This window comes from Glycine soja, chromosome 18 (genome assembly GCF_004193775.1).
Source record: "Glycine soja cultivar W05 chromosome 18, ASM419377v2, whole genome shotgun sequence".
In the NCBI taxonomy this organism is placed as follows: Eukaryota; Viridiplantae; Streptophyta; class Magnoliopsida; order Fabales; family Fabaceae; genus Glycine; species Glycine soja.
The window spans coordinates 19,600,952-19,673,040 of NC_041019.1; the positions used below are offsets into that span (position 1 = coordinate 19,600,952).

General features: G+C 33.6%; 2 protein-coding genes and 2 pseudogenes across 4 annotated transcripts; 2 read left to right on the top strand and 2 right to left on the bottom strand.

The window, feature by feature from the left end:
* Nucleotides 1–9,252: 9,252 nt before the first annotated feature.
* Nucleotides 9,253–25,566, bottom strand: LOC114397056 (annotated as a pseudogene). The gene is made up of 12 exons (XR_003663338.1): nt 25,151–25,566; nt 23,787–24,089; nt 23,512–23,653; nt 21,424–21,597; nt 19,084–19,122; nt 12,408–12,534; nt 11,979–12,083; nt 11,628–11,884; nt 10,607–10,870; nt 10,354–10,529; nt 9,809–9,913; nt 9,253–9,718 (listed from the first exon to the last, which is right to left on the bottom strand). The product of XR_003663338.1 is annotated as an AP-1 complex subunit gamma-2-like (transcript).
* A 3,770-nt stretch (nt 25,567–29,336) lies between these two features.
* On the bottom strand, nt 29,337–30,117 carry LOC114397057. The gene has a single exon (XM_028359186.1). It carries the CDS (start codon nt 29,910–29,912, stop codon nt 29,337–29,339), a length of 576 nt encoding a protein of 191 aa, XP_028214987.1. The 5' UTR covers nt 29,913–30,117.
* A 17,611-nt stretch (nt 30,118–47,728) lies between these two features.
* LOC114395819 (villin-1-like) lies at nt 47,729–50,519 on the top strand. Of its 2 annotated transcripts, XM_028357676.1 has the most exons (6): nt 47,729–48,001; nt 48,303–48,456; nt 49,190–49,276; nt 49,552–49,692; nt 50,196–50,320; nt 50,404–50,519. In XM_028357676.1, the coding sequence occupies exons 3-6, from the start codon at nt 49,253–49,255 to the stop codon at nt 50,501–50,503; spliced, it is 390 nt and encodes a 129-aa protein (XP_028213477.1). In that variant the 5' UTR covers nt 47,729–48,001; nt 48,303–48,456; nt 49,190–49,252; the 3' UTR covers nt 50,504–50,519. The 2 variants fall into 2 exon arrangements, with proteins under 2 accessions (XP_028213477.1, XP_028213476.1); XM_028357675.1 differs by lacking the exons at nt 47,729–48,001; nt 48,303–48,456; nt 49,190–49,276 and having other exon boundaries at nt 49,283–49,692.
* A 15-nt stretch (nt 50,520–50,534) lies between these two features.
* LOC114395818 lies at nt 50,535–52,562 on the top strand (annotated as a pseudogene).
* Nucleotides 52,563–72,089: the final 19,527 nt, after the last annotated feature.

Here is a 72,089-nt window from a genome sequence, read left to right on the forward strand (position 1 = left end):
AATGCTAAGTTATTTTTTGCAAAAGTTTTAATAACCATAATAATTCTAAATAAAATATTTCTCCAAAATGTTCCCTATCTCTATTTTTTTTTAAACATGTTTGCCAATTGTTTTATTTTTTAGCAACCTTGTTTCTAAGTCAATCCCATAAACTCATATTAGCAATGTGTTCATTACTTATCTCATGATTTCTCAACTCATGACTAATATTTCTCCAATCCCTACTAGCTTCATTAGTTAATTTAGTTGTATTAGGAACAAGATTAAACAATTTGCAACAAAAACAAAAGACTTTATCCAAATCTTAAGAATAAGTCAGTCATCTTCTTTCACATTGTTCACCATTAGATAACTTCTAATATAAAATGATGAAGAAAAGTGCCTTGAGAATTCATCCTTAGGAAAATCTATATTAGTAATTTAAATAGAACCTTTTTCTACTAATAAATCTCTCAAACTTGTAGTAATATTTATCCATTGGCTTGGATCATATATATTTTTAATAGTTGTTTCCTTTAATTTATTACTTTCTTCTTCTTTTTCATTTTGAGTTTGGGAATCAATATAATCTTGTTCATTAACTAATAATACTTCTTCGCTATATTCATTTTCATCAATTACTACATTATTAACTTGTTCTTTAACTAGTACTTCTTCTCTATTTTCATTTTCATCAATTTCTACATTGTCAACTTGTTCATTCAACGAGCAATTACCTATATTTTCAAATTTGTTTTTATCTGTTTTGATAAATCTATCTAGAGCCCCTTTTTGTGATTCAATTAAAGCATCAACTCTTTTCTTTTTTTAAGTTTTGAATAACCAGATTCAAATTTTCGAGTTGACATTTTGAAATAAAGTAACTAATCCATAAAAAATAAATAAAAATCATAAATCAAGATTATGAAACAAATGTTAGAACAATAAAACCTGATTGTAAGCTTGCAAATAGATTGCTTTATATACTTCTTTGAGCTAAAATACTTCACCGCAATGCTCTCTGAACTTTGAAACTAATAAATGTAAAACAAAAAATATTTTAGAATTTCAAGAAATTATACAAAAATAATACCAGAACTGAATTATAAAAAAATTATAAAAATTACAATTGTATTTCAAAAAGCGAAAAAGAGCATAAAGGATTCAAATAATTTAGCCAAATGGATAGAAGAATTATTAAAAGAACATGTGTAATACCTTACATGTGAATCGAAACAGGAATAATAAAGTCAAGTCACATGTCAAATGTCAAAAGTAAAACAAGGAATATTAAGAAAAAAAATTAATAAGCATACTTAATCAAATGAGAATAAAGAAAGAAATAATCTACAGAGAGGCGCACAAAGCATATAAATGAGAATCAAAGTGATATTTCAGCTAATTTGGGAGAGAATAAAAAATGACTTTTGGATTACTTTTGATAATTAGAGAAAATAAAACAATTTAAAATATTTTAATAAAAATTGATATATTTATATTGAGAGATATTTGATATAGTCAATCAAAAGGCATATTAATCAATGATAATTAGTGAATAATTAATTTTAAGTGGAAACTAAACAATAAAATTTTGGATCTTACCAAAAATTAAAATTATATTTGTTCTGTATTATTTTTATGAATATTATAAGAAAATGTGAGGGTTATAATTATTAATATATATTTTTTTAGGCCTAATTTTTTTAAGACCTAAAGCAAGAGGTTTAATTGATCCTTAGATCAGCCCTCAAAATAGAACGTGTTCTTCGTACGTATTTTGATTATCAAATTTACTAGTTTTATGTTATTAATTTTGGTCTTGGTCACTGAAAGTTATGATTGTTCAATCTGATCTGTGTTTTTTTTTTTTTAACCACGGTCTTCATGAGAAACTTCAAAGTAGTTAGAAAACTTTATGAAGTAAAATATTTATGGCAAGAAAACATAAAGAATAATGCTACCAAATGACCCATGGACTTGATTTGATTTGACTCTCTGCATAGTGTGGATACTATATTATCTCGTATCAGTGGCAAAATTAAACGAAAAATCATATATGTATGACAAAGTGTGGTGGGCACAATGAAGATAGCATAAATGTGATATCTATAGAAGGGTGGAGTGTAAAAGAAGAATTTTGTTTTTTAACATAAGTTTTAGGTGAGAGTCAATGTCTAATTTAAGATGGGCAAAGCCTTCAAATTCAAAGATGTAGTATTAATTATCCTTTCAAAATAAAATGTTTTGGACGTAATATTATTAATTATGTGACTGTATAATATATATATATATATATATATATATATATATTCCTTTCAAATATAGTTCTTAATTTTAATTTTTATTTAACAACTCAAAAAATCATTTTCCTACTATTTCAAACTACTCTCATTTAATCTTTATTTATACATTCTTAACCGTCAAAAATTCTCACATACTTAAAAATAATATTTTTTTATAATATAAATTATTTATCACAAATATAAAATATAATTTATGTACAAAAATATTTATTTATTATAAATTTTATAATATAATTTATATATTTAAAAATAGTTATTTATAATAAATTTTAGTTATAACAATAAGAATTTATCTTATGCATAAGTAAAAATGCTAGTATTAACATATATCAATAAGATAATTGACATCTTATAATATAATAGAAGGAATCTCACGTGTACCTTCCAGAGTTGGTCTAATAATGGGGGTGGGAGTTTATGCATGCATTTTTTTATTTGATCTTTATTGTCCTTATTGTATACCGAAAAGAAGAAATTTCATGAACGATACAATGGAATAATACTTTTTATATAATTTAAAATTCTCTATTTATAGTAGCCTTTGGTAAAACTACTAGAATATGTACGAGGTCGTAGATTTTAAGCTTTGTGTAATTGTTGTGAGCCAAAAAGAAAAAAAAAAAAAGCAGCCCTTTGGAGAAAATATATTCTTATATTATAAATTAGAATACAGAATTTTAAAAATGAAATTTCAATTGTTCTCGCTCTCAATTAGACATTCTAAATGTTCTTCTTTCTACTTAGAGATTTTCATTTTACACCTTTTTTTTTATTTAGATGTGCATTTCACGTACTATCCGGTAATTAGCAAAAATAATTTATCTTTCAATCATCTCAAATTATCTTTACTAGTATGTTTAATTTTTTTAATTGTTTGTTTCTTTTAAATCTAACCTCCTTTACCGGTCTCTAAATTGAATTTCAATAGTTTATAAAATAATTTATCAATAGTTAAAAATAATTTTATATCAAAATTTAAATTATCCTTTATAAATTTAAAATATATTTTATGCATTTAGAAATATTATTTCATATAATTAATTTAATTATAATATGATTTCTATTATTAATTTTTTTTTATTATAATTTAATATATATATATATATATATATATATATATATATATATATATATTATATGCTATACACAAATTATGATAATACACAAACACGCAAATATAGCTGCTTAGCGTATATTTAGATTCTGTGAGAAAAAAGAGAGCATATTTTTAGAATTTTATTTAAAAAGCATATATTTAGAGTTAGAATAACGTTCGAAACGGGAAAGGTTCCGCTAAGGTTAGAAATTTAATTTTACCATTTTTTTAATAATACAAAATTTAAAAAATTAGTATCTTACTTTTTAAGATGATAAATTATTAAAAATAAAATTTAAATATAAAAAATATTAAATATGTCATTTCACGTTATTTAACATTTATGAATTAATTTATATTAGTTAGTTTTACTATTAAATCAGTTAGTTTATAAGTTTTTAATTAAATTTTAATTTTTTAGTTCCTAACTTATTCTTATAAGCTTTCGGCCATGTTATAAGCTAGTTTTATCAAATATATAAATAAATTAAAAAAAATATAAAAGCTACATCTAATAGATTCTATAGAGGCGTAGAAATTACGTCAAACTTGTCTTTCCATGCAGAACCAAAGACATTAATTAATCTTATGGCTTCTTTGCGAAAGAAAATCTGATTTCTCATTTTTCGTAATTTATATATAGTAAAATTTCTTTTTCTCAGGAAAAGAATACATATTTTCTTTAGGAAAATACACATGTTAAAAAAAAGAAAAAATAAAACAGGAATAGATATAGTAATGCTTCGTGTTTTTCAGACAAACCATAAATTGTTTTCTTGCAATTTTGTCAACCCCTTAGAACAAAGTAAAGGCAACAAATTAATCGGCCTTGATGCTGTGCCCTGCAAGAAAATTGGAAGGTTTTCCACTATGTCATTATTGACATATAATGGGCCACATTTGTTAGCTGGTCACTGACTGAAGAACCCAAAATCAAGATTCATGAGGATAAAATTACATAATTTATAAAAATTAATAAAATAAAAAAAGACTTAGTTTAACATGGGTTGTTGGCTTTGCTAAATCTCAGTCTCATAAAGAGAAGATACCAACTTTGCAAGACAAAGACTCCAATTTTGTTTTTTTTATCATTGCTAAACCAAGTCACAATAAGCCATTGTCAGTGGTCTCTCTCAAATCGATTCAATGAAAGAAAATAATATTTGCAGAGTTTGAGGTGGGCCTACGGTGGGGCGAATGAGAACAGCAACGAGTTGGTTAATGGTTACACATAAATTAAAGGGTAGCTGAATGATATTTTGTTATTGGATGACAGCAAAAAATTATAATGTCTTATCATGTACATGTATTTAACTGAAGGTTGAAGAGAGTTAGCACTTAGCGTGCACTGGAACTAAAATACTGGCTAAAAATATATTAAGGGATTAAATTTAATGTATTTTCAATTTAAAATACTTTTCAGTATTATCTAATCTTGTAGTATCAATTTTAATCGTGCATTGCTAAAAGTAGTACTGTACAAACATATTCATTAACAATTTTTTAATACACTCTTTTTAATACATACCTTATAATAAATACTTCTTCCGTTTTTAATTATAAGAATTTTTTAACTAATTTGTATTTATTAAGAAAAGTAATTAATTTAATTAATCACATTAATTGTGTTATCATTCAAAAATATATTTTTTTTATTTCTCTATTTACTTAATTATTTTTCATTAATGTTTGGGGGGAGAAAATTATTAAATAAGAATATGTAAGAAAAAATAATTAATACATCTAAAAATTAGAAGAAAAAAAAATCTTATAAAAACAAACAAATAAATTTTTAAAAAACATCTTATAATTAAAAACAAAAAAAATATGATTATACATTCATTTTCTCTTTCATCTCCTTATGCAACTTATTTTTCTTTCTATTTCTTTCTTTTCCATCAATCACTTATTATATCTTTCATATTCTCTCTTCTTTTTTGTTATACTCTCTATCTCTCTCCTCTTTCTATCCATACACCCCAAATTTGAGATATATAAATATCACTATCCATACTTTATTATTGATTAAATTTATTTAAAATTATAAAAAAGTCACTAAATAAGAAGTGATCCTCACACTAAAGTTTATAATTTCAATAAATTTTAACTAATAATAAAGAATGTGTTAAAAAAAATATGTTAGTAAGTGTTATCAACATTTACAAAAGTAAATCAAAATTATTACACTATATTTTAAACTAAAGCATACAATAACAACCAATGTAACTATAATATACTAGTGAGTAAGTGTCTTGTTAATATACTTTACAATAAATTAAGAGTATAAAATAAAATTAATAATTAATACATTGAAAACAATTTTTATTTTTTGTAATTAGGAAGAAAAAATACACTAATTTATTCTTATTAAAAAAATTGGAGGGTGTAATTTTCTTCATTAATTTTATGGAAAATAATAATTAAATATACATTATCGTTAATGAAAATATAAATTATATATCAAGTTCCCACAATGGAACCTACTAGTTTAAAGATGATTAAGAGAATTAAATATATACAACTATATTGCTGTACTATACTTTAGACCTAACCAACAACCTTAATACTCCTACCTATCTGCCAGCTAATAACACCATTAGTAGTGATAATAATCATGTAATATATTTACTGTTTCCATAAGATCTGTAGATAAATTTAAATCCAACAACTGGCGCCTCAATGAAATTTATAGCATCATCTTGGTTTTGTAGTCGGATTACCTAATTGTCAATGCAAAGTACACATTACTATAAGAAAAGACTACCGTGGAAGATAATTTACAGCCTTGTTTCCGTTGTAATGTTTGACGGACAGCATGGAGTTTTACTAGAAAAAAAAAACACCTAAATCATAATACAATAACAAAGTCTAAAATATGCAACTAACAAGTTTTGTAGTAAATATTAGAGGACTAAAATCAATAATACACATAACATGAAAAAGATAATAGCAAATACAGTATAATTAATATAAAAAATGAATTTCTGAAAATGTTACTACATGTTTAAATTCTCTAGTTGAATAAATGGTATTGACAGAGGCGGAGGGAGGAGGCCCCCAAATTTTTTAAAATATGTTAATATAAAAAAATTATAGCCCCCTTAAAATTTATAAAAAGATGATTGAAAAATGATACATGAATTTATGAATTTATTATGTTAGTTGACGTTAAGAAGAGAAAAGGGAGGAGAAAGAAAAATACAAGTAACTTGGTGTGATAGAAAAAAGAAAGTTAAGTAGAAATTATAAGTTTTAGTAGACTATTTTATGATGTTGAGATATAATTATCTAAAATTATTCTATCTATCCATTTTTTTTCTTATATATATTACCTATTCGTATATATATATATACACACAACAAATAACTAATTTATCAAAACTAATAAAAATAATTAAGCTATTTAGTTTTAATTAATATTTTCATAGAATTAAATAGTTTAAGTAGTGATTGTATTTAATATCATTATTCCTAATTTAAGGAATAATTTGTTCATTAATGAGTGTGACTTAAATTGTTAATAAATCAATGAATCTATCTATTAATGAAATACTTGATTGTCTCATTAATAAACTTCATAATAAGTTAATGATATAAAAGAAAATATATAATGAACACATTTTTTAATGACTTTTTTATTATAAAAAAAACACATTTAAAAATGAATCTGTTTCTATAATTAAAACAAGATAAATGTATCATTATTTCTTATTTAAAAAAACAAAAATAGTATTATTTTTGTACTTGGTATAGTTAAATTTATTTTTATCTATTAAAAATATTCAATATATATATATATATATATATATATATATATATAATATGTCAAAAGTTTTTTCTTGTGTGTGCATTTTATACATGTAAAATTTAAAATTTATTTATTAAATTATATTTTTTTTCTTGACCCCCCTTAAGCCGAATTTTTGTGGCTCCACCCCTGCTTATTGAGTTGAATTCTTATATGTGTTGTCATGAATGCATTTCAACAATGTAGTATCTTCTTTATTGTGGTACAATAAGAGGCAAGAGACAATTATCCTCTAAAAAAAAAGTTATATTATCTTAAAAAAGGTAGAGTTGAGTTAGTGAACAAATTCACATTCTTACAATGCAATACTAAATGGTCTCTTAAGTAGATTATGTATACATGCACAAAGTTATCCCTATTAACTCAATAACAATAAGTCATCGTTGTGCAACAGATGGTGCCAAACTTCTAAGTAAAAAGAAATTCCAACTTTGCAAAATAAGTCGACCCAAACAACAATATACTGAGTAGCAATCACATAACTGATGTTGGGAATGGTCATCCACTTCTCAATGAATGCTATTAGACCACTTTCGAGATATAAAGGGGTGATTAATTCAATCAATCTTTCTTTGTGCCATAGAGCTCAACATAAAGAGAGTGTAATGTTTGAAATTCCCAAATCAAGTCTTGACGAATTAGAGCCCAAGATTCCTACCCCTGACGTAGCAAAGCTATAGTTGTTCTCTAACCACAATTTCCATCTAGTTGCACATCAACAATTTTGAAGATGAGTTGTTGCAACTCATTGGGAAATTTACCAATATAAGGCATCATTTTGTTTTGCTTATTGTCACGAACAACTTTGCAAACTACACTTGGAGTTTCCAAACTATCAATTACCATATTCATTGCATCATCTTGCTCGTACGCATTTAGTAGATTTCATAAACTTTGGTGTACCTTTTGTTTTTACCATCTCTTTTTTAGGTGTAGGTGGGGGACACAGTGAAGTGGTATCCGGAAATGCAACTTCTAAGATTTTTTTTTTAATTTTCTAAATTGATGAAACATGAATTAGCCAATTTTTTTTAGAGTATACACAATGGAAAGTTAGAATACTTTTATTTCTGATGAAGTTATGATGCCAAGTGATTGGGAAATATGATTGATGCAAGCCAAGACGCTTTTGACCATCCCATGCAAGCAAATGATAATGGTTTGGGAAATCTGAATGAGGAAAATGACAACGATTTGGATATTAGACCCTAGCCTAATTACCCTAACTTTTCCAATAATTTCATGGCTGATGAGGTATATTGATTAATTGATGATTGATTTTATTTGTATGTGTTTTGCTAATGAAGAAAAGAATTTTATTTTTAGATTTTTACATAGCGAAAGATTTGTTGAAGTGGGTTCGAGATGTCATAAAAAGAGCATGGATTTATTATTGTCATTGAAAGGTCAGAAACTAGAACAAGGACCTTTGTCCTACTAACTTGTGAAAAGGAAGGGTAGTACAAATAATATAAAGAGAAGTCAGTATGCAAGACTACTAGAAGCACAATAAATTGGTGTCCATTTAAATTAAAAGGGAGGCTTGTGAAAGGCATTGGTTGGAAACTTTATGTAATTTATGATTTTCATAACTATGAAGTCAGTGAAAAATTGTTGGATCAGGTATAAGTTAATCGTTTAAGTAATGAAAAAAATACTCTACTAAACCAAATGATAAAAAACATGGTAAAACTTGATCAAATTTTGTTGGCAATCAAAGATCAAGCTTGTACGCAGTGAAGATGTTGTTAGAGATATATTGTGATCACATCTAAATTTCATAAAGCTATTAAATTCATTTCTAGCAGTGTTAATATGTAGTGTTATAAGATGTACAATTTTGGGGACAAAAGGTTTTAAGGATGTTCGTCTTATAAGTAATATTACATATCAACACCACAATCCACATTTCAACTTTAAAATAATCTAAATTAATAATTGAGATGTTAACACCACAATCCACACTTCGACTTTTATACTAGACCCGTGTTTTATCTTTTATATATTACAATAGATAGATAAACAGATATGACTAGTACCTAAAATAGGTATGAGAGATATCAAACTGCATGCAACACTTAGAACCTGAAACACATTGACCAACAGACTACCTTTAGAGAATATAGTAAGCACAGAAAGAACTCAGCGTAATACAATACTTTGTGCCTCGAAAAGAAAAAATTGGTTTCAACATTTTTATACAGGAATATTTTGTACTAATGGTTACATAAACAACCTAAGGGGGAAAATTCTATAGTGAAGATGTGAAGCCGCCAAATAGACAACTTTGTTCCAAAAAGTGGCCCGGTTAAATGCATTAACCATACTGAGACCTCATGTGAAAGATTGGATCATGAATATTGAACAAGCGATTATAAAGTGCGGAAAATATATAGGGCTTCGTGCATAACTAGATAGACCACTGACCAACTGGCCGCATAAATCACGAGGAAAATTATTAATTTGTCCTTCTTCCTGTGTCTCTTTGCCATTTATCTTGTATGCTATCTTTATGCGCATGACAAGAGATTTCTGAAATAGAATAATTGCCAGCCGTCACGTCTTTTCTAAGAATCACTAGTACATAAAATCATAAGGCACATGGTAGAGCACAAAATTTACCTTTCCATGTTGGCTATTAGTAACTTTCATATTTTGTGTGATGGACCCCTTTCCACTAGTAGGGAGAGTATTGCCGCTAGCTGGGTCTAAGTGCAACTGCAGAAACCGAAAATTAAAAAACCAAAATAAATAAGAAGTAGATGATAAATAAGATAACCATGATTTGCAAAATGTAGATTTTTAGCATACAAAAGTAAAAAAAACTAAATACATGCACAAATATAGAGGAATTTATTCAATTACTGACAGCCACAGACACATTTTATTGCTATTTACAAGAACTCTTCCCTTAAAAGAAGTAACAGCCTCAAGCTCTGGTTTCTTTATGTAGTGAAGTTCTTACAGTTACGTGTCAAACAAAGGAATGAAGACATTTTTCGATAGCAATCAGAAAGCATGGAGAGCCTTAAGCTAATACAATAATAATTAAGATCATGATACTGTTGAAAGCAGTAGACAAAACTTATATGTTTAACACCCGAATTATGATGATCTTAGAAGTACAATTAGAAAGCTGTCACTCAACAGCATACTAAGTAGCATACCTTTGGGACTGCTGCCTGAAAAACAAAATCTGTATATAGATTTATGGTCAAATTTGTAAAGGTGGCCTGAATATTGGTTGTTTGCGAGTTTCCAGGCTGTTTTGAGAAATTGAACACCAACCTCAAGGAGCTACTCTCAAATGCAGTTATAGATGGATAAACCAGTTCATTGTTTTCTATTCAAGACAAGAAAAGAGTAGAGAATTAGTACTTAGACAAGGTATAAATCAAATGCTTGCTAGACAAATTTTACCTTCTGTTGGTGGGCTGGGGGAAAATCCATCTAATAAATCCATCGTGGGAGCAGCTCCAGCGTTTTCTGTTGCTCTTGAAGAAAGTGAAAGTGATGATAGATCATCTAATGGTGAAAGTGGTGCCTGTTTACTTGGTTTGGGGGACAATATGTCTATTGTAGATGAGTTTCTTTGTACAGGTGATTCAATAGATGCAGAAACTGATCCAATAGATAATAGATCCAAAAGAACATCTGTGCCATTTCTTGAAGGTTGACTAGCGCCTAAAAATGCATACGTCAAACATAATATGAATATTTTAGATTGAACTATTCGACGAAAAGGAAAGTAAATGAGTTAGCATGCTACTTCCACGGAAAAATCCAGGATAAGAATGAAAAATGCATGTGTCTATATGCTGCTGTATCTTGATCTTTCCAATGAAAAAGCAAGCTCACTTGCACATTTCAATTTGTACTTCACAAATTACTTCTAAATAATATAAGTATATAACTAAACCCACAAAATAATTTTTTTGTAATATTTCTAACACTGAACAGTCACAATGTAAATTTTGTAAAATCTACAACTGCTAGTTTCTTTTGGCTTTTGTAAAGCTAAGATTCTCAGACAGTGCTCTGATGTAGACAACATTTGGGATAGGTATTTTTATCTTTCCTATGATGTGCTGCTCACGGTCTCTTTTCTTTGTTAAACATGCAAAGAGATTGGCACACCCTGTTACATGAGTCAATATCTTAGGTTCTAGGAGTTTTCTTTTGTAATTCTCTTGTAAAGATGTCTTATCATCTTTCTTTAATCTTTACTCTTCTGCTCTTGCCAAAAAAGATTTTTTTCTGTCTAAAAAATCTATCAAATCTGTATTGATTTAGCCATAGACTACATGGTTCAAAAAATAAAATCGATCTTCAAAAATAGATCTACTTACCTTTTGAATAAACAACAATGGAAATCATGATATACAAAAAACTCATTTATACAACCATTGAGGTAATTATAAGATACACCACAAACACTAACCAGACTGTTGTGATGCCAGTGACAGATCAACACCAAGAAGGTCCTGAAGAAGATCGCCACCAGAAGAGGTTGGTACAGGGGCATCATCTGAATTTATATCAAGAAGATCTACAATAGGAGCCACAGGTTTGCCAGCTCCATTTGGAAGACCAACTGAAGGTCCTGTCGATGTTAAAGCTACATCTGGTAAAGATCCAGCCCTCCTAGCAAGGAAAGTTGCCTCATCCAAAACTGGCATCCTCTCTACAAGTGTATGCCTGCAAGATAATGAATATTTTCTCTTTTGGGATTCCTCTTAAGACAGTATTTAAGCTTTTGATATAATATAATATGCAAATCGGTTAACCTCACCTGATATTTTGATGCTTTGCAATAATCAAATTGAATTCTATGGATCTTTGCTGCAACTCCAACACAAGGTTCCCTTTGCACTGAACGATTATTTCCCTGATTCTCCTACATATTGAATGAAAAGAGAATGCCTTCAAGTCAAATGTACAAATACAAGAAGGATATGAGGTTGTCATACGTACACAAGTATTTGGGGTGTGAAGAGGGAAGAGACATGGATGAAAAAAATCACATGATTTGTTAGAGATGAATACACATGGACAAGGGATGGAACACGCCATTAGTGTTTTAGACTATTGTGAGCTGGATATGCTGGGTTATACTAGAATATTGCATTCCTCAAAAAGCAAAGGCAGGAAAAAGAAATAAATACATTTTAAGGTTTAATGCAATAGATAAGTAGAAACAAATAATAAAAGCATATCATACTCTGAACAAGAAGGGAACCGTGAAGACAGCTTTAATAGGGCAACCAAAGCCATTGTTTCGTGGTAAGATCTGATGCATGGTGTTTTAGAGCAACCTCTACAACATCAACAGCATCTAACTCGGTCACCTGCTCCCATGAAACAAATTAAGGATAAAAGACATCTTAAAAAAATCAATAAAAGAATGTAATGGAAGATTGATTTTGTAGATTTTGCTAGATGCTACAATATACATTACAAGTAGATTGTTTAGACACATCAATAGCCAATTCATTGTTAAACTATGCTAATCTCTTTCACAAAGAAAGGAAAAGACACAAAGGGCAATTGATTATTGGCTCATATGTCATGAGCAAACTGTCGCAAAGCTTCAAGCGCATATAATGCACAAGCCTAACTACTTTGTGCTGAAATTCAACCGTTGAAGGAGAGGAAAACAAATGCAAGAGATTCTGAAACCGTTTGTTTGAACTACATAGCAAAGTCCGTTTTATATAGACTCGATGCAATAAATACAAATAAATACAGGAGATAACATTCCTATTTACATCATACGATATGCCTATAATTACAAAGATCCTAATTAAATAAGATAACATATCATAAAATATAAAAGAAGAATAAATCCTAAGAGATTATCTTGGATACTCTAAATATTCTAAGATATAAAAATGATATCATTACAGAGTTCTAAGATTTTCTATCACTCCCCTCAAGCTAAAGCTTACTAAGCTTTCAGCTTGTGAGAAAGAAAACAATTCATTTCCTCACAAATAAATAGGAAGAATAAAAATTGAGCTCCACCAAAACAATAGTTTGAAAGGCAACTCAATGATGAGAAGCCTAAGAGAATTGATAGAAAGATAACTTCACCACATAACTGGAATGATCATCAGCTTGAAAGAAATTTGTTGGCAAGCAATCACGCAAAGCAAAGCAAGGTTCGACCTCAAAAACGCATTTAGAAGCTTCAAACGAATAATATTGGAGACCTAAATATATTCAAACTTGAAACTAAGTCTGACAACTGCTTCTGGGACAGAGATGAATAATATTGGAGACCCAAATATATTTAAACTTGAAACTAAGTCTGACAACTGCTTTTGGGACAGAGATGAGATCAGAGCATCTGGACAAAGACAAGGCCAGTGCACCTAGGAAAAAGGTTGATTCATAATCGACATAAGTCACCATTGAAATGATTGTTGACGGAAAAGAAGTCACCACTAATATGATTCATTGTGGGAAGAGTTGCCACCAAAATGATCATCGGTGGGAAAGAAGTCGTCACCACTAGAATGATAGTCATGGGAAAATGTGGTGATAGTCATGCTGGAAAGAAGACACTCAAGGGAAGAGGTGACAAAATTAGAGTTCCAAATTTTTGGGAACCCAATGCAAATGGGACATGTGACAGAGGATGGTACCACTCTAATACCATGTGAGAGAAAAATAGATGTAATTGGTTATTGGCTCGTTATGTCATGAACTAACTATCCCAAAGCTTCAAGTGCAAATAATGCATAAGCCTACCTACTTTGTGCTGAAATTCAACTTTTTTTTATAATAAAAATGGGGGCAGCAAGGACGAATTCTAGATCACTTGGTCATAAAAGGTTTACCTAGCAAAAACAACGTCTGACACATCTGCCAGAAGCATCAAAGGAACACAAGAGGGAGGCACCTCAAACAAAATACAACCTAACACAAAAGACTTTGCATGGTTAGCAAAGACAATGGTCACAGAATTGGCCTCTCTAAAGCAATTGTTGGGTCTTGATGATCCACTAAACTGGATGACCTACCACAACTTAATTTTGATGTTTACAAAAGTAAAAATTGTTGATAAACTAATTAGTTGTTGTTAAGTGCACGGGACCATCTTTGTAAAAGAGCTTAATCGTTATTATATCAACATCTACAGCTCTAGTAAGTCACATCCGTACTTAAGGTGGAAAAAGTTTTGCCAAGATATATCCAGTGTCCAATGCATTGTAAAATCAATCGCATCCATTTATTGCGAAAATCAATGTCTATACAATGAGTTGCTTATTACTCGCATTCACTTAATATATATCACTTATATACTTATTTTCTACTCTTAAAAATGACATCCAACCGAGTACGAAAAGACAATGTTAGCCACAAAGGGAAATGCATGATCTCACTTTACGAAACTCAGTTTTGTCTCTCTTTATTTGAATTGTTAACATTTGAATTTAAGGAAATGTCATAATAGAAGAGAATAAAAGATATTTACATAATATTCTTCCAAAGGTCGCTTTCGGCGCAGAAGAGGAGCACATGCTGTTGTCTGTACTATTATTCCTTTCCTCTCCAATCAGAGCATGCCACGTTACCTCGCCTACAAATGTGAGACGACAGTCATATCAAGACTCAGTGCTAATCCTGTAATGGATCCTTCACTGAAATCTATAAAAGATAGTCTCTAATCAAAAGTAGGAAAGAGAAGAATCATTAAAGAAACGAGCAAAATCTCTGAAGCGAAACTCTGTGAAATCACTAGACGATACACTTGAGATTATATTGTCAATTCTTTGTTAAGTAAAATTATTTGTATTCGAGCTTAAATTGTTTATTCACTCTTTGAGTGTTGTTGAATCGTTGTTTTTATTCAAACTTTTGTTTGTAAAATCATTGAGTGACTTAGTGTTAAACAATACTTGGGTGTTCCTAGATTTAGGAGGAGTCTAAGGGTGTGCCAAAAGTGACTAGAAGAATACTTGTATAGTTAGGTGTGGTAAGACAGAATACTTGTTTTGTAATATTAGAATATGAGAGAAGAGAGAAAACTGAGATTGAGAAATATGATATTATTCAACTCGACTAACATCAGATTACAAAGATAATTATATAGTTGGATAATGACCAATTATCATAATTGTCAACTAACTAGAGTTAATAGATTAAACAACTAACTGTAACTAACCAACTACTAACTAGAGTAGTTAGAATAATAGTCAAAACAAAAAATACACATCGAGTAATGAATACTCTTATACTCCCCCGCAAGCTCATGAGGGATTGGAAGAATGTATTTCAACTATTCTGATCTTGGACCTGAACAAAAGAAATGTAGAAGGAGATAAAGCCTTGGTCAAGATATCAACCACTTGATCCATTGTAGGAACATGAACAACATTATGTTGTTTAGTTAGAACTTTCTCTCCGACAAAAAATAAATCCAACTCCATGTGCTTGATTCTAGAATGAAAAACAAGGTTATGAGCCAAAGAGACAATGTTGGTATTGTCACATAGAATGATTGGAGTGGAATGAGTAACTTGAAGTTCAAAAAGAAGAGACAGAATCCAAGTTACTTTTGCTGCAATGTCTTCTGTCTTTTACATTTCAAACACTTCAATGTCTTTAATCTTTTACATTTACAAGACTTTAATGTCTTTAGTCTTTTACATTTACAAGACTTCAATGTCTTCTGTCTTTTACATTTTAAAGACTTCAATATCTTTAGTCTTTTACAAAGACTTCAATGTCTTTAGTTTTTTACAAAGACTTCAATATCTCCAGTTTTATTTTTTACAAGACTACGTCGTCTTTTGCTTGATGCTTTCGATATTTCAATGTCAATGTCCTTTTGCTTTTTCAGTTTGGGGGTTTGATTTCTTTACCAAGCGTATTCGCATTTAGTGAAAGTTTCCAAAGACTTCAATATCTTCTGTCTTTTACTTTTTTTACAAGACTTCAACGTCTTCAGTCTTTTACATTTTCAAGACTTCAATGTCTTCAGTCTTTTTACATTTTCAAAGACTTCAATGTCTTTAGTGTTTTACATTTCAAAGACTTTAATGTTTTCAGTCTGTTATATTTACAAGACTTCAATGTTTTTTTTTTCTGCAAAAATAATATTCTATTAATTGAGTACCAGTGGTACTAGAATTACAAACTACATGTCAGATTAGTCCCAAGACATTAGGTCTATTCTTGGAACCCAAATCTGGTATAATTTATCATTTTACATAATTTGCTCTAATAGTCTATCCTCTTCTATTGAGAAATTCTTCTCTGATGTTGGAGGACCAGTAATTAAAATGCATATTGAAATCCTTCTCCAAATTTGTGAGCCACGTCCATAATAAGAAAACTGCATTGTCTAAGATTCTGTTAGCATCGAATGTACCATTTGAAATATAATATTGTTTCTTTGTTACCAAATGGTCCATGTCAATGCCAACCACTACCATTTCCATCTGCTAGACCTCATTCCCTCTATCACTCCATATATGTGTTGGATAAAGTGTTGCCTTGGGTGGTTTGGGAAAACACCCGACAAACCCACCCAAGACAAAGACTCCCACCATACTGAAATTATCTTTACCACACTGAAAGAATAGGTGGCCTGCACTTTCCTCCTCACCTTTGTAGAATGGGCATGTTAACTCTCCAACCTGAATCTGTCTCCTCTGCAAGTTTACTCTGGTTGGTAATCGGTCCCTAATTAACCTTCATGCAAATATAACAAATTTTGGCGGCAGGTTGAGTTTCCACAGCTCTTCAAACGCTCCATCCTGTTGTTGTTCCGATAATTCCTCCCACAACACAAAATAGGCAGATTTCACCGTATATTGTCCACTCGGGTCTGCCTTCCACTCCCACTGATCTCCTTTGTAAGCCTGTATTGTACTTTGTGTAACATTCGGTAAGAATGAGACCGCCATCTCTATTTCATTATCAAACAATGGTCTTCTCCACCTAAAATCTCATTCCCAACCAGCTTCTTTGAAGGCCCCCATGTGCTGTATGCATTGATGTTATTGAGTAGAAATACTATACAACCTAGGGTATTTTGTGAAAAGCGTGTCCTTTCCCCCCAACCACCTGTCCTCCCAAAATTTAAACTTGTCCCCCCAGCCCACCTTCCATGAAGTCATAGAATTCATTATCTCCCCACAAGACTTCAATGTTTTCAGTCTTTTTACATTTTTAAAGACTTCAATGTCTTCAGTTTTTACATTTTCAAAGACTTCAATGTCTTCAGTCTTTTACATTTATAAGACTTCAATGTCTTATGTCTTTTACATTTCAAAGACTTCAATGTCTTCAGTCTTTTACATTTACAAGACTTCAATGTCTTCTGCCTTTTATTTTTTTTCCAAGACTTCAATGTCCTCTGTGTTTTACATCTCAAAGACTTTAATGTCTTCAGTCTTTTACATTGACAAGACTTCAATGTCTTCAGTCTTTTATATTTTAAAGACTACAATGTCTTCAGTCTTTTACAAAGACTTCAATATCTCCAGTCTTATGTTTTACAAGACTATGTCGTCTTTTGCTTGATGCTTTTGATATTTCAATGTCAATGTCCTTTTGCTTTTACAGTTTGGGGGTTTGATTTCTTTACCAAGCGTGTTCGCATTTAGTGAAAGTTTTCAAAGACGTCAATGTCTTCTGTCTTTTACTTTTTTTACAAGACTTCAATGTTTTCAGTCTATTACATTTTCAAAACTTCAATGTCTTCAGTCTTTTTACAATTTCAAAGACTTCAATGTCTTCAGTATTTTACATTTCAAAGACTTCAATGTCTTCAGTCTGTTATAGTTACAAGACTTCAATATCTTTAGTCTTTTTACACTTTCAAAGACTTCAATGTCTTCAGTCTTTTACATTTAAAAGACTTCAATGTCTTCAGTCTTTTACATTTCAAAGACTTTAATGTCTTCAGTCTTTTACATTTACAAGACTTCAATGTCTTATGTCTTTTACTTTTTTTACAAGACTTCAATGTCATCTGTCTTTTATATCTCAAAGACTTCAATGTCTTCAGTCTTTTACATTGACAAGTCTTCAATGTCTTCAGTCTTTTACATTTACAAGACTTCAATGTCTTCTGTCTTTTACATTTTCAAAGAGTTCAATGTTCAGGCATTGTCTGCACATTGTTCAGACATTGTTCAATTTATCTTAACAGTGATTAAACGAGATTACAACACAAATGATCGGTTGAAATTCATTTTAACAGTGATTATGTGAGATTATGGCATAATTAATCGGTCAAAACTCGCTTTAAACAAAGAAAAAGACCACCGATGGTCAAAGAATGAAGATGAAGACATGTAAAGCAAGGATGAATCCCTAAGGGTGCATAGAATGAATTCACAACTTCAAAAATAAAAACTAACCGGTCAAAGAACAAAGAACGATGAAGAACGATCACGAAATTGGTCACGAAAATGTTACGGAAGCGCCTCGACCTTGATTTTTCTTCTTCTTTCTCCTTCTTTTCACTAATTTAAGTGAAAACCTCTCAACATATGATGTTGGACCCTTCTCCTCAGCCCCCTCACGCCTATTTATAGGAAATGAGGGGTGGAGGTTGTACAGCAGCTCACCCAGGCGAGCTGGTTACTTCAGCCCTAAGCTTCCTAATGGGCCCAAGGGCTGAAAAATGCCCCAAAAGTGACCATTTTGCCACTCTTTTGAATATTTTGCACATTTCATTCTGAAACGTCACGAAACCTTGCGGATTGTGTGGCAATTAGTGTTAAGCAGCTCAATTCAGTTGGCAAGAATTCAAATGTTGGCAAATGATTGTCCCTAGACGAAATTAGGGCATGACAGTTGCCCCTATTTACTTATCTTTTATTGGAAATAAAAGAAAAGTAAAGATAAAGACATTAATTTAATTCTAGTGATCTCACCATCCGACTGGCCACTAGCAGGAACCCAATTAGTGAAACCTGTCAACAGAAAGAGCATAAGATGCATTAGGTATATCAACAAAAGGCCTTGAAGTCTTGCAAAGTAAGGGAGACATTGAAGTCTCGACGAAAGACTCAGATGGTCTTTGAAAAGATAAAGAGCGGAAGACATTGATAGTCTCCGCATGCCAACAGACTTGATTGTCTTTGGAAGGCAAAGAAGACTGGAATAGTCTTGAAAACAACGAAAACGGATGATCATGATTGTCTCCGCATGCCAACGGACTTGATTGTCTTTGGAAGGCAAAGAAGACTGGAATAGTCTTGAAAACAACAAAAGCGGATTCCGCATGCCAACGGACTTGATTGTCTCTGGAAGGCAAAGAAGACTGGAATAGTCTTGAAAACAACGAAAGCGGATGACCATGATTGTCTCCGCATGCCAACGAACTTGATTGTCTCTGGAAGACAAAGACGACTGTAATAATCTTGAAAACAACGAAAGCGGATGACCATGATTATCTCCGCATGTCAACGGACTTGATTATCTCTGGAAGGAAAAAAAGATGGTAATAGTCTTGGTCGAAGACATTGAAGTCTTCGAAAAGTGACAGATGACCATGATTGTCTCTACATGCCAATGGATTTAATTGTCTCTAGAAGGTAAAGAAGACTGTAATAGTCTTGAAAGTTTTTAACTAAAACGCGAACATGTTTAGCAAAGAAACAAAACCGCCAAACCGATCAGCACAACATATATTTTTGAAGAAAAATAATGTGACTACTAGGGAATGAAGGCATGCTGATAGAATTTCTCATAACCACAAAATGAGATTTGGGACATTCGCATTTCATTTTTAAAAGAGCATTAGAAGAAAGCCCTGGGTCCATCATTCTCTTCATGCTTAACATGGCTTCCATCATGGAAGCCATTTGATCCTTCAAGGCCTCCATATCGACATTCATTTGTTCTTACACCTCTTCTATTTCACCCATGTTCTTACAAATATGAGTCATGTAAAATTGTAAATGCACAAATCTGACTCTTATTGCTAGATTACAAATTTTAAACTCAATGAATTAGCCAAATCAAAACATCACAATAATCTAGCAACAGAACAAAGAATTGAAAATACAACAGAAATAAATAAATAAATAAAACAGAGGAAGAACATACAACAGAGGAAGAACAATTCGAAGTTGCGAAACCCAGAAATGCACGGTGCAACTCAAAGAAAAAAAATGTGCAACGAAGGCTTCCACGAGTTCACGGCTGAAACGAACAATGAAGAAGGAACGGTAAAATGAACGGTGAAGCGAAGAAGTGAAGAGGATGAAGATAGTGTGAAACGGTGAAACGAACGGTGAAGAAGTGAAAAAGGAACAAAGGTGAAGAAGGAAGTCAAGGAACGTCTGAATATTTGATGCGGCATTTTAGGGTTTGGGTAATGTTTGTGTCTTTGTGACTTGTGAAATATTACTTATATATGTGATAATTTTATTTTGTATTTTTTTACTAGTAAAATACTATATTAACCCTTATATTTATGTTATACATATTATAAGTTATGAGGGTATATAAGTAAAATTCTATATACGCGAGGGTATGGGGACCCTGCGGGGCAGGGAGCATAGTCCCCATTCCCCATCCCCGAATTAGCTGCAGGGTATTTTTCATCCCCATCCCCGTCCCCGTGGGAAATTTTTCCCGAACCGCAGGACCCCGAATGGGACAGTCCCCATGGGGATCCCCGAGTTGCGGGAAGAATTGCCATGCCTAGCCAGGGCTCACCCTCTATTGAAAATTATATTAAAGCCTGTTTCAGTTTTTGGTTTGCAAGGCAGTTTCAAAATATAATTAAGAAATCAAAGATTCCAAAAAAATAGGTTCATAAGAACCTGTTTGCTTTGAGAATTTGCTTACTATTCTTTTAATTAAAAAAATTACACTTTATTTTCATTTTGTTTTGTTTTCAAAGATCTGTATAGGAAATAGTAAAACTTTTTATTGCTTTTACTATTTAAAAACAGGAAACAAAGCAAAAAGGTGATATTTTTGTAACTAAAGTGAGAACAGAAAATGTTTTCTCAAACCAGACAGACCTTAATATTCTTGTAACAATTATCAATAAGTAAATTCCAAAATTAATGTTTGTTTTAACTAACAGCAACAAGACTGCATGAGTGTATTCATTTAGAATTTTAGATACTGCAGCACCGAATGATTTTCTTGTGACAAGTTTATAGCAGATAAAATTACTTTAGTCAATATCACTAGTTGGTGCTAGGAAAATACACTATGCTAAAGAGAAAATAATTATAAGAAAGATGGAAAAGCACCTTTCTAACATGTTCAAGAGCTTCTGAGCTAATTTTGCACAGCTCTGTACAAAGCTGAACCCCAGTAATCAAAACTCCATGGTGCTTCTCCCTTAGTAAGGCAGTAGCAGGATTGACAAAATTTTCTGCCAAGTCTGGAACTTTCTTTATGATTCTTGCAGAGCACAATGCTGCCTATATAACAGTAAGTATAGTCAGCTTATCAGAATGAACAATAACAATTAAAAAAGTTAAATGGGAAAGGTTTTACGAATAACTCAAGTACTCAACACTAAATTACAACATGGCTAGAATCATTAAGCAAATAGGAGGCAGACTTCCACTCGAAATAACAAAAATAGTAGAAGCATCTAAAAAAACATTGAACAAACTCTGCACATGAATAAAAAAAGTGATATCCACAACCAACTAACCTTTCATGATCAATCTCATAACTCAAACTATTTTTGGTATTATATGATCATAAATAAATATACAGTAACAACCAAGCTCTCAGTAGTCCCTCATTAGTTGAGGTCAGCTAAATGAATCAATTGACGCTATTGAGCTCTATCAACCCAAATTTTTAGTATAATCATTTAGACCAAGGAATTTATTAATGGTTTCTCTTAAAGTTTTCAATGTCTTTCTCTACTCCTTTTAATTGGACCATCTTCCATTTGATCCATTTTTCTCATTGGAGCCTCTGTTGACTTTATTCTCATAAGACCAAACCACCTTAAGTGAGTTTCGGTCATCCTATCCTCAATAGGTGGGTGGTGCAACTCCGAAAATTACTTTCATAATGTCAAAAAACTGTAGCACAGGGCTCCATGTGGTAAGTATTATCATTAACCATATAGAATGAAAGAGTTTATTATACTCCTTAGTTGGTCATTCTAACATAAAGCGTCATAGTTGAAGTACATTGAAATTACTCCCTGAAAAACAAAATATGTTTGAAAATTTGTACTGAGCAAACAAAGTATTCCTTGAACCTGATCAGCAATGGCAATTTTTTCCACTATTTTGGGATCCTAACAGAGACCCTCGAAGCCACAAGTTTAGAGATCTTTTTGTGCAACGATGGAGACAAGAACCAAAAACCCTTCAAAGTAGATTCAAGGAAGGGGAAAGGGATCATACTGTCCGCTCTGTGCGGTCCTCGTATAATGAAAATGACAAAATTGCCTTAATTTTATATACACACAAATGCATATATAAATGAATTTTTAATTCTTTCCGTAATATAATATAGTATAATATATTCATTTATGTGTTACAATTTTAAATTTTCTAAAAGAAACTTAAATTTGTAAAACATTTTTTATTTTTTGACAACTTACTATATATTTTACAATGTCAGGGATCCCTGTGGGGGGAGAACAAAAATTACCAACGTGAAGATCGAGGGAGTATTAAGGAGGTAGAGATGGGGTGGAGTCAGATCAGAAGATCCCGTATGTGCTAGCTGAACAAAACAAAAAGAAATTTTCATTTGACTTGGCAAATTTTATCTTTATTTGGTGACTTGAAACTTAAATTTATGTCAGTGTATGTCTTCCCATTCTTTTCCTTCTGGGAATGGTTGGGTAGATTCAAATTGTCCTTTGATTCTCTTTACAGTCTATCCAGGAAATTTATATGTGAAAATGTAAAAGTTAGAAATCACACAAAGATGGAAGCAAGTAACTTTACTAGTATGTCTCATAACATTTTGCTTTCCATAAAATTCTAGTCAATTCTTGACTCATACAAGATACAAGTAACAAAATCTTTAGAATTCATGAAGCAAACATTTAACAAGAAAATAGCAGAGAATATATGGCTTTTTGCTTGACCTCTTTAACAAACAAAAACAAGCAAAAAGCCATTATCTTGCAGAATAATAGCAGAGAAGTTCCAAAATTAATCACTTTAAGTAGGAGCAAATTATTGTCGTTATGTATAGGAGACACTATAAAGCCATAAAAGCGTTTATTGCCTGTCTTGTTCTCCAAAGCATTCATCAATGTATAACTCCACATATCCAATATATGCATCAAGTTTCAATATTCCTGAATAGATAATATTCAAATGAAAGGGAATGAAATATTATGAAAAGTTTACCTTCTTCCGAATATTTGGATCTCGAAAATGCAGCAATCTCTCAACCTCTGGTGCAAGATCATGAGCCATTTCAGCTGAACAAATATTTCCTAAAGCACAAAGAGCAAGTCCCACTATATATTGATTTGTGTGATTAAGATCTCTGTGACTTAGCTAAGGTTTTTATAACCCATCTCCCATCATCAATATTGCTAGCTCCCTAGCATATTTGTAAAATGGAATCTAAAAATTGAGGAACACAAAAACAAATGAAACATTGACATGAATTTGGACACTGTTTCAAAGAATTGGTGACCAACATTAGAACCTCTTGTCTTTCATCGAGAAGCAACATTAGGCCAAGGTAACCCATTCTCTTCTATGGAAATCCAGGAGATGCTATCAACTTGAGGCACTCCATTTGACCAAAATGAGTGGGGTAGCCAAGCATGTGGATGAACATTAGCTTAGCCAGATTCCAGTGCCTATAGTCTGGATCATTTTCATCTATTGCGGCGTGAATGGTAGCACATTCTTTTCTTACAACAGCACGTTCTTCTGCTGCAGTTTTGCAAGCACGTATGGCCTGAATCATGTCCCTAAATGCAGGGATATGAATTAATTGTTAATAGACACTGATAATATTTAAACTATATAATAAACATTTATTATTTGTTGGGGGGGGTGTTAACTGTATTGGATTTTGCATAGAAAAGGTACTTTGAAAATATTCAATCATGAATACAGAATGACAGAGAAACACATGGATTTATAGAAAGGAAAATAGTGCTCGAGTAAGTGACCACACAGAAGGACAGTAATTTCAAGTTTCTCATATAATGTGATTTTAGAAACAACAAAAGTTATCACATAAAGGGTGGACAAGAGAACCTTAGAACAATCAAAACAGAAAATTAGTACAAGAGTGCTCCCCCAATCCATCAAGGATACGCCAGTGAAACAAATTACGATCAGATAAGGAAGTTAAATATACAGGTCTTGTTGAGATAAACTTCTCCATAAGCATTTATAGGAGAAGAAAATAAGTAGCTAAAAGGAATTAAACTTCCCCCATAAGTTAAAATCAACTTATGTATTTAAACTGTTATAGAATAAGGAAGTTAAATACATAGGCCTTGTTTAGATAAAATTTTCCATAAAAACTTACAATAAAAGAAAATAAAAAGTTAAAATGAATTAAACTTTTCCCATGAGTTAAAATCAACTTAAGCATTCTAACTTTAATAGAATTTCTCTCATCTAACTTCTCCAAAAGTAAAGGTGCATAAATTAATTTTAACTTAAAGAAGAAGTTTAATTCATTCTACCCTCTTAACTTCTTTTCTTTATATAAGTGCTTATAAAGAAGTTTATCCAAAGAGCGCCATAATCTGATTCTAAACATAGATAGCATATTGGCACAGGACATTCAGTCTAGTGCCCTGCCAAACTACTTAATGACAAATAATAATTATCAAGCAATAGTGGTATAGGATCCGGCATATGGCAATTGGCAATGTCTTCGGTAGAACTTAATGAAAGGAACAAAAAAAGAATTGATTGGTGCTAAATAATTTCGCAAAATTTGAGGTTATTCTAAGTGAGCATTGGGCAATGCTTCTTCGGGGAAAACAGAAAGAGCGTGATTTGCATTGCTCACCTCAAACGCGAGGGAGAAGAGAAGGGGTTCATGTTTGGAAACTCAAGCGGATCCAGTTTGACTGAATTCGGATCTGAGAGTGGAAACCGATTTGGATCTGACAGTGGCGTCTGTTGTGTGAGTCTCTGAAATTTTTCTTTTTCCTTCTTCCAATTGCAACAATCGCAATGCAATGCGTTATGCGAAAGTTGTTTTGATTTGTTTTGCTTCGCTTCTATGCTGTCTGAGTTTTTTTCGGAAAACGAAATGAAAAAGAGGAAAATAAAATAAAATAAATCGCGGTACTTGGAAATGGAGTTGGTGTTAGTGTAACCCGCTGCCATAAATGTGGAGGGAAGGTTGAACAATTAGGAGTACTCGCAAGATTTTAAGAGGGTGGAATTTAGCAAATGGGATGCGAAATTTGGAATGCTTTGTGACAAGTCACAACTTACAATTATAAAATATAGGTTAAATTAGCCATGATTATCTTTTTAGTTTCTATTTAAAAGGGATTTTTTTAATCTTTATAATTTATATTTTAATTTTTTTATAGTTTAAAAGTATTCTTTTTAATTCTATAATTTACATTTTCATTTTATCTTTTAGTTCTTGTAATTTCAAAACTATAAATATAAAAAAAAGTAAGAATCATGAAATTATAGGAATTAAAAAGATCACTTTTAAAACTACAGGGACTAAAAGAGAATTAAAATATAAACACTTAAAGCTTTGAATATGTGAGGAGAGAAACTTTTCCCTCAGTTCCTTAGTTTTATTTCATTCAAATAACATATATATATACAAATAGGAGAGAGACAGCTTGACAAGCTTTGACAAGACAGTACACACTGCTGTCTTCTTCAACAAGATAAAATAGGGAAATCTACTCTAAAGATACATCTAATAATACCCATAATTATAACACTCCCCCTCAAGCTGGAGCATATAAATTATATGCATCAAGCTTGGAACATATAAACTGAATTCTAGGCCCCCTTAAGGACTTAGTCAAAATATCTGCTGGCTGATCATTGGAATTAATGAATTCAGTGACAATCTCTTTAGACAGTAGCTTCTCTCGAATAAAGTGACAGTCAATCTCTATGTGCTTGGTTCTCTCATGGAAGACTGGATTTGAAGCAATATGCAGAGCAGCCTGATTATCACAATACAACTTCATTTGCATCACTTTGCAGAATTTCAACTCTTCAAGAATTTGTTTGACCCACATAAGTTCACATGTAACTACAGCCATAGATCTATATTCAGCCTCTGCACTAGATCTAGCAACAACAGTTTGCTTCTTACTTTTCCAAGAAATAACATTCCCTCCAATAGAGACACAATATCCGGATGTGGATCTCCTATCCATAGGACAGCCAGCCCAATCTGCATCACAATATCCAGATACTTGTGTATTACCTTTGTCTTCATAAAGTAATCCTTGACCTGGAGCTCTTTTAATGTATCTAAGAATACGCATAACAGCATTCCAATGATCAACACGAGGGTTTTGCATAAATTGGCTCACCACTCCAACAGCAAAGGAAACATCAGGTCTTGTAATGGTGAGATAGATGAGTTTTCCCACAAGTCTTCTATATCTCTCGGGATCAGAATACATTTCACTCTGATCTGCAAGAAGCTTCAGATTCGGATCCATAGGACTATCAACAGGTCTACAATTCTGCATGCCTGTCTCCTCCAAAATGTCAAGGGCGTACTTCCTTTGAGAGATCACAATACCATCTCCTGACTGAGCCACCTCAATACCAAGGAAGTACTTCAAATATCCCAAGTCTTTGGTCTGAAAATGACTAAATAAGTGCTCCTTTAGCTGAATAATCTTAGAAGCATCATTCCCTGTAATCACTATATCATCAACATATACTATCAAGTAAACACATTTTCCAGGGGATGAATGACAATAAAAAACAGAATGATCAGCCTCACTACGTTTCAACCCAAAAAGTTGAACAATATGACTGAATTTACCAAACCAAGCCCGAGGGGATTGCTTCAACCCATAGAGAGATCGACGCAGCTTACAAACAAGACCATACTCCCCCTGAGCAACAAACCCAAGAGGTTGCTCCATATAAATTTCTTCCTCAAGATCACCATGAAGGAAGGCATTTTTAATATCAAGCTGATGGAGAGGCCAATGACGCATGGCAGCCATAGCAAGAAAGAGACGGACAGTAGTGATCTTAGCTACCGGAGAGAAGGTGTCACAATAATCAAGGCCATATATCTGAGTATAGCCTTTAGCTACTAATCGAGCCTTAAGTCGATCAATTTCACCATTAGGCCCAACTTTAACTGCGTAGACCCATCTACAACCCACAGCCTTCTTACCAGGAGGAAGAGAAACAAGTTCCCAAGTACCACTATGTTCAAGAGCCTGCATTTCATCAATCATAGCTTGTCTCCATCCAGGATGACTAAGTGCCTCATGAATATTAGAAGGAACAAAATGTGAAGATAGAGAGAAAACAAACGAAGAATATAAAGGAGACAAACGATGATAACTCAAAAAGTTATAGATAGGATGAGGATTACGAGAGGATTTAGTACCTTTTCGGATGGCAATGGGCCAATCTGAATAAGAGGGATGAGAAGTGGCAGGATCCATGGCTTGAGGATTGATTGAAGAAGGAGGAGAATCATGAAAAGAAGCTTCAGGTATTGAAGGACCAACTTGTTGTATCCTGCATTGGTTTGTGAGAAGAGGTGGAGAAGCAACTTCAGTTGGATGAGGTGGAGAAGAAGGAACCTCACTGACATCTGGATTTGAGGTATCTAGAGGACATGGAGAGGGAATTGGAAGGACATTCTGGATGGAAGAAGAATGGTCAGTAGATGATGGGTAGAATGGTGTGTCTTCAAAGAAGGTTACATCTGCAGACATGTAGTATCGCCTGGTGGATGGTGAGAAGCATTTGTAACCCTTTTGAAGACGAGAATAACCTAAAAAGACACACTTAATTGCACGGGCAGAAAGTTTGTCTAAACCAGGGGAGAGATTATGAACAAAACAAGTACAGCCAAACACTTTAGGTGGAACATGGAATAAATGATCATGAGGGAAAATGATTGAGTGAGGAATTTGATTCTCAAGAGAGGAGGAAGGCATTCTGTTAATTAGGAAACAAGCAGTAAGCACCGCATCCCCCCAATGGTGTGTGGGAACATGAGAGGCTAACATTAGTGATCGTGCGATGTCAAGGAGATGACGATTTTTCCTTTCGGCGATACCATTTTGTTGTGGTGTATGGGGACATGTAGATTGATGTAGAATGCCTTTTGAAGATAACAAAGAGGAGAAATCATGAGAGAAATACTCTTTGGCATTATCACTTCTAAAAACCTGAATTGTTGTTTTAAATTGGTTTTCAATCTCATTGAGGAAGGACATGAAAATAGGCAAAAGTTCAGATCTGTCTTTCATTAAATAAACCCAAGTACATCTAGAAAATTCATCAATAAAAGTTACAAAATATCGAAAACCAAAAGAGGAAACACGACTTGGTCCCCAAATATCAGAATGAATGATAGAGAAGGCTGAATTACATCTTTGAACAGTTTTTGGAAATGAGGACCTAACATGTTTTCCTAGTTGACAAGGTTCACATTCTAAGACTCGAAGATTCTTCAGACTAGGGATCATCATTTTCAGTTTTGGTAGACTTGGGTGACCTAGACGATCATGCAAAAGTTTGGGGTTTGAAGTTGCTGAACAAGAAACAGAAAAGTTGGGCTTCAAGTAGTAAAGTCCTCGTGATTCACGTCCTTCTCCAATCAATCGACCCGTGCCATGTTCCTGGATAACAAAAGAATTAGCGGTAAAGGTTACTGAGCAATTTAATGAACGGGTTAACTGACTCAATGAAATTAAATTGTAGGGACATTGAGGAATAAACAAAACAGAATCCAACTTCAATGAGGAAGATAAAGACACATGACCACTCCCTTGAGCTGCAACTTTGGAACCATTAGCCACAGTAACAAGATGAGGAATTTTTGGAAAAGAAATGGATGTAAAAGAAGACTTGTTACCAGAAATATGATCAGAGGCACCTGAATCAAGTATCCAAGGACTGGGACCATCAATAGATTGAGAAATACATGCTGTTGAATAACATGGTACAGAGGAAGATGAAGTCTGGCTGCTGGATTTCTCAGATTTCAGCTTCAAATATTCTTAATATTCTTTATCAAAGAACTTAGACTCTGATTTTTTGGTTTCGGTCTGAGTTACCTGAGCTACTTTGTCAGGGAAGCCATGCAAGGAGTAGCAAGTCTCTTGTGTGTGGCCCATCCTCTTGCAATATGTGCATTGAGGACGTCCACCACGGCCTCCTCTACTGTTACGTCCTCCCCCTCTCCCACGAGGTGCAGCCATGGCTGACGTCTCCACTACATCAGCCGGATTTTCTTCTTTCAATGCATGGGGAACACGAAGCAGCCTAGTGATGAGAGAATCCATCGACAGAACCTGATCTCCAGCTAAGACTTGATCACGAACGTGATCAAAGTCTGAATGTAAACTTCTCAAGATGAGAACCATATAGAACTTATCTAGCTTTCTATTCACTTCCTCCAACGATTCAGCCACAAGGAACCTCTTCAATTCTTCCACTGCTGCCCGAGCTTTACCTATGTGTGCAATCATATCGTGGCTGGTTTGTTTGAGAGCTGTGACCTTCATGGTTGCATCAAACAAACTCTGAATATCATTGGCAAAGATTCCCGGGCCTTTTTCCAAAAGGAGCAGCATGTTTTGAACGATCTGAGAATCTCCAAAACATCTGCCTCAACTGACTGCCATAAGACAGCACAGAGCTGATAATCTAACTTTTCCCACTCAGGTCTTCTATCATCCGGAACTGCCTCAGCATCTTTTTCAAGATGGTCATGATGCCCTTGCCCAAGGAACCACAGTTCTACTGAAGCAGACCAGGATAAGTAATTTTTCCAATTGAGCTTTGTTGTTGTGATAGTGGGAGTTCCAGAAAACGAAAGTATTGGGCCAGACGAAGCCATTTTCACTCACAGATCAAAGGAAACTAAAGTAGAGAGACAAGGAAGGCACAAGGTCACTCAACGAAGTGCCGAAACCAAAAACTAATGGCTGATATGGACTCAGGAGAGCCCGACGAGACGGCCGGAAGCAAACGCGCGCGTTTCCGGCAAGGGGAGGGCGGCGCGTGGTGGTCACGCGCCGGCGTTTGGCGCGCACGAAGATGGCGCGTGACGGCGCGTGGGGAAGCTCCTGGCCCAGCGGTTAGTTGCGCTGAGTTGCGCTCCTCGAGGCGCACAAAACCCTGTAGTCACCGGTTGAAACGGCCGGCGGACGGCGGCGGACGGTGGCGGACGGCGGCGGACGGCGGCGCAGACGGCGGTGGATACGACCCGCTCTGGTACCAACTTAAAGCTTTGAATATGTGAGGAGAGAAACTTTTCCCTCAGTTCCTTAGTTTTATTTCATTCAAATAACATATATATATACAAATAGGAGAGAGACAGCTTGACAAGCTTTGACAAGACAGTACACACTGCTGTCTTCTTCAACAAGATAAAATAGGGAAATCTACTCTAAAGATACATCTAATAATACCCATAATTATAACATAAACTATAGGGACTAAAAAAACTACTTTCAAATTATAAGAATTAAAAAGTAAGAATCAGGAAATTATAAGGAACAAACGAGTAATTTAACCTAAAAAATATATTAGGAATTAATAAAAAAATATATTAGGAGGATTCAACATTTTAACAACTTGTTCAATCCTCCTAATATTTTTTCTAATAAATTTGCTTAATATTTATAAATTAAGTATTTTTAAGAGACTAGTTAAATAGTTAACAATACCTTTAATGTAATTAATTTTTTTATTTTATCATTTAATTTAAACTTAATCTAATTTAATTTTAAGTAATTTTAATTAGGTTGATTTTAATTTTTGTTCTATATATGTTTTAAAATAATAGTTAATGAATCTTTAAATTTATCATAAACTAGCATTCAACACATGTTATATATACTTTTTTTTTACAAGAAGAAACTCGTATAATTTCATCCAAAATAATTAATACATGAGGGAATGTAATCAAAATCTTGTTATACACTAGTTTTAATAAATTTCTTATTAATGTAGTAAAAAATACCTTATTAATAAATAATGTTGGCATTTTGTTATTTATTTGTATCAAAACCTAATTCAAAATATATTACTTGATACTATTTTTTAAAGCCTCACTACAAGAAAAATAACATATGCTTATGGACAATGTCACAACCTACCCTTCGGCGGGAGGGCGACGCGTGACTCGCGGGATGCGTGTTCCACGAAAGGAATACGCGCGGAGTCGCCACCAACGTTTATTTGAGGAAAACGTCGGAAAAACCAGAAAAGACACGATCTACGAACTTTTAAGCGAAAGGTTCGGGAGTTGTATTTACGCACGGGGAAGGTATTAGCACCCCACACGTCCGTCCCAAGGGACGGCAGCCTTTAATCGAATGTGCAAACGTGACTTTGATTTTTATGTTCCCTTTTTATGTCTTTATATCCTTTATACCCTTTTTATATTTTTCCTTTTTTGTGGTCGACAAGGGTGTTTCCCTTTGCTCCTACGTATTCCTCAATTGGGATGAGAAAATCAGACCTACGTAGTTCTTTCTTATCAAGTGATTCTTTTTTACTTTAAGGGGTGATCATTTTAAGGCGTTGGACCTTGAAAATGATCCATTTTACTTAGTGAGAAATTGAAATGACAAACTTCAAAAACCTATTTTTGTGGACGAGCTTGACTAGGCGAGTTTGATTTTAGCCTTAGTTTCACCTTAGTTATTAGTCAATTCGATTAAGAATGAGAAATCCCAAAGAGAAAACGTCCGATTGATTTTCCGCTTTATTTTACTAAGAAACATTTTTTATTATTATATTATTATTTTACCTCTTTTTGATTTCCAACGTGGTTACGGCACGACCGAACGGTCGGAATTCATTTTAACCGAAGTTAACGGATAATACAATTCAAACGTTCGGTGGAAATGTATTTTATTTTTAGGTTAAGCGAGCAATGACTTAAGTAAAATGGCTTAAACACGTCAAAAGGGGGTATAAAAAGTAAATGAAATGAGAATAAAAATACACGAAACACAATGTGGACCACCATGGGTACATAGAATGAATCGAAAAGCTTGGTTTGAGGTACTTACCCGTTGAAGATCGAAGAACGATGAAGAACGAATGAAGAAGGTCGAAGAACGGTCGAAACCTTTGCGAAATTCCTCACGGAAAACGTTACGGAAACGTTTCGGAAGCGCCTCGGCTTACATTTTCTTCATGGAAACAATTTTTCCAAGCAAATTCGAAAGAGAGAGAAGTGCCTAAGGGGCTGAACCCTTTTCTTCTTCACTTCCTCCCCTATTTATAGCAAAATAGGGGAGATGGTTGCCGCCCAGCTCGCCCAGGCGAGCCAGGTTGCTTCCTCCAGAAGCAACAACCTTCTGGAGGAATATTCTGGAGGGCCCAAGTGGGTCTGGGTGCTATTTGCACCCCCATTTTTACTAAGTACACCCCCTGCTTTTTTTTGTGATTCTTTTTTCGTAAAGTTACGGAAACTTACGAATTTCGTAACGATACTCGTTTTCTTTCCGTAATGTTACGGAACCTTGTGGATTACATAATCATCCCCTTTTTGACTTACGGAATGTTACGGAACCTCACTAACTGTGCAACGATGCTTCCATTTGATTTCCGGTGTGTCACGGAACCTTACGGATTGTGCATTAATATTTTCTTTTGTTTTTCGGCATGTCCCGAAATTTCACAAATTGCCTAATGATGGGTGCCAAGAACTTCACAAGGACCAAAGAAAGGTCGCATGTCATCAAGCAAAGGTCCCCGGACGAAATTAGGGTATGACAGTTGCCCCTCTTTACTTGTCTTTTATTGGAGATAAAAGGAAAGTAAAGATAAGACACTAATTTCGTTCCTCTCGATTGACGAGAGTCGCGGGTGACCATAAAATCTCCGCATGCAAATGACTTGTTGTTCCTGAGGGAACAAAAGGTGCAGAAGACGATGTCAGTCTCTGCATGCTATCAAGCGTTTTGTCTTACAGATAGCAAAAGAATGTTTATACGGATAACCACTCGGGTATTTCCGCCCGTCAACGTGACTCAAAAGTCAGTATGACAGATCTTGTGAGTGCGAAAGATGATGTAAATCTCCGCATGTCATCGGGCCCGCCGCCTCTGGATGACAAAGGGTGCAGAATGACCAAATTTTGTCTCTGCGTACCATCGGACACAACTGTGTCTAAATGGCAAAGGGGTGCGGAATGACCAAATTTTGTCTCCGCATGTCATCGGGTCCGCCGCCTCTGAATGACAAAGGGTGCAGAATGACCAAATCTTGTCTCTGCGTGCCATCGGACACGACTGTGTCTGAATGTCAAAGGGGTGCGGAATGACCAAATTTTGTCTCCGCATGTCATCGGGCCCGCTGCCTCTAAATGACAAAGGGTGCAGAATGACCAAATTTTGTCTCTGCGCGCCATTGAACACGACTGTGTCTAAATGACAAAGGGGTGCAGAATGACCAAATTTTGTCTCCGCATGTCATCGGGCCCGCCGCCTCTGGATGACAAAGGGTGCAGAATGACCAAATTTTGTCTCTGCGTACCATCGGACACAACTGTGTCTAAATGGCAAAGGGGTGCGGAATGACCAAATTTTGTCTCCGCATGTCATCGAGCCCGCCGCCTCTGGATGACAAAGGGTGCAGAATGACCAAATCTTGTCTCTGCGTGCTATCGGACACGACTGTGTCTGAATGGCAAAGGGGTGCGGAATGACCAAATTTTGTCTCCGCATGTCATCGGGCCCGCCGCCTCTAGATGACAAAGGGTGCAGAATGACCAAATCTTGTCTCTGCGTGCCATCGGACACGACTGTGTCTGAATGGCGAAGGGGTGCGGAATGACCAAATTTTGTCTCCGCATGTCATCGAGCCCGCCGCCTCTGGGTGCGGAATGACCAAATTTTGTCTCCGCATGTCACATGACCTCAGGGCCAGTATGACAGAGATTATGGGACGGCCAACAAAAGCAATGCTCTTGCTCCTACGTATCCTCCAATGAGGAACTCAGACCTACGTAGTTCTAGATAACTTGTGAGACTTGAAAAAGTCTCCACCGGAAGATGTTGACATCTCCGGAAAGGGTGCAAATGACCACACTGGCCTTTGCTCATCAATCACACTTGGGGTCACTGAATGACGAGGTGCGGATAACCGTAAGGTGTCTCCGCGGGTTACCAGCTCTTGGGTCATGGCAACAAAAAGCGGTGCGGTCGACAAAAGCGAGGCTCTTGCTCCTACGTATCCTCCAACGAGGAACTCAGACCTACGTAGTTCTGGATAACTTGTGAGACTTGAAAAAGTCTCGGTGTTTTCTCCACCAAAATGCAAACATGCTTTAGCAAAGAGACAAATATTCCAACTGATTAGAGCAACATATGCTTTTTTTGAGTGAAAAACAATGCGTCCATCGGGGAAGGAGAGTATGTTGATGAAATCCCCCATAACCATAAATGAGATTTTGGATGTTTAGCATTTCATTTCTAAATGACCATTTAGAGGAAACACTGGGTTCGACAAAAATAGAAGAAAGTCACTCAAAGTGTATCAATCTCGCACAGGTAAGTGTTTCATCCTAATTCCGAACCATAGATATGTCATGACTTGACTTTGCAAATTATTTCCTATCAAATAAAAAATTACATGTGTGATCATGGATCAATAGGACTTCCCTTGGGAATGGGTTCTTTTGGTGGGTTTTTCGGCTTTTGCGTGTTTTTGGCCTTTTCCTTTTCTGTTTTGGTTTTTCGCGAGGCGAACAAGTCACCGACGCATAGGATTTTGGTTGGTAATCAAAGGGAGAAGACCACTTTAGGTCATGGTTTCCTTTGCTTTCTTTTGTTCATTTGGTGACAATTCTGTATTTGTTCAGATATTGTCTGGTCCAAAGACCTCTCTGCGCATTTCTTCTGGTTTCTTTGACTAGGAGCTTTCTTCTTTTTTACTTTCTCCCATTCTTTTTTCTTTGACTTGGAATTTTCTTTCCTTTCTTTTCGCTTTCTCCCACTCTTTGATTGGGAATTTCCTTGCTTCCTTTTTTCCTTTGATTGGAAATTTTCCTTCTCTCTTTTTTGCTTTCTCTTTGATTGGAAATTTTCCTTCTCTTTTTTCTTTGATTGGAAATTTTCCTTCTCTTCTTTTTTGCTTCCGAGGGTAAGGATTGACATTCTCACCCTGGGTCAAGGTTTATGGTGAGTCAGGATTTTGGCTCAAGACTTGTAGAATGGCTAGACATGATACATGTCAGGGTTTGGTTTGGCTCAAGGATAAAAGGGATGCCCCACATTATTTCCATGACACAAATGCAAAAATGATGATTTGGAAATTTTATGCAAAACTGGTCATGCATGCACCTATGTGGACGCTCAAGTGTCAAATTTTTATGGTCATGTGATGCTAGGGCTCAGGATTCATTTCCTCTATTTTAAATCAACCCAATGTTTCCAAAATATGTTCATTTATCAATTTGTGCATTCATCCGAGTCCATTTCGGGTGTCCGGGGAAATTTCACAGCATTCACCCTTCAGGTGTAGACACATTTTCCAAAAACTAGCTATGATCAGCGAATTTTTCTTTAAAGAAAAGTTGGAAGTCATCTCTTTTCAAAAGCATGTTGGTTTTTCAGCTAGACAACTTATTTTTCTTTTTTCTCTCTTTTTCCTTTTTTTTTATGTTTATTTCTTTTTCTTGTTTGTTTTTGTTTTTTTTTCTTTTTTTTTCATGAGGTATTTTGCTACCTAAACATGTGTATATTTTTGTGAGGTATTTTTGCTATATACATGCATATCCAAGGTATCTTGCTACCTAAACATACATATATATATTTTGTGAGGTATCTTTTTGCTACATACATGCATATCTAAGGTATCTTGCTACCTAAACATACATATATATATTTTGTGAAGTGTGTTTTTGTTTACATACATGCATATCTAAGGTATCTTGCTACCTAAACATACATATATATATTTTGTGAGGTAGTTGTTTGCTACCTAAATTACATACATGCATATCTAAGGTATTTTTCACTACCTAAACACGCATACATATATTTTGTGAGGTATGACTACCTTCCGAGCTTGTGCTCGTTTTATTTAAATTCTTAGGATCATGAGCAACTAGGTGTGTCCTACTATAAAAAGTGATCAAATAGCAAGCAGAAATTTAAAAGTTACTAGGTTGCCTCCTAGTAGCGCTTCTTTAACGTCTTGAGCTAGACGCCTTATGACTTGTCGGTCACTGACCTAATACTTTGCTTACCTTTGGCTTTGGACTTGGTCGCCTATGGGTCGGCCATGTGTCGTAGGCAACGCTCTAACCTTTTTATGGATGAGCTGAGGTGAACTCTAGAGTTGGCGGCGGTGTGTCTATTGCCCGCTACCGGCCATCCCAATGCTGATGTGGTGTTTCGCCCTGCGCTTGCCTGGGGGCGCAGTACTTCTTGATGAAAGCTCGATTGGTAGGGGGGCCTGATGACCTTGCTGGGGGCGACAGGCACTCCCTAGAACTGACAGAGACCCGTATTTAGAGCTGGCAACTCCAAGACCATGTTGGCCTTCTTCGGGTCCACTAGGTGTCTTGCGGGCACAATCCCTGCAAACAATAGATGACATCAGAAATCAGTTGGGGGAGGTGCATACTTACCTATGCCACGACGACATGAACTTGCTGGGGGGAACGGGCGCCCTGTAGGGCCGACAGAGGCCCGTAACCAGAGCTGGAAACCCCAGGGCCCTGTTGGACTTCTTTAGGTCCACTAGGTGTCTTTGTGGGTGCGATTCCTGCAAACAATAGATGGTATCAGAAATCAGTTGAACCATATGCATACTTACCCATGTCGGGACGACACAGACCAACTGATACTTTTGCAGGGGGAGATTGGCATTGCGGTCGCTGGGCAGAATGTTGCTAAGTAGCAATGTCATCTATATCTGTGTAAGAGTGGTCATGTTGGTGTGCATGATCCGCACTCGTCTCTTTGCAGCGGCACGGGTGAAATCTTGCCCCGGTATGCATAGTAGCTGTGTGATAGCCTCCCTCTCTGGTTGTGCTCGCACAGTTGGCCCTCCTCCAATATCAGGGGGTGGCCCAGGAACCGTTAAAAGGAAACTACTGGTCCCTTAACCGGGAGTGCAAGTCTCGGTTAAGCATTTAAGGACAGAGGACCTTAAATTATCTTAAGGTGTGGATATGGAGCACACTGAAAATGAGGACACGTAGCCCTCTAAAGGTGAGGTGCGGATGTGTAGTCCTCTGGAGGTGAGGGTGTGCAGCCCTCTGTTGGCGAGGACGTGTAGTCCTCTAAAGGTGAGGGCGTGCAGCCCTCTGTTGGCGAGGACGTGTGATCCTCTAAAGGTGAGGGCGTGTAGCCCTACGAAGGTGAGGACATGCAATCCTCTGATGGCGAGGGCGTGTAGCCCTCTGAAGGTGAGGACATGCAGTCCTCTGATGGCGAGGGCGTGTAGCCCTCTGAAGGTGAGGACATAATGGCGAGGGCCTGTAGCCCTCTAAAGGTGAGGACATGCAGTCCTCTGAAGGCGAGCCAATAGGTACAAGTACCAAAGGACTTTAACCTTACAAGAAAGCAAGAGGTTGACTCTTTGAGAGGGCCTCTCATCTATTCACTTATTACCTAATATGAACATGATGATTTTTTGGGGATGCAAATGTATGCAACCTTCATCTTGAAATGTAGTAAATGCAGGCTTTGTATGCAATAATGCAATGTTATGGAAAATTGTACAATGTTCATGACATTCTTTCCCTATTTTGTGATTTTGATTTTGATTTGATTTTTTTTTTGAAAACACAAATTAACTGTCCTTTTGAAAGAGGTGATAGTCCATGCAACCTTATCCTATCTTTTGCAAATCTCTCCGAGAACTCCCTCAGAGTGTGTGTTTTGTTTGATTTAGTCATTTGACCATTTTGGAGTGACGACAATGGAGTCGTTTGATGTTTAATCAATCCATTGAAATCCTAGGGTTTGTCCCCCTTTTTTGTTGAAAACATCGATGGGTGAGAACTTTTGATTGGCCCCTATGTTCACTTGAGGCTCATGCACGGTGCCCCTCATTGCCCCAGTGTAAGGCTTTGAGGTACCAATCGTTGTCTTTCGTCATGACCTTATAGGAGGGAACCTATTGGGTGAGAACTTCTAATCTGCCCCTAGGTTCACTTGAGGCTCATGCACGATGCCCCTCATTGCCCCAGTGTAAGGCTTTGAGGTACCAATCGTTGTCTTATTTTCATAGCCTCGTAGTGAGGAAGAATGAAAGAAGCAGTTGATTCTTGCAAAAAGAATTTTCCAAGGACGAGAAATAGTTGAAGGATTTTTTTCAGTTGATGGATTAAGTCAAATGACTCCTATGTAGAAGCAAGATGTTTTGATGTTTTGATGATGCCGAAGGATCAAGTGCTTCTAAGTTTTATTCGAGACAAGAAATCAAGATATATGATCAAGTTGATCTCTAGAATCTTAGGAAGAAGTTTCCAAATTGAAAAACAAAAGGTTTGACCAAAGAATTCTATCATTTCAAATTGAGATTTGCTCTCTGGTAATCGATTACCAGTAGTTGAAAATGTTTTATTTCAAATTTTTAAAACCTGTAATCGTTTACACAAGTCTTGTAACTGATTACCAGAGGGGATTTTTGGAAAATAATTTTCAAGAGTCACATCTATTCAAATGGTTTATGAATGGGCATCAAAGGTGGCTTGGAAGCACGAATTTAAAGAGAGTTTTCATTGCCCACAAAGTTTATCCTCTCAAAAGATTAAGAGTTTTTCTGAACTGAACTGTCTTATCCTCTAAAAAAGATTCCTTGGTCAACCACTTGCATATTCAATAAGGAATTTTGATTGGTCTTCATTGTACAATCTATCCCTTTCAAAAGAGATTTCTTCTTCTCTTCTTCTTACTTCTGAAAAGGGATTAAGAGACTGAGAGTCTCTTATTGTAGAGGATTCTTGAACACAAGGGAAGGGTTGTCCCTGTGTGGTTCAGACTTTGTAAAAGGAGTTTTACAAAGAGAGTGGAAAATCTCAAGTGGGTTTCTTGAGGACTGGACGTAGGCGCGGGAAGTGGCCGAACCAGTATAAATCAAGTTTGCATTCCTCTCTTCCTTTAAACTTCTTTTATTTATTGCTATTTATCTTTTGCTTTAAAGAAGTTTATTTTGAATTGTCTTTAGAGTAATTTATGTTAAGGGTGCATTGTTAATCCAAAAAGAAAGAGTGATAGTTCAATTGGGGAATAGTCTTTGCATCTTAATTCAACCCCCCTTTTTTCTTAAGGTAACTGAGGCCATTTGTCCAACATCCTATTCTTGACAACTCGCTTCTCTAAGAAGACAAACTTTCCGGAATGATAAAATGAGGTCACATGAACGTCTATATTTTTACTTGAAAACACAGTCAATCAAATGCCCCCTCTTTTTTTTTTTTACTCGTCGTTTTATGACACCCCCACCAACATGCAAGATGAGTAATCTCTGATTGAACGGTCTTGGAAGTCAACACTCAGGAGCGCAGGTTGCTTGAGCAAACAGACCAATGGCTTACACTCACATTCCGGTGGAAGTTGAATAAGCAAAGATGTGTTCGTGAGGGGATGAGAGAGACAAGGATGTCCATTTTATCCATATCATTTAGCATTGTAACTGTGGTTTATGGCATAAACTTGAAAATCCTGATGAGTCATAACAACAGCTTCCAGAATTGCCCCATGTATGGTGTTGCTTGTCAATGTTATAATTCAACAAGCGATTCTCCTCAAATTTCAGCCAGCCCGTATCAATTAGACCTTGCACCTTACGCTTCAGAGCCCTACAATGCTCAATGGAACGCCCCGGGGCTTCTCCGTGACAAGCACACGTTGCGTTCGAGTCGTATTCTCGGAGAAATGGAGGTTGATGAACCTTGGCTAGGGTTATGGCTACCATTGAATTATCAAGTAGATATGGGATCAAGTTTAGCATATGACAACGGAATTTGGGGTGAACCCTACAGGCTTTTTGCTGCAAAATTCCTTTTTGTTGGTGTTTTTTTGGTTTGTGCTAAAGGTGGTCTTCGTCATTGGAAGTGCGGTAGACAGGCTTTGTGGTTGATTTAGGGATGGCCTTTGTGGATAACTGGGTGGTGGGTAAGGAGAAGGTTGGTTATTGGCTGAGTAATGACATTATTGGGTTGGTGGAAAACTTGGCTGTATAGGAATGACAGTCACAACATGGGCTTCTCCCTTATTCTCACCCTCTTCATTTGCCCTAGTTTTCTCATTCGTCCAAGTGGGATGATTAAATTTGCCTCTTTTCAGACCCGCTTTGATCCTTCTGCTGGCGAAGTCCAAATCCGCAAAGCTTGAAGGTGTGTAACCCACCATTTTGCATAGTAGAACACTGGTAACATGTCTACTATCATTGTGATAATCTCTTTCTCTATTTATTGGGGGTGCTACTTGAGTCGCCAGATCCCTCCACCTTTTGGGCGTGTTCTTTGAAAGATCCATCCCCCTTTTTGCACATGTTTTGTAGTTGCATCCTATCCGCAACCATATCAAAATTGTACTGATACTGCCTAACAAAGGCAACCATTAGGTCCTTCCAAGTATGGACTCGAGAAGGTTCCAAGTTAGTGTACCAGGTAACAACTACCCCAGTAAGACTTTCTTGGAAGAAATGTATTAGCAGTTCCTCATCTTTGCGTATGCCCTTATCTTCCGACAATACATCTTTGGATGGTTCTTGGGGCAAGTAGTCCCCTTGTACTTGTCAAAGTCCAGCACCTTGAACTTGGGAGGGGTGATGATATTGGGTACTAGGAACAACTCTTCTAGGTTAGCAAAGGCATAATCTTTACCTCCTTCAATGGCCCTGAGCCTTTCCTCTTTCCCATTTCTGCCATAGCATGAGGGTTTTTAACCGCTGTGGAATGTGAGGGTTGTGGTTGTGGGTGACACTGAGGGCCCTCCAAAGTGTTTTGCAGGGGTATACCACCAACTGCTTGCCCTTCAGTGGCATATCCGAGGCAAGGCTCGAAGTTGGCTAGATTGTGGTGGGGAATTTCATGTGTCTCCTCCATGGGTCGAGAGACATGTGCATGATCAGATTGAGGTTGTTGGCTCTTAATGAGTATGGGAGTGGAGTTATTGACATCCCCATTGGGAATGTACGCCACATTGGGTGGTGTATAGTTTGGGAGGCAAGCCATATGGCGGGAAGGCGGGCTTGTTTTGAATTTGCACATCATGGGGTCATCCGTACTTCCCAAATCTTTGCCTACCATATTTGAGGTTGGATGATTCATTTGCTTGAGGCCAGATGGGAGCATCGGGTTCACCTTAGCGACAGCGCTAGTAGCGGCAACTATAATCGCATTGGCTTCCATTATCTTCTTCATGCTCATCATGGCCTCCATCATTGTGGCCATTTGCTCTTTTATGGCCTCCATGTCGGCCTTCATCTTCTCTTGCACCTCCTCTGCTTCACCCATTACTCTAGCTCTAGCACGAGTTCGGTAAGGGCGCCGTAAAGCGTGTCCTTTTCTTTTTTTATAACAATGATTAAGTTCATTTTATTTTATTTTATTTTATTTTTCAAGGAAAGAATGCAATGAGCAATGCAACCAATGAAAAACATGGATGCATGCGAATGATGTACAGTTGAAGTATTGCGAATTTTTACGCAGGATATGGGGTTGAATCAGTTTAGATTTTCAACATGGTCCATGACATCTTTGTCAAGGTGAAACTGGAAGTAACAAGGACATCAACAATCCTAAATATGTTTGGCAGTAGACGAAGCCGTGATGTGACTCGATTCATCTTTTGCCCCAATTTTGCAAGACGGTTACTTCCATATTTCAACTTGACTTGATGAACCTTTTTATAAAAGCATGAGCTTGGTTCAACCCTATAATCCAAGGAATGGCAATTCTGATTGCCAATACTTCAACAACATCTCATAGGCATGAATGACTCGGGCATACTTTAAGCTATGCATGGAAAATGTAATTATGAAATTGAGATGCCCGAAGAAACACCATTTCCTAGTTAACCATGCATTTAGGTACCATGTTCAGTTATTTTGTTTTGTTGTTGTGTGTTTTTTTTTTTTTTACATGCAACTAAGAATGTAGTGTGAAGTTTCACGCTTCCCCTTTTTTGTTTTTGTAGAGGAAAACACAAGGATGAGCAAACATGAAAACAAATGGTATGCAATTTTGCAGATCAAAAAGCTTGTTGAACGCATATGCATGATGATGCCATGACTCATGCAAAATGTGAGGCTGGAATATGATAACGGACAAATGCAGGAACGATATGTTCATTATGATGTTATGAAAAGATGCTTATGCGATGCATGATATGAATGCATTTTACGGACACGAGAGCCCGGAAAATTATCTCTTCTTACTTGCACATTTGGGGGCGCAGTGCCCCATGTGTACAATTAAGAAGGTGATATGGACCTTCCGGCTTCCCGTGACAAAGGACGAGACCAACATACAATGCATGCTAAAGATAAAATGTGGGAGTGACTTGATTCGCACTGATTTTTTGGAGTAAAAACGTGGGATAAACTCATTTTTTTTTCAAAAAGTTATAACTAGTCAAGATTTGAGCGACAATACAAACTTCCTAGCGGTTTCTAATCATATGGTCCATTAAGTCTATCATATGCTGACAATAGCTGAGAAGTCCGTGGATCTCCTCGGGGGCGGAGTAGGTGTCCGCCACTGCTTTGGCCTTGGCTAGCAATCGGGGAAGTTCTTGACTCCTGTTCAAAGTAAGAGCAAATCGGTCCGTCCACATTGTTGCCTCTTGGTGCAATGAATCAATTACCCTTTCCCTTGCTTCCCTTTCTGCTGATATCTTGGCGTACTCATCCTCTAGCCTTTGCTCGTGAGTCGCCGCTAGATTTAGCTTCTCTTTGCACTCATCGATGATGGCCCACATATTCCCTTCAGTCTCGCTTAACTGTTGGGACAAATTTCTTTTCGACCTAAGGCAAGCCTTTAGCTCGTCCTTCAAGATCATACCTTTGACCCGTGATGATTCCTTTCACCTCTTCGGAGCTTGAGCTCACTATTGCTGCCCTATAAAGCCCCTCAAAACTTTGCTTTGGTCGTGTTCTTCCTTTCGGGCCTTCTTGGTTTCTCGTTCCAAGGCTTCAGCTGTGGCCATATTGACGTCCCTTAGTTCATCATACTCTTTTCAGACTTTGATGGCTATGGACTTGAACTTCTCTTCGACTACTCGGGCTCTTTCAAGCTCTGCCTTTAGGGCTTGTACCTCATCACTTTCTTCCGAAGCCTTAACCTCATCGTCTCTCACAGTCTTTAGATTTGGGAGCCAATCCAATCCTTGTGTTCGGACTCTCAGCCACTTATGATAGCCGCCGATGATCCCATTACTGCTTCCCCTAAGCTCTCTGTCCTTTCTTCACGTCGCATCCCATGCCTTGCGAACTCCTTGGAGTATCCCCGCGTTGTGGTCACTGAAACCCCGTGCGATGAAAGGCGTGATGCTTTCGTCTAATGGCACTTCTCTCATGGGGTAGCCAAGCTGTCTTATGGCGAGGACGGGATTATAATTAATACAACCCCTTGTTCCATCAAGGGAACATTTGGACATCCTTCGTATGAAGATAGAATCCTAATTCTTCCTTCCTTCTTGGAGAAAAAGGTGTGAAACCAGCCACACATAGAGAGCCAGTGCATAACAAACAATTCTTGCGCCACTCTTTTCACCTCCCCGGTCGAACGTGTCATACATGGCCAAAATGGCGACGACCGGGCTTTCCTTGCCATGATGAAAGGCGAGGAAAGCGTCAATCACTGCTAGGTCCACTAACCCTTCCATATTCGGAAAGAGGACAACTCCAAAGATCAAAAGCACCAAGATGTCAATAAAAGAAAGCCCATTTGCCTTGATTTTCCAAGGCCTTTGCCCTTTCCTCCAAATACTTCCTTGGTACTCCGACTACCCCATTCCTGTTTTGCTTTACCCGGTCCAACTCTTGTGCTGAGATTTTCACTACCTTGGCAACTCTTGTCGTGGAAGGATAGAACCTAGAGAAAAGATATGGCTTCCTTCCTCCCAGTGGGCATCCCAGGATTTCTTCAAACTCTTTTACAGTCGGCACTAGCTGGAAGTCCTCGAATGTGAAACACCTTAGGGGCTGGTCATAATACTAGGAAAGGGATGCAATCGGTTCCATGGAGACTTCTACCATAGCTAGGTCCCAAATCTTACCGTAGGCTTTGCAGAAGGCTTGTCGTTGAAGTTGACCCATTAACTGCCCCAACTCTCGTAAACTAGTGACCTCTAAGCTCTTGATTTTGACTTGATAGAACCTCTTTTTAAGCGAAGGCTTTTGACTCGATCCCATGTTTTACTAAAGTGAAATAAAATCTAGTGCGAATCAAAACTCCAACATCTATCATGGGTGGAATGGATGAATGCATGAAGAAATGCATATGACACAGATGCAATTTACGAATACGGGAGCCCGAGAAATTGTTTCCTTCTTGGATACAACGTTTGGGCAGCGTGGCACCCAACGTATGTTTTTAAGAAGGCGACACGGACCCTCCGTCGGTTTGCTAAAGTGAGGGGATCAAAGACGAAAGCCACGCATGATGCATATGCGAAAGGCACAACACGGGGATGTACATAGTAGGACAATATTCACAAACAAATATAAGCAAAAGGGTATATGATACTTATGCATGGTAGTGTGAAAAATGGCACGCAACGTGTTTGCTCCGTGCCCCTATTTAAGGGACCTATAAGGGAGAGGGCTAACTAGGCTTTTAGTGATAACCCCCAAGGTAGTCATATCTCTCTTGATGATTTCTAGAGGTATCATCCCCTTCGAAGAACATACTGTAGCAGTAGGGACTACTAGCAACAATATGTTTTCAAAGAGAAAAACTCTAGATGAGGGTTCACTGTAATCAAGCAAGTCGAAGACCTAGCATGATCACGGATTCACCTCCACTCCTTATGTTCCCACGAACCCGGGTATAGGGCCCCTTTTTTTCAACTCACCGTGTGTGCAAATAGTGTTAGTGTTTGTGTGCATCAAATGAATAAATATTTACCTCAAGCATACAAAAAAAATGCACTAAAAGCATCAAAGAGTTATATATACAAGAACATAATGAAGGGAAACCAACAAAGGAGTAAGTCATGGTTAAACATTGCACAAGATTAAATGGCCTAACTCTCTAAAAACAGTCCCCAGTGGAGTCGCCAACTGTCGCAACCTACCCTTCGGCGGGAGGGCGACGCGTGACTCGCGGGATGCGTGTTCCACGAAAGGAATACGCGCGAAGTCACCACCAACGTTTATTTGAGGAAAATGTCGGAAAAACTGGAAAAGACGCGATCTACGAACTTTTAAGCGAAAGGTTCGGGAGTTGTATTTACGCACGGGGAAGGTATTAGCACCCCACACGTCCGTCCCAAGGGACGACAGCCTTTAATCGAATGTGCAAACGTGACTTTGATTTTTATGTTCCCTTTTTATGTCTTTATATCCTTTATACCCTTTTTATATTTTTCCTTTTTTGTGGTCGACAAGGGTGTTTCCCTTTGCTCCTACGTATTCCTCAATTGGGATGAGAAAATCAGACCTACGTAGTTCTTTCTTATCAAGTGATTCTTTTTTACTTTAAGGGGTGATCATTTTAAGGCGTTGGACCTTGAAAATGATCCATTTTACTTAGTGAGAAATTGAAATGACAAACTTCAAAAACCTATTTTTGTGGACGAGCTTGACTAGGCGAGTTTGATTTTAGCCTTAGTTTCACCTTAGTTATTAGTCAATTCGATTAAGAATGAGAAATCCCAAAGAGAAAACGTCCGATTGATTTTCCGCTTTATTTTACTAAGAAACATTTTTTATTATTATATTATTATTTTACCTCTTTTTGATTTCCAACGTGGTTACGGCACGACCGAACGGTCGGAATTCATTTTAACCGAAGTTAACGGATAATACAATTCAAACGTTCGGTGGAAATGTATTTTATTTTTAGGTTAAGCGAGCAATGACTTAAGTAAAATGGCTTAAACACGTCAAAAGGGGGTATAAAAAGTAAATGAAATGAGAATAAAAATACACGAAACACAATGTGGACCACCATGGGTACATAGAATGAATCGAAAAGCTTGGTTCGAGGTACTTACCAGTTGAAGATCGAAGAACGATGAAGAACGAATGAAGAAGGTCGAAGAACGGTCGAAACCTTTGCGAAATTCCTCACGGAAAACGTTACGGAAACGTTTCGGAAGCGCCTCGGCTTACATTTTCTTCACGGAAACAATTTTTCCAAGCAAATTCGAAAGAGAGAGAAGTGCCTAAGGGGCTGAACCCTTTTCTTCTTCACTTCCTCCCCTATTTATAGCAAAATAGGGGAGATGGTTACCGCCCAGCTCGCCCAGGCGAGCTCAGCTCGCCCAGGCGAGCCAGGTTGCTTCCTCCAGAAGCAACAGCCTTCTGGAGGAATATTCTGGAGGGCCCAAGTGGGCCTGGGTGCTATTTGCACCCCCATTTTTACTAAGTACACCCCCTGCTTTTTTTTGTGATTCTTTTTTCATAAAGTTACGGAAACTTACGAATTTCGTAACGATACTCGTTTTCTTTCCGTAATGTTATGGAACCTTGTGGATTACATAATCATCCCCTTTTTGACTTACGGAATGTTACGGAACCTCACTAACTGTGCAACGATGCTTCCATTTTATTTCCGGTGTGTCACGGAACCTTACGGATTGTGCATCAATATTTTCTTTTGTTTTTCGGCATGTCCCGGAATTTCACAAATTGCCTAATGATGGGTGCGAAGCACCTCACAAGGACCAAAGAAAGGTCGCATGTCATCAAGCAAAGGTCCCCGGACGAAATTAGGGTATGACAGACAACATTTTTCCTACGGACATGAATTAGTGTAGGTAAATCTCAAAAATACTTTTACCTACAATTGACTAATATAGGACAAATCCAACCACTTGTACCAACCATTATTTGGTGTAGGCAAGTTCATTAAAACTAAAAAAATACTTCTACCTACAACTAGATTGTGTAGGTAAAACTCCAAAAACACTTGTGGCTATGATTGATTAGTGTAGGTAAAACTCAAAAAAATTACTACCTACAAAAGCACCGTGTAGGCACCGTGTAGGAAAAATTCTAAAAAATTTATACCTACAACTACGTGATGTAGATAAAACTTCATACAACCTGTGCCTATAATTGGTTGGTGTAGGTATAACCTCAAAAGTCTTATACCTACCATTGTTGTTGTAGGTAAAACTCTTTAAGACTATTTGAATTTGAATACTAGTCTCTTGTTTTTTTAGTAAATACTCAATCTCAAATGAAAAATTCTGATTCAGATTTTAGGATTTGATTGCATTTTAGGGTTACCATGAAACAAACCAAAGCCTAAGTTTCAGACAAAAAAATAGGGTACCCAAAAAACCAAAAAGGACCTTCTTTTTGCACGTTCTCTCTCTACCAATCAAATCACAATCACGGAGCAAAGCAACGCTCTCTTCCTCTCCGTCACTGCCACTCTCATTGTCTCTTCTTCTCTCTTCTCTAGGGTTTATCGCCATTTGATGTCAAGTTCTCCTCCCAAAATGTCGTCTCTACCTCTTCCATAATCGGACAGCTAGTGCCCCTGCTTTTGCCGATGTGCAATGTACTTTGTTCTCGTTCCTCGATCTACTACATTTTCACCTCACTTTAGCTTTTCCTCAATTTTCCATTTCTCAATTAAATTGTTCAACGTTTTGTATGAATCGGTTTTTCCCCTCTTTTCCCTACCGACAAAATGTTTCTCTTTGAATTGCATTATTGTAATTGCTGATATATTTGCTCGTAATTAATTCCTTTGGCGATGATTTTAATATTTCACTTTTCCTCATCAAAGTAGCTTTATTTTTATTTTTATTTGAATATTTTAAGACTATTTTAATTTCTGCGTTTTGATTGGATTTTAGGGTTTCCAGCCTCGAGGCTGATTCGGATTGGTTGGAGATGGAAAATTCCGATGCGCGGTGTGTTCAAGTTGCCGTCAATGTTCGGCCTCTGATTACGTTGGAGCTTATGCTTGGATGCACCAATTGCATCTTTGTGCTTCCTGGTGAACCTCTGGTGTGTTTTCTGTTTGAACTATGCTCTGTTCGTGTCGCATTTGATATGATTTATGCTCTTTTTTTATTTTTTGCATGTTGAAATTTATATTGAATATGTGATATTGATTTATAATTGTTGTTCACTTGCTTCAACCACATTCTTATCTTGAGGGATGTGGGAATAGGCAGTGTGTATTTCTTGGGGTTTTAATGTTTTGGGGAATTCAGGGTTTAGTGAATATCCCTCATTTTTGGTTTGATGTTGCACACCCTCACCAACCTCCAATTCTTCGTCCATAGTGTTAAAACTTATCATTCCATATCCCCTGGCACTCAAAAACTATCCACATGACAGAGCAGTTCCAAGTTGTGGCAACCTTATATTAGGAAAATGCTTTTTGAATAATAAGTGAGGAAAATATGAACAATATACAACATACTACACAAGACGCATAATAACAAAAATCAATTGACCTAAAGGATGAAAAGGAATGGAAGCAGGAGAAGGAAACACTGAAAATGGGTTTTAAAATGAATGAGTGGGTTTTTGTTCCACCGCACACCGGTTTCTATGAACGTTCTATTATTAGAGATATTTTGTAGATGTATTTGGTTTAGGCTAGAAGGAGATAAATTTTATACTTTTTATGTGATACTTATCTTTTATATTCTACTTTAATTAAAAAATATATATTTTATTTTCATCTTTTCTATTTCTTTCATTTAACTCAAACACACTTGATATTCTGCAGATTGGGGATACAGTATTTGTTATAGTTTTATGACATTGTTTACGTCATCAACTCAGTGAATATATGCAGGCCATCCAAGTTGATCAAGTAAGTTTTAATGATTATGACTTTATCCATAGTGAAGCCCTTTTTAATATATCTTATCTCTAACTACCAGAAAAATGGATAGCAATTATGAAGGCATTCAAGCATAGCTATTGAATCCTTTTTTATCTTCTAAATTTATTACTAACTATTTCAATATTTTGTTCTTATTGAATAGAAAAATTCAAAGGGAAAAGAAATTCAAGGATTCATAGATGACCCACATTTGTTTGCATTATTTTAATGTGATTAATGATGGCCTTGATATAATATTCCAGGTCAAAGAGATATATAACTATACACAGGGTGACTTAATAACTGAAGATGTTTTATTGCTTGATTGCCAAAGAGAGATTTATGTGTGGGTTGGCTTACATTCGACTGTCAAATCAAAACAAGAAGCTCTTAATCTTGGCTTGGTATCTATATTGAACTCACTGATAGCTTTTACGCTAATTGTCACACTATGATGTTTTCACACATACACATTTGAATCAGTATGTCATTTCACTTTTATATGGTCTTCATTTAGTCATTCCTTTTCAATACTTTGCTAACATTTGAATTCTCACCATTAACATATGCTATAATTACTTTGTACTTCTTCCATTTTTTTTCCTGCATGAGTGGATCTCAACCACAACCCCTAGAACTCTTTGCCAATGCATCCAAGTGCTTCATGAAAATGCCTCTATACTATACAAGGAGTCATTGTTTATACATCTAATTCATGAAGAGCCAAGTTTGACAGTTGTTTCTCCATTATTCATTATTCACTAATTATTTGATAGTCTCATCTTAGGAACTAGTTCTTATTCATCTATAAAATGAGCCATGTGATCAAACTCTATGATTTTAATGTTATATGGACTTACTGTTTCATGCCATATGTTTTTCTTACAATGGATATTGTAATGAGCAGAAATTTCTGGAAATGAATGTCCTTGTTGAAGGCCTATCCCTGAACATCCCTACTTATATTGTAACAGAAGGTCATGAGCCACCTTTTTCACTCGTTTCTTTTCATGGGATCACTCAAAAGAAAATGTAAGTCTTCTCGCTTCAAAGTTATAAATATTGATCATAATACTATGATGACTTATTTTAGGAAGTTCTCAACTTTTCATTAGGAGAGTGGTGGAGCATTATAGAGACTTGAGGCCATCCCTTGCCCCCACCTTCCCCAAAGAAGACTCGCCTTATATTTCTCGATGTTCCTCCTGTCAATGAGGCACAAATTTATGGAACCAGGTTTTGAATTCAATCTAGTTGCTATTTAATTATTATAATTTCAACAAAAAGAAAAGGAAGATAACTACAAGCTAGTGATTTCCTAACTTGGGTCAAGACTATGATTATAATGGCTAACAAATATACCAAAGGTATGCAGAGAACTAATCTATACAAGTCATTAACTAGATTTGCTTTTATATAAATAAAATGTGTTCCGAAAAGGCTACTTCTTACTTGCAGGGATATTGGGTGGGGCACAAATATAAAATATACTACAAAAAGAAATGTTAATAAAATATACTTTTGTGGTTTGGTGGAATGTTAAGTTTTGGATTATTTGTTAAGAAATTGTGCTTTAATACCTTATCTCTGATGTGATTAGCCACTTCTTTACTTTGTAACATATTTGATGTTTTTTCATGCATCAAGTTTGGCATCATTTTTTCATCTCACATTTTCTTTTTTCTATTTCTATGCCATGTTTTTAAAGATGAGTGACAATGGTGAAGAAGATGGAGAAAACCGTCCAGTTCTCTATTTGAATGAAAGGATTCTTTCATCATTGTCAAGGAGATCAGTAGCTGCCCATCCTTGGCATGATCTAGAAATTGGTAACTTTGTTGATATTATTGCTTGTTCATGTAGTATAGTTAAGATTTAAATCATATTTCAAAACTACTTAATTTTCATATGCAGGACCTAAGGCTCCTCAAATTTTCAATTGTGTAAGTTCTCATCTTCTGCTTTGGAAGAATACTTTTTGCCTCATTGTGTCATCTATTACTATTTATACGTTAAAGATGAAGCTATATATTATTTTCAACATTTATTTTATGGAGTGTCTGTTCTGCAAGCAGTCATTCCACTAGTGCAATACTGTACTAGGTGCTATTGAATCTTTTTGTAACTTTAGTCTCCAATAACTTAACTTCTCGATCGTCGTACAACAATTGCATGATGACACCACACCTGTATAATTCCATTCTTGATTTGCAACTAGTTTTCTGGTAAAAGGGTGTTTCTGCTTGTTCAATGGCTATAGGTTGTGCAGATCACTAAAGGAAGCAAGGTTAAGTATGAACTTGACAAAAAGACTGGATTGATTAAGGTACAAACCAATTACCTGGTTACTGGAATGGAAGCCCCTACTGCTATATCTTGAAACAAATTTTCCAGATGATTTTTTCCCCCATACCCATCTATCTTTATGCTTACGATTTCTGAATAATTCACAGGTTGATCGGGTTTTGTATTCATCAGTTGTTTATCCATATAACTATGGTTTTATCCCTCGCACACTGTGTGAAGACAATGATCCAATTGATGCTTTGGTTCTCATGCAGGTAAATTAGTACCATTTTCAAATTCATATATTTTACACAAGAAGCATTAAATATTGTTTATAATATTCTATAGACATGTGTAAAATTGTGTAAATGTAGAATGCCTTAAATTGTTGAATAGGCAATGGCTATTTAATTAAGAATTGTTTCTGCATTGTTTTGATAGGAGCCAGTTCTTCCTGGATGTTTCCTGCGAGCCAGGGCCATTGTACTGATGCCCATGATTGACGGGGTACTGAATTAATTTATTGCTTTCTTAGCCAATAAAACCAACCATTTCCACAATAACAAATACAAATATAATGTGGTATTGACATTTGGCTCAACACAGGGAGATAAAGATGATAAAATCATTGCAGTGTGTGCTGATGACCTAGAATATAAGCACTTTACCAACTATAGAGAACTTGCACCTCACGCATCTCCGAGATCCGACATTTCTTTGAAGACTGTATCCTACTTCTTAGTTTTATATATTAAGTATATTTTGGTTTTTAGGTTATTTCATTTGTTTCTTACTTCGATTTCTACCTATTGATGATAGGCGCACACATTTACTTGGTAGCCGGCAGGTTGGGGAAAGTGCTCTTTTTGTATGATGTTTGACAAATTATTCAAACATGGTTTCTCTATTTTGCATGATTTGCAAACGAAGACCATCAATTTAGTTAAAAAGAAAGGCCTATAGATATGTTCAAAGTAGTATATTTACATATTCTTCCAATTTAAATGTCATTTTCCACATGATAATTAAAAAACGCATATGAACGGGTAAGTAGCAGGGAGCATAGCTAGAAGATTTATTATTATTATTATATGGTTTTTACCTACAGATGATAAGTATATATTAAAGACTTTTACCTATAGTTAGGAGATGTAAGTAGAAGTTAATGACTTTTACCTACACATTATACATAGTAGGTAAAACCTATAGTGACAAACAATTAACCGTCATTATATGCCGTCCGTAGGACAAAGTCTATCATACATTTACCTACGCATTTTTTATTTATAGTGACAATTTTTTTCTGTAGGCATAGGTCATTTTTCTTGTAGTACCTGGAAAAATTGTTAACATGATTATAATTTTGTTTAGCATACAAACACAAGACCATAGCATCAATATGTAGTTAAATTCAAGTGAGGTAAAGCAAGAAAGTAAAAATTCTACAAACATATTAGTAAATCATGTTATTTATTGTTTGTTCCAATAATGTATTTGTGAAGTTTATCTAGACATTTTCATCTAAATTGATGTTATCATCATCCATCAATTCTTCATCCAACTTCAATTTTCTATAAATAAGCATATTTGTAGTTATTGAAGATAATGTTTTTGTGCAAAAGTTGAACCTTAATCTTGATTTTTAATCAATGAAATCAATTTAGATGTGGTTACAGGTTGTTCAAGCAACAAAACAACATCTCCATTGTGAGAAAATTCCACTTTTTTTTACCACTCTCTAATTAGTGAAGTAAATTGAGTTTTAAAAAATATTGATAATATACATATGAATTATATAAAATCAATTAATATAGGATGTTTAATCTCATCATTTAAATATGTATTCACCATAATTGAACATTTTCAAGATTCTATTTTCATGACATATTTCAATTACAATAAAATCACTTTCACGGTTAAAAACACTGGATGTTGAACTTCTATCTACTAAGAACAATTGTCTTCTAGTCAAAGAATTCAAAAGAATATGATAGTCATTTATAGGTGGATCATGTGTTAAAAATAAGGTAAAAATTGTAACCTATGTAGAAGTTTAGAAAACCAAATCTTGTTTATATGTATACAGGTATTTTGGGAGTAAGGTTTTTACATGTTATGTTTAACAATTTTTCAATATTAGAATCAATCAGCTAACTTGAAGTGAGTGTTAGCATATTCATTCAAAACTTAAACTTTGATGGAATAACTAAGAAAAAATTGTTCCAGAAATTTATAAATTTATAAAAAAAAGTATAAAATAACAAATCGTAAGAAATAACTAAATAACTAAAATAATTACGGTTGAATTATTTCAAATGAATAAACATAAGATTGAATTTTTTTTCTATTTTTATAACTCAAACCAACTACCATTAGCTCAAACCACAGGAAGTTCCCTCTTGTACAAAGAATAAAACATACTTGTAAAAATTAAATAATTTTGTGCAACAATTAATTAATAATCAAAAAAATTTGCGAGGATTAATAATCAATAATTAGTTAAATCATTAGTAACCTTGTAGCAATTTGAATAACTACATTGTCAATTTTTTTTAATATGAAACATAATTAAAACTTAAAGATTAATGATCCAAGAGTAAAGGACAATTTCTTTATACGATAGGGATATATAATTTAATAAAAATTGATAATGAATTTTTTTCTAACCAAACAACACAAGTCCAAATGGGATTATAATTGCATATCTTAATATATATAAATTCATGCCTCTCATTTTTTTGCTTTTTTATATATTCATCATATAACATTTAATGTATGGACTCCTCTTATCTATATCATATATAAAAGTTCCTTTTTTGTTGTTCCCATTCAAAATCTTCTTCACCTATCTATGCAATCTTCATTTTCCCACTCAAACCTCCACATTAATTACATTCACTCCATATGAATTTCATTTATGTTAACTATTCCCCTATCACCATATTGATAACCTCTTCATTTTCTCACTCTTTTTTTTGTATCTTTGAATCTTCATTTTAATTGCATCCACTCCATATTAAATTCATTCATGTTAATTATTCTCCTACTCATCATATTGATAACCTCTTCATTCTTTGTGTACTTATTTTCATTTATATAAGAGTCCATGGTTTTGACTATTTTTTTAGATCTAAGACTTTGCTTTTCATACTTGAGTATTTCTTTGTGCCAAGGTTTAGTTATATTGATTTTTTTTAAAACTTTCATTTTAATTTTTTTTGTCATGTAATATGATATGATACATTCATGAATTTTATTTTTTTTATTTTAATAATCAAATGGAAGATTATCTTTATTAAATTGATATTAAAGAATCTATTAAAAATCTAAAATGGCATATTTTTCATTGTGAATCTCTCTTGGATATGTAAGGTCTTATGTATTTCTTTTATTTTATTTGATTTGTTAGATTTGTGATCATTTATAACATGTGTGTTATACGGATATCATTGCAGGATAAGATCAAGTTGCCAATTTTAATTGTTTTGCATTTTTTTAATGAAATTCAATGTAGTGTAGATTTGGAGGATCCTTATGGAGTGCGTTTAAGGTTAAAGTTGAGAGAAAAAAAAATAAAGTTTACTTGATAAAAGATAATGAACGAATTCAACATTTTTATGATATCTTGGAAGGTGCTTGGTTGATCCTTCTATATGTTGATGAAAAAACTTTCATATGGCATGTTAAAGATAGATATGATGACATAGTTATGTATCCTAAAGGTCCAAATAGTTTTAAACTCAATCTAAATGAAGATTCTTCTTATGCTTATGTTGCTAAGAAAGTTGGACATCTGTTTATGCACCAATTAATTAAGAAAGTTTCTACAACTGATATTTCATCTGGTGCATTGGTATGTTTTTTTATTTTTGTTTTTTTTAACTTTTTTTTGGATAAAAATAGCTATCTAATATATGATTAATGTAACCTGTATTGCCATTTGGTTTTTGTTATCATGCTTTCTCTAAGGAGAACAATGTGGTGGTTCTATTTGACCAATTAGGAAACAATTGTCATGCAAAATCATATAGGAGATTGATAGTGGTTCTTGATGCATACTTATTGGTGGTTGGGTTGATTGTTGTCAAGCTATTCATCTTACAAAAGAAAAATCCATAAAAGTTGGAGTTTTTTAGAACAAGATTGATGAATTATTTTCTAGTTGGTTTACTTATATTTTTAATATTATCAATTCCCAGTATATGATGTGTAATTTCGCTTGAAAGAATTTTAATGATAATTGTTATGGTTATTTTTGCAATTCATACACTACTGCATTATATTATATAAATATGTGTGCAAATTAATGTTGAATTTAATAAGACAAGCCTTCATATACTAATGCAATATGTTAAATAATTATTAATTATAAAAATTTAATTATAGACTTTAATATAAAAATATTATAATTTTATTTTTGCGTCTAGAAAATATATATTAAATAAAACAGTATAAATAACATTTTTGAAATATAAAATATCTTTAGAAGGATAAAAGTTAGAAGTGCAAAATAACATCTTGAATTAATTTAACACAAAAAATAATTTTATTGAATTACTTTCTTGAATAATATCCTATCTTATATTCTAGAATTAGCATACAAAAAGACAAAGAATAACATTTCGCAACAGTTATTACATGACATATTAAAATTGAAGGTTAAGAATGTGGAGGGATGTAAAAAATTGAATTAAAATCATAATTTAGGTGGCTCATGATTTTAGGTATAATGGATTTAAAGAAGTTATAATTTTTCCAAAGAATGAAAATTTACAAAAATTATTGTACCAAATATTAAAGTTGAAGGTTAAGAATGTGGAGGGATGTAACATTAAAATTTAATTAAGACCATAATTTAAGTGACTAATGATTTTAGGTATAATAAATTTAAAAGAGTTATAATTTTCCCAAAGAATGAAATTTTACAACAATTATTACACGGCATATTAAAGTTGAAGGTTAAGAATGTTGAGGGATACAACATTAAAATTGAACTAAAATTATAATTTAGGTGTCTCATGATTTTAGGTATAATGAATTTAAAGAAGTTATAATTTTTCCAAAGAATGAAATTTCACAATAATTATTACATAAAATATTAAAACTAAAGGTGGGAAATGTGAAGGGATGTAACATTAAAATTGAATTAAGACCATAATTTAGGTAACTCATGATTTTAGGTATAATAAATTTAAAAGAGTTATAATTTTCCCAAAGAATGAAATTTTACAAGAATTATTACATAGCATATTAAAGTTGAAGCTTAACAATAAAAAGGATGTAACATTAAAATTGAATTAACACTATAAATAAGGTGACTCGTGATCTTATGTATAATGAGTTTGAAGAAGTTACAAGTTTCTTCTTATTTAGACAAGATGATTGATGTGTTTTTATCTTTATCTTCCTCCTTTGGCATCACTACTACAAGGTAGTGTTTTAAAACTTGGATCAAACTGGTCAGTCTAATCGGTTCAATCGGGAACCATACCTATGGTTGGTCTGGTCATGTCTTCAGATCGGTTATGTCGTTGACTTGTGATGATGTCATCAACTTGATCATAAAGTCAGTAAATCTAGAGACTCAACTCATTCAATTTAGTGTTTCAACCGATATTAATGTATTTTTTCAACAATCCTTTACGCTCTCCAACGTGCTATGGTCTCTTTGTACATTGTTGGACATCAAAGTTTTGATCATTGTTCAATTTGTTGCTTACTATGAAATTTGTACTAGCTTGAAATTAAGTGAAATAGAAAAAGTTTTTTACATTCATTTTCTTTTGTTTATTTGTATGTGTTGGGTTTTACGTGATGAGGCCTCATAATGGCTTTGATCCATTTTGTTTTTATGAGTAATTAATGTTATAAATTATTTTATTTTTTAAGCATTTATAAGTTCTTTTATTAGGGAATAGATAAAATGTTTTCTATGTCCATTTGTCTAAATATCGAAATGGTATGACAAAATTTTTAGGCGGAATGCTTAAAGTGGCTAAGTTTTATTGACTAAAATCAAATCACGAGACTTTGTTGCACTTTTTGGGAAACAATGAATTTGAAATAAAAATTGTTGATTTAAATAAGAGTAAAATATATTATCCTATAGATATACAAGACATGTACTTTGGAGGATCATGAAAAGTGTGTGTGATCATGTCACTTTAAAACCAATTTAGAAATGAGAATTAAGTAGAGACTAATTGAGAGCTTGAGTCCTTAAATGTAATTAGTTTGAATAGGAAAAAGAGAGGAAAAAAAACCTAGGGGACACACATGTGGGGTCCCCTCATAAAACCTAAAGCTTTCTTTATAAAAGGGAGAGAGACCTCAATCCCTCCCCTGTAGGGAAATTCTTTTCCTTTTCTTCTCTCTTCCTACATTGTTGAGGGGTTTCAAGTTTCTTAAAGGTTTAGGTGATTTTTTTTTCCAATTTCTTCTTATGCTCGTCTCCTTTTTTCTCTTCTCTACTCACTAGAAGCCTCACATACCTCTTTGCTCCATTTTTCATTACTAAGCTCTAGGAGAGGTTCAAGGATCTCTTGCTACCCATACTCATCTCTTTGCTTCTTTGTGTCAACAAAGAGGTAAGAGAGAATTATTCAATTTCTTAGGATCCATGCTATGTTGTTATGCACCTAAAATTCATTTATATGATGATTGTTGCATGTTAAACCCTAATCTTGTATTTTTTAACTATGGTGCTATCTTTGCTGCAAATTGAATTTGTGAATTCAAGGTTTAAATTTGAGTTCCTTGACCCCAAAAACCTATGAAAGCATGCATGATATGTTTCATATGGAGATGTCTAGCCTTGGGAAATTAATTTTCAAGTTAGGGCAATATATATGTTTCACTTGCTTTGTTTTCATAGCTTTTGAATTTGCATGAAATGGATTTAGGAAACAAGTTTGTGAACTTTAGAGGCCAAGTGCAAGGCATTTTCAAAATATGACCAAATGGGAGAATTAGAGAATTTTGAGTCCAAAATAGAATTCCTTACATCTGAAAACCTTGATAAACATATATGGTTTGCCTCAATTGGATTTCTACATCCATGAGAATGTTGATTTTAAAAGAAGATGATTAGGCGTAATTCCAAATGAGAAAGTGTTTGTATGCGTAGAATTGTATAACTTGTGGATTTAATTACTTGCTTTGATTGAGAATTATTATGATTAAATGTGTAAGACCAAGTGAGTGTGACCATTTGGCAAGGCATGTTGCATGAGTTGAATTGTAATGATTAAATGTTGTAAGACCAAGTGAGTATGACCACTTGGCAAGGCATGTTGCATGATATGAATTATTATGATATTAACCATGAATTATTGTGCTTTACGATTGGGTTTGGAGGTGTCCAACCCTCGGCAAATTTTATTTGGATGTTTTGTGATGAATTAACTTTTGGATTGATAGTGATGAATGTGCAAGTGGTCATGTTCATTTAAAGGGTCATTTTGATGATGACCTAGAGAGGCAAGAGGATTAATTCCATTCATCTCCTATTAAGTATAGGAGAGATCCATTATGACCTCTAATCATTAGACTCCTCAAAATTTCATGTGTCTTCATTGTCACCCCATATATATATATCTCTCATTCATATTATAACCATCTTTTCCTCTACAACATCCCACCCTCAATTATGCAATATCATATAGAGGTCATGTCCAAATGATGCGAATTCAGAAGTTGGAGTTTATAGAGGCTTGAACAACAAAGGATGTAGCACTTAAATGTTGAACCTCAATGTAGAGGATATCTATGCTATTTTGTTGGATTTACTTATGTCTTTACTTTTTACTGAAAAATGTATTTTTTCTTCTTCTTAGTTTGTGAATGAATATATGCTTTGTCGAAAAAATATTTTACTAGATAAAGATACAATGATTTAAAACACTTCTACAATTCTACCAAAATTTCTTCCTTTATATTTTAAAAGTTTATGTTCTTTGGTTGTAGGTGTTGGTTCGAAAAAGTATTTCAAATTCACTTTGCAATTGTAAATGTCTCCCTTCAATCATAACTGACATGAATTTCATAACTTTTGTCCTTATTCTCTCACTAATTCCTATATTTATTATTAGTTGTTCCCCCTGTCTTGCATTGGAATTATGTCTGGTTTGAAAACAAACAATCAAGCATGGAAATATACAATCAAACATGAAAATGTATATAATAAAGATCTTGTCTCTTTCAACTTTGAATTCTATCTCAAGAACAATTCTACGACATCAACAAATGAAGTCTTTTTTCATGGGATGATATTGCCCCACAACTTCATATTATATCCAATAAAAAGGTTTCAATTAATTGAGACATGATAACATAAGTATTAAATTTTCCTCATGTTATTTTTTGTATTGTGACATAAGCTTAGTTGACCAAAACTGCAAAATAGAATTTAAGAGCCGGGAATTAAATCCTCCATGTTTTGGATCTTTGTGAAATGCTTTTGGAGTTATTTGAGATGTTATACATTGTTACTTAATGAACAATTCACATAATTAGGAGAGGTTAGTTGTCTTCTTGTTTATCCATCAACATGCATGATACTTATTTTTTCCATATTGATGAATGTCTTAATCCATCTTTGTCTAACTCTTGCATATGCATGAGAGTATATATGGATCCATTTGTTCTTCTAATTTTACTTTAAGAAAAAGAGAAGAATAGCTGTCAAATTTGAGTTTGTCTATGTATGGGGTTGGGGTGGCCAATTTGCTTTCATATTATGGCTATAATTGTGAATGTGAAAACAAGTTTTCTATATATATTTTTTGTGCTAAATTTATGATTTCTTATGCTTTTATCTTACATGAATGGTGTGAAATTTGTTGAACATATAGGTCTAAATGGATGACAACCAGATGATTTTATCATTCTATATGTTTCTCTGCTCTTTGGTCTTTAATTTCACGTGTCTCTCCAATATGTTTCTCTGCTTTTATCCTATATGTTTAAACTTACTAAGGTGTTTGGTTAATTAGCTCTCCAATATTATTGGATTTCAATAAAAAAATCCACATACTACTTTTTTATTAAATGAATATTGTTTGTCATATATTATAACTCCCATGTGTTCTTTATTACAACATTGAAATTGCAATCCCTGTGGCATATACTACAATCTTGGATGTGATCAATTAAAAAAGTGACTCAAGTCTAAGTTCAAGTTTGAAATTGAAAATTATGTTTTGGTAATAATGTTTGTGAATAGGCTTTGTGATGTTTATTATCTAATTGATTCAAATTTTGTAATTAGTCTACAAGCATTAATATGATGAACTACATGTTTGTTGCTTTTAAGGCAAGTGTTTCACTCTACAATATGAATGTTTTGTTTTTTTAAAGAGATGGGATGGAAGAAAGACTCTACTTGTTATTAATTTTTAAGATATTTTATTATCTAAATATATGTTTGTTATTGTTATTGTTAATTTTTAATCTTTTTTATCAAATCTTCATTTAAGGATATGAAAAAAAAATAATATATGATGCCTTATACATTAAATTTTAAATTCAAAAGCAAAGTATAGTTAATTCATAAGGATAAAAAATAAAAATTATGCAACATGTTTTCTTTCTTTAATTCATAAGTTTAAAATTATCCTAAGTTCTTTAATGCTACATTTCAATTTTAATTATCATCTTTATTGTTGGGTTTTATTTAACTCATTCTTCAAATATATCTAATATAGACCAATGATAATATATATTAGTTGTTTTATGCATTAGATTTGTAATTAAGTCGTGCTCAAAATTACTCAATTATCTTTTTTTTTTCATAAACTACAACAAAATGAATCTATAGAGTTAAGGAAGTTTTGGACCCAAATCCACTATTACATTATTAGATAGATATAATTAATATTATTACATTATTAGATAGACTCCTACTTTTACATTATTAGATAGATAAAATTCACCCAACGTAAACAAATTTGGTTGTTTTAGTTAATAATGATAGTGCATAACTTACATTCTAATTATAAAAAAAATACAAATCTTCAAAATGGATTAGTAGTTGAATGTTTGATCCTAGCTTATTTCAATATTCCATGAAGTTATTGCTCTTTGGATTTGTAATCTCAAGGTTCTTTTCTTGCTATGTACTTTCCTTTAATGTTAAAAAAACAAAGATGTTGAAGGCATTGAAACATGGGAGAACTCTAAGTTCTACGAAGTCATTTTTGTTTTGTTATTAAATTATGCAACATTATAGGTGATTTGGGATAACATAAATTCAACTATTTTTATAACAAAGAGGAGAGTCTTGAAAGAGATGGTGGAGATAATTATTTACTCTCTTGGAACTTGACAATGGACTACAAACAATTGTGATTGTAAATATTTACTATCATGTTGATAGTGTGAGGGTAGGTGGAATACAAATATATTAGAGGTGAGAGGAGAAAGCAGGTATGAAGTAAGGTTCATGTTTGTTGAGAGTCAAATCTTGGTGTAGTTATCAAGACTCTTATCCAGATCTTTGGTGCAATTTTATTTTGGTTAGCATGATTTTATGCAACTTTTTTATGGTATATGCTACCATGATAGGATAGTGGTAGCATGGCCTAAAGGCCAATTCGACGAGTTCTAAATTGTACCATATTACAAAGGCATTATACATGGACAAAATGGGATGCAATAAACATTTTAGAGTCTCGCATATAAGTGGGATTCTCAATTAAAAATAATGTGGATATAATATAGAATCCTTATAGGCTATAATGTAGTACACACTTTGCTAAATGTTAATATATACAAAGTTTATGGCATCAAAGTAGGTAGCAATATATTTATTGATTATTTAGATAAAATAATACTAAATTGCTTGCTAAATAATCAAGGTATTATAAGATATACTATACATTTTTTTAAAAAAAATATCCGAAAAAATATTTTCATGTTGTATTCCTAGGAAAAAAATATTCTCAAAATTAAAGAAATATTCACAGCAATTTTTTAAAATAATCTTAAATATTTTATGAGAAATACATATTAAGCAACACAACAATCCATCCATGTATCATGTGAGTCTTCGTCTAGTTGAATAGCTAAAATTAACCGTGAATCATATGGTGATTATTCATAAATTGTTGGATCATGTCCACATAATCATCACATAAAACACATTTCATTTGACCTCTATTAAGAAAACATGTATATTTAATTAGTATAAAAGAATCTTACTATGTATGAAACAAAAATTTAGAATTTTAATGATAATATTTATTTAATGTGAACTTATGTGTTAATAGTCGGATTCAAGTAAATTTTTTTCACACTTGTTCCATCCTTGACATAAGTTCTTCTCAAAGAAACTTTAGTGATGATTATAGTCACATCTACTTCCTAAATCAATCCATTAAAAACACATAAGAAAATTGTTATATGAGATTTATCATAAATTCAAATAAACAAAATTTGATGTTTATTATATCCTTTTCAACTTCATAATATGTTTAACTTTGGTCATAGTTAAACTAATTGTTGTGAATCTATCACATTCAATAGATGTAACAACAATGCATGTAATTAAAAACAATTTTTAATCATGATTAGTAATTGTTTATTCCTTTGTTATTCATGGCAACATGTTGGAAGGTATACATTCCTCCATCTATATCTAAACTAAGTAAGTTGAACAAACTCTCTCTAATGTATGTTGGTGTCTTACAATCTTGATAAATTTTAATAAAGTTAAATGTTCTTTCAAGATGATATGAAATTTTAACGAAAAAAGTAACTAAAATCACAAATCACCTATGAGTTAATAAGGGTTATGTTCAAAATATATTTTTTTACCTCTCATTATTTTAACAAATGGTCCTCATTCAATTAATTTGGATGTTGATTGTCCACGAGTATAACACAAAATGTATATCTTTGCCTTTGATTTGTTTCAATGGAGAAAAACTCATTCTTTAATATGTCAAAATATAATTTAAATTTGGTATGTTTTCTGAGTTAAGTAATTACAACAGTCATCAATTCCAAAAAGACTAATGTTATAAAACTTAAATATATTAGAATGAATCTAATTTTCTATTATAATTAGAAATAATGAATGCCTCAAAAGAAATGATTATAAGATAATAATATTCATAATTAAAAATACATTTATTTACTACCCATTGATGATAAGTTACAAATAATTAATTATTTCAGAGTTTGTCTATTGCGACTACTATTAGCTATTATGCGGTAGTAAATTGAAATCATATTTAGAACTTATCAAATTGAGTTTATTGTATGTGTTGTTTCTCAAGACATAAAAACAAATATAAGTCCAAAGAACTCAAAACATACATATAAGTAAAACTTATACAATGATACAATGATATCTAGAACAAATACAAAAGTTTATATATGAAGAGAAGTATTATTGAAAACTAATGCAATCTTTCTACATGCATTTGATTAACTTACTTTCACAACTTCTTCTACTTAGGGAAACAATTGTTATATCAAAATCAGAACTCATAACTATAGGACCCTTTACTTCTTAGTTCACAATTTGAAGTTATTAAGGTTATTTTTTTAATTATCAATTTCAACAATAAACTAAAAAAAGATGTCAACTCAATATATACACAACAAAACAAAAACTAAGAAACGTTTGTCAAATTTGAAATTAGTGTTCAAAATTGAAAATTTGAAATTGAAATTTTAGAATTTTAAAATCATATCTTTGTTCAACTATTTTCACCTCTATGTAGACTCTCCATAGGTGAAAAACTTAAGGTTGATAAAAGAAAAGGGTCACATCATATTTTATAGTTACCTTTATTATTGCACCAAAGAGGAAAATGGAAACTCACAAATAAGTTTTACGGTGTCTCTTTCATCCTTCATATCAAGGTTGTGGAAATTGAATTAAACTAGGCTGACTGATTCAATCAGTCTAACTAGGAATCAATTTATCATCCGATCTAAGTAACAAATAAAATTGGACAGTAAAAGAATCAACCATAAAACCATTAAATCGACCAAAAAACATTAGAAATCAGAAAAAATCGATAGTTTACCGATTTACAATGATTCTCATAATGCTTGTGAAAATATAATGAGTTTCTAGACATTGCTTTGTTCCTTCCTCTCTAAAAATTCTAATAATTTTCATTTTAGACATTTGAAGTTTTGTCAATCAAACTCAAACAAAGTAAAAAAATAAATTTATGTTCACAAACTACTAACTTCTTCATTTCCAAACATGGATGGTTCACGATTCATGTATGATGTGACACCCTCTACCCCGACATATAAATAAATAAAATATATAAAAAAAATATCGGTAACCAAATTCACACGGGTAAAAGGGTCACATTCACTTCACTATTATCAATTAAAACTTATTAAAAATATATTCGGCTCGAAACAAGGCCATCAAAATTTACAAAAATATTTTGTTAAATCAGTGAGATAAAATAAAATAGACTAACATTATGCAATTAATATAAAACTTATGTCCCACTGTCACATCCTATCAGAGCGTGGTGTTCCCGTGTCCTCTAGCATGAGGTTCTTCATAGTCATTCACCTATTCATCTGCTCCCCCGAACACAAAGTTCAAGATCATCACAGGATCCAAACACAAACAGCAAACCGGGAGTGAGTTATCACATTGCTAACTACTAGAGAGAAACAACACAACATATAGTAGCCAAATACAATTTACTTAGCATATCTCACATTATTTCATCACTTTGTCATTCATCAATCACACCTTTCAATCATCAATCATTATACACAGGAATCACACACTCCGATCAAGACATAATAACACATCAATTTCATAATAAACAATTAGCAAGCGTATGCGACAGTTATGCTAAGACTCAAGCCTATATGCAATGTGGTACCATGTCAGTGAAAAACCACCCTGGGGTGCTTAGGAGTACAAAACAAGACACACCACACAATGGGTTTGTCAGGTCACTCTCACTAAGTAAGATCATATGAAGATCAGTCAGGGTCACGATGTTTTGCGAGAATGCTCCAACCATATGAGATCAACATAGGCTTAAAGGAGCACTCAAACCCGGTGACCCCCAAGGCCTACACTCCGAAGAGTCCGTCAGGGCCTCTCCCTCCTGATTCAGGTCCAACCCCTAAAATTATTTTAGCACACAGACTCTATCTATGAACTGTACAAAACACACGACTCCTCAACTGTTCTCAAAATAATTTTAACTTGTCGCCCTTTAAGGGTCTTATCATTAACTCGTCGCCCTTAAAGGGACTTAACATTAACTCGTCGCCCTAAAAGGGACTTAGCATTAACTCGTCGCCCTTGAAGGGACTTATGATCGTGTGATTGTACAATTCATAGTTCACAATTCGATGCACATATATATCTCAATCATATACATACTCAATTTATCACATACACTTAATCCCAATCACAATGGTATAATCTCAATTTAACATGTTATCACACCTCATGAATCATGTACACTTTACCTATGAACTATGCAATACACACATCTACTCAATTGTTTTCAAAATCATTTTAACTCGTCGGGTTCCCACAGTGGATCCCATCACAATACTCGTCGCCCTTAAAGGGTCTTACAATTGTGTGATTGCACAGTTCATAGTTCACAACTCAATACACATGTATTTCATCATCCGTCACATGTTCAATTTATCACATACTCACAGTTTGAATCATCATTTCATAACCTCAACATAACAATTTATACAAAAGATTTCATCACAACATGGGGTGTAAAATCCTTGAAATAGTTTCTCACAATTATATCAAAATCAATTAATCAAATTCATGGGTTAAACACAAAGACATCAAGAGCACTCAAGTTTATCAATCAATTCTCATCAGGACATCAATTGGTACATAGAACACAATAATATTATATTTATAATCATAAAAAGAAAATTATAATTCACTAAACATCTCAAAATAAACCCAAATTTAGTTTTCTAAGGATCCCTACACATGTTCATTCTAATCCCCAATTGCGATAAACTCATCCCTTACCTCTAAGCAGGCTCACGTGTCTTCAGCCAGCGATAGCAACATCTCTAGCGGTTCCCGAAAATTCTTTCAATTATTCATCCGACTGCTCCGATAGAATTCCCAAACGTCAGAGAGACGGAGAAGAGATTGAAACCTCCACTTGTACTGTCTTCATACGATTCCTTTTTCTCCCTCCACGAATATTATCTCGCAAATCCCAACGGTGGAAGCGTGGGGAATTGAATTTCGAACGACATATCCAAATTTCACAATAATCCAACGGTTAACGAAACCGGGATCGTAGTTTTACCAAGACAGCTCTGGGTTTCTACGGGAAAGAAAAAGGCTACAATGCGAAGGGTGTTTCTCTCATTTCAGACATGATATCAAAATTCCCAACGGTGAGAATGCTCGGAGTTGTGTTGCGAACATGATACTCAAATTTCACGACGATCCAACGGTGAACGGGTTCGAGATCATCGTTTTTCTGAGACTGGTTTGGTGGGCTGCGGGAGAAAGAAAGGGTTTTGAGAGGAGAAGGGGAAAAACGAAAATGAGGCCAAAAGGAGACAGCTCACTTAACATAACTATTTATACCTAGGGTACTCAACCTATTATTTACTCTATATTTATTTATTTATTTACTAAAAAACTTTTTAAATTTATTTACGAAAAATTGGAATGTTACATATGAACATAAAATCAATTCTAAATAATCAAGGAGTATTGTGTGTGGAGTGGATGACATAGACAACTAGTGCATAAAAAGACGTACCTCAAAGAATGAATGAATTAAAAAGTAAAATGTTATATTTTTTTAACATTTTAATGTAAAATATTTTAATTTTTAATGTATTAAATGTTAGTATATTTTTTATTACTTAAATTTGTCTCTTATTTTTATGGATAATGATTAATAAAATTAATTCATAACATTTTACATTACATTATTATTTTTTTAGTTAAAATAATGAGAATTTAAAAATTAAAAATAAATAGACAGAGCAATCTAGGATAACTTGTGTAAAGGAAAGACCAACATGTGTTTACTTCAATTACAACTATATACTTATACATCTCATGAAGGCATAACTTTCCAAAGTCAACCGTATCACTCATTACTAGTATTGGTGTTTAAATAAATATTATTATATCTAATAATTATTGATAGATATATTATTTTTGTTATTAAAGTTAAATAAAAAAAGTGTTGTTGAAATTAAATATTGTAACATTTGATATAATTTACAATGTGTAGTTTTTTATGTTTTATTTTATGAGTGATAATATTTAGGGAATCTTAAATTTTAAAGTAATGAATATTGTTATTTTCAATTTAAGCTATTTAATGTATATTTTAATTTTAAAAATATTATTTACTTACTACCAGTTCTACCAAGGTTCAATTATGGTTGAAGTATTAAATTTTGATTCAGTACTTTTATTGATTCATTCAATGACTGATCCAATTATAAAAATCTTACTTTAGACTAGACAAAAAAAGAACTCAAATTTTAATCTTTAACACAAAAAAACACACACACACATATATAACTTGTAATGTTGGTTACTCTGTTCTTCGTTTCAAATGAAAATATTTCTCCTACTCTATTTTTAGTATATAAAATAAAAAAATTGTTAAAAATAATATATATATATATATATATATATATATATATATATATATATAAACTACATATATTATATATAACAAAACAGTTGGACCAAACTCAATTTTTGTTACAGCCTAATGCATTTAGATTTTCGTTAGCCTAAAAATTAGATTATTAATTTTTAATATAAACCCAAACTATATTATATTTGAAGTTGTAAACATTAACCATATACTTAGTTAAAAATCTAAATTAAGTAAGTTTTGTATTCAATTCATTTTCTTTTGACATAAAGAATATCTCTTCATGACAACAAGATGTAGTTAAGATGTTAAAGTTTGTCACAAAAATATTATCATTGAAATAAAAATTCACAAAAAAAAAGAATATCTAAATTTGTTCATTGTCTTGTAATTTCATTAAAAAGTTTTTCAATGTTAATTTAAAAAGATAATGCTTCATATCTCTAGAATAACTATGCGGTGAAACTTTTTTTGCAAGATATGAAACAAAATCTATTTTTTAGATTGCATAATCAACTACTTAACATTTGTTTTACTACTGGTTTCTAGCTGTTTCTTCTATAGTGTTAGGACTGTTTTGTCCTTTCGTGCATTTTTTTGTTTCATTCCAAGAAACTTGGACCTTAATACATTTGTTGCATATTTTGTTGTCACATTCCATTCATATACACTCTTTTCTTGAGACTTGTTTCTTTAATTTTATTTTATTCGTTACAAGTAATTTTTTTTCATTGTATTTTTTTTTGTTCTATTTATATACAAGATCATTATATTTGTTTATATAATAAATAATTGATGTAGAAATTGATGAATTATTCTACTTTCAGATTTTTTAAAAAGGAGATATTATCAATTAATTATTATACGTGTCATTAATTTTTATTAATATATTCTAATTGTATTATATTTTCAATTTTATAGAGAAACAAAAGTATTAGATGTTCTTTATTAAATTTATTTTAATTTTTGATATATTCATTAATCGACATTGATTTATGCACATTTCTATCATTACCATCTTGTTTATTTTTCTTAATTTTTAAAAGCTTATGTATTTGTAGGTTTGGTGTTTTTTAATTATTAACAAGCTTTGTCCGTTTTCTTTTAAATCGTATTTCTTGTAGCTTATATAAAAAATGTTATTTTTATTAGTATTAAATATAATCTAAATATTTATACTAAATGAATTTGTTGGTAAAATATTTTTTTAATTATATACGTTTATTATAATTTTTAATATTATAATATAATATGTATAATGCTTATAGTGATATCAGCTTAAGACTGTTACATGTTATTAATTTATTAATCAAGTTGCTGTTAATAATATTTTAATAAAATTAATTTTTATTCTATTTTTTGTATTAATACCTGATAATTAGTTTAAATTTACATTTAATTAAGTTTTTTTATTTTTTCTTACTTATTTTAAAAAATTTAATTTTTAATTTAACTATATTTTATATGAATGGATATTCATTTATATAATCTTTTTCATCATTGAAGATAAAATTCACAAAATCACAAAATAGAGTTTGAAATTGCAATTAAAGACATGCTTTTATTTGTGGTAGAGGATGGAATGCAAATAGGGTGCAAAGGAAGGTAATTCTTTTCTTTTTTATGTATTTATTTCAAATTTTTTATTTTAATTTATTTATATTTGTTTTTATGCATGATGTTTAAATTTGTTATATTTTAATTATTGTTCAAATGTGTTAAGTTTTTATTATTGAGTATAATAGAGTGATTAGTATGTAATGTGTATATATTTGATTCAAAATAATTTTTATTATTTTTTTATAATTTTATTTATCTTTAATTTATAGCTAATTATGTTTTGAATAATGTATTATTATTATTGTTGTTGTTATTATTATTATTTTATTATATGTGATTTATAAAGTTGAAATACTGAGAATTGATAATTCGTGCTAGTTATGTTTTTGAGGTCTACTAAAGTAAAAAATGTCTAATAAAGTCTTTTGTCATATTCATTGGATATTTTAATTTTAAATTAAAAAAAATATGAGAAAAAAATATGGTTATTTAAATCTTATATGCATGTTTTGTTCTCTATAAAAGGGACTTTGGATAGTAGCTTAAGTCACACACACCAAACCAATCTCACACACTTCATATTTACAATGGTTGTTGTTTTGACAAGGTGAGTGATTTTCATCCTGGAAAACAAACATGGATCTTTAAGGTAAAAGTAATTCGTACTTGGTTTAGTTTATGATTTTTTATAAAATCACCACTAAGAATATATTGTTGATTTGTGTATGGGTACAACAAGTAAAATAATTAATTATTGATAGATTACTTTTTGTTTAATCAATGCAGAATTAGAATATGATTTTGATTGAATTATAATTGCATTATGAGAACTGATAAAATCTAATTTTTTATATTCTCAAGAGTTGAAAAATCAAAAACTTGTCATATCTTGTGACTAATCTTTTCTTCTGTGGTTATCTTAAAAATGTTTCAATCAATATGTTCATTGAACTTTGACAGAGAATGAAGTAGTATAATGTAACGCACTTGAAGTTCAATCCATTGAGCATTCTCTATAAATTTGTTGTTTTTTCTTCCTTTAAATCTCCAAACGTTCTTTCTTTCAGTCAATAAAGATCAACACCATCGTGAAGTCTATCACCACCACATCTTAACGATTCCATATTTTTTCTCAACTCTCTTGATGATCTCTCCTTTTTTGCTCACCGGGGTCGATACCAACAAAGCTTTTCCTATTCTTCCTAGGCTATGTTTTAGAAAAATAAAATAAATCCCTTTTTCCCTTTTCCATATGTTTCTCATAAAAAGTTTCAAGAAAAAACACACCTTGAATCCTAAGTTATGGGTTATTGTCACTCAGTTTCTTTTTCTTCTTCTTGATGCTTTTTTCTCTGGGTTATGATTGTGATCATAATTGTCGGTGTCGACTCCAATGGTGAGGTTGTCGTAGATGATCGAGGGAATACCACGGGAAAATAAACTGATTAAAATTTTTTCTCTAGATTACAATTGCGATCATTGTTGCTCATCCTTTTGGTCACCAACTCTAACGATGTTTCGGGCTACTCTAGATTGTGAATCTGTTGCTATAGGTTCTATACTCTATTACACCAAATTATTTTTATGTATGACTTTGACTTTTAAGATTGTCATTTTGATATGTTTTCATAATTTTGTGTGTAGATGAAACTCAAATGGGATGGGTTTTGTGATGTGAATATGAGGACTAGTGTGTTGCAATCCATTACGAATAAGCATAAGAATAAAAGAAATATTTGTGGGCTCATCAATATAAGGAAACCTTTGCAATTTGGTGGAACATTTTCTTGGCTTACCATGGTAGCTAGCTACTTTCTTTCCCTACTAATTAGCTTTTATCATAGTGAACTTGAAATATTTGGTTGTCTCTGTTTTATTTAATTTTGGTTTTCATTTTTTGTGTTCACTTGATATTAATTCGATGCTTCTATTTTTCAATTGAATTTTTTGTACTGCTCTTCCTTATGCCTAGTGAGATTTGTCACAATTTATTTGTTTTCATTTTGGGGACATGTAATGTAGAGATTTTATTGATAATTGTTGAGTTAAATTTGATATAGAGACACAAAGAATCAATGATAACATGTCCTTTGATTCCAATCATTGCCAAAATTGGATATGATTGTGATTCTTGATTTTGTTGTTTGAGGGAAGAAGAGATATGGTATGGTTTAGGGCTAGCCACAAAACTACGACCCAACCGAAATCAAATCCAACAAAACCAAATTCAAAAAGCTATTTTCGGACGGATTCGGGTTAGTTTGCGGGCAGAGCAGGTTGAAAACTCGGGTTTGTATGGAAAGGAGTTAGCGAGTTCAGTTTTGGATTTC

Coding starts and splice junctions, on each gene's coding strand:
- LOC114397057 (XM_028359186.1), bottom strand. CDS start 29,912: ATGCTGCTCCTTTTGGAAAAAGGCCCGGGAATCTTTGCCAATGATATT.
- LOC114395819 (XM_028357675.1), top strand. CDS start 49,489: ATGACCCACATTTGTTTGCATTATTTTAATGTGATTAATGATGGCCTT. Junction 49,693..50,195: donor AAGCTCTTAATCTTGGCTTG/GTATCTATATTG, acceptor TGTAATGAGCAG/AAATTTCTGGAAATGAATGT. Junction 50,321..50,403: donor GGGATCACTCAAAAGAAAAT/GTAAGTCTTCTC, acceptor ACTTTTCATTAG/GAGAGTGGTGGAGCATTATA.